At 40.4% G+C, this 72089-nt stretch overlaps 3 protein-coding genes and 1 long non-coding RNA gene across 7 annotated transcripts in view; all 4 read right to left on the minus strand.

Annotated features, from left to right (window-relative positions):
- Positions 1-10198: 10198 nt before the first annotated feature.
- Positions 10199-12296, minus strand: LOC128500852 (histone H1.0-B). Its single transcript, XM_053470183.1, has 2 exons — positions 12108-12296; positions 10199-11888 (listed from the first exon to the last, which is right to left on the minus strand). The coding sequence occupies exon 2, from the start codon at positions 11780-11782 to the stop codon at positions 11192-11194; it is 591 nt and encodes a 196-aa protein (XP_053326158.1). The 5' UTR covers positions 11783-11888; positions 12108-12296; the 3' UTR covers positions 10199-11191.
- Positions 12297-27403: 15107 nt separating this feature from the next.
- On the minus strand, positions 27404-47369 carry TRIOBP (TRIO and F-actin binding protein). Of its 2 annotated transcripts, none has more exons than XM_053470176.1 (14): positions 47077-47369; positions 44170-44226; positions 43810-43878; positions 40378-40467; positions 39682-39791; positions 39048-39471; positions 38467-38565; positions 31968-32115; positions 31427-31541; positions 31100-31259; positions 29427-29537; positions 29036-29122; positions 27938-28101; positions 27404-27819 (listed from the first exon to the last, which is right to left on the minus strand). In XM_053470176.1, exons 1-13 carry the CDS (start codon positions 47095-47097, stop codon positions 27940-27942), a joined length of 1653 nt encoding a protein of 550 aa, XP_053326151.1. In that variant the 5' UTR covers positions 47098-47369; the 3' UTR covers positions 27404-27819; positions 27938-27939. The 2 variants fall into 2 exon arrangements, with proteins under 2 accessions (XP_053326151.1, XP_053326150.1); XM_053470175.1 differs by having other exon boundaries at positions 27930-28101; positions 47077-47368.
- A 7877-nt stretch (positions 47370-55246) lies between these two features.
- LOC128500853 (uncharacterized) lies at positions 55247-55736 on the minus strand. The gene is made up of 3 exons (XR_008354956.1): positions 55707-55736; positions 55473-55538; positions 55247-55314 (listed from the first exon to the last, which is right to left on the minus strand). It is a non-coding gene; the product is annotated as an uncharacterized LOC128500853 (long non-coding RNA).
- Positions 55737-70709: 14973 nt separating this feature from the next.
- NOL12 (nucleolar protein 12) overlaps positions 70710-72089 on the minus strand; it is a 6035-nt gene continuing 4655 nt past the window's right edge. For all 3 annotated transcript variants that reach the window (XM_053470181.1, XM_053470179.1, XM_053470182.1), the window contains exon 7: positions 70710-71931. In XM_053470181.1, the coding sequence (XP_053326156.1) occupies positions 71742-71931 (190 nt within the window). In that variant the 3' untranslated portion in view covers positions 70710-71741. The remainder of the gene's footprint in view (positions 71932-72089) is intronic.

The raw sequence follows: 72089 nt of genomic DNA on the forward strand, positions 1-72089 counted from the left end.
GTGGGGCTTCCAGCCACACCATCTCTACCCCAAACTAGAGAAGTGCGTATCTGAGACCAACACAGTGATGTTTTTGGGATATGTCATCACTCATGGTCGCATTCAAATGGACCCAAAGAAGGTCTCAGCAGTACCCCAGTGGTCAACCCCTACTGTAGTGACTTTTACAGTCAGTTCATCTATGGCTCCTCCCGAATCATACAACTCATTACACAGCCTACTAAAAAGAATGCATGCTTCACATTAGAGCCCTGCGCGGGACTGCTTTTTTAATCCCGCTCCCGCCCGCTCCCGTTGATTTTTTGTCCAATCCCGCCCGCTCCCGCTGATTTTTTGTCCAATCCCGCCCGCTCCCGCTGATTTTTTGTCCAATCCCGCCCGCTCCCGCTGATTGTTTGTCCACTCCCGCCCGTTCCCGCAACATATGTTTCCTATCCTGCCCACTCAAACTAGGTTTTAATACCTAAAAAAAGTTTTACTAGTAAATATTAATTGATAAGGAAACTATGTTTTCATATTTAATAAAAAGTATAATTGAGAAAAACGTATTTCTTGTTTTTATTTTTCTTATTTGCCAACCTGCCCCCCAGTTATGCATATCTGACCCCAGGCTTGCCACTCTGCCCCCCAGATATGCCTTATATTTCCCTATATGCCACTTTCTACACCAGATATGCCTTATATCCCCCTATATGCCACTCTGCCCCCTAGATTTGCCTTATACCCCCCAGATATGCCACTGTGCCCATGATATGCCACATACCCCCTGATATGCCACTCCAACCCCTGATATGCCACTGTGCCCCCAGTTATGCCTTATAGACACTTATATGCCACTGTGCCCATGATATGCCACTCCAACCATTGATATGACACTGTGCCCCCAGTTATGCATATATCTCCAGATAACCCACTGTGCCCCCCAATATGCCACTATGCCCCCTGGTGTGCCACTCTCCCCCATCATAGAAGCCCCAGCAGAAGTCATTCACAAACATCCATTGATCTATTCCCTAAATCATACATACTGGTTAATACAAACTCTTTCACTGCCTTATCAGAATTGCAGATTTCCCGCGCACTCAAGGCTGCCTTCAGGTTACTCTCACAGAAGGTCTCTTTTCTTTTCCCGCAGGAACGGAGCAGAGTCATTTGATGAGATGTTAAATCACGTGACTCCGCTGTGTTCCTGGGCAGAACAAGAGAAGTGCCGCTGTGAGGGAGCAGCGAGAAGGCAGCCTTGCGGGACTGCGCGGGATTACCGGGACCCGCAGGTACGCTGGCTGACCGCCCGCTCCCGCCCGCAATAGCTGAAAAAACGCCCGCGCCCGCAAGTTCTTTGGCGGGTCCCGCGGGACTCGCGGGACCCGCCTCCCAATGCAGTCCTCTACTTCACATGGACAACTCAGGCTCAACAAGCATTTGAGGACCTAAAAACATAAATTTATTCGATTCACTAGATTCAAAGAAAGCATTTTTCTTGGAGGTGGATGCCTCAGAATATGCAGTGGGAGCTATACTCCCTCAACAACAAGGGGATAAAGAACTCCTCCACCCTGTGTCCTCTTTCTCAGAACACCTCACCCCTGCTAAATGCAATTACAGTGTGGGCGTCCGTGAATTAGTGGCCATCAGGATGGCTCTACAAGAGTGGCGCCCCTTGCTAGAAGGGGCTCAGTACCCAGTTACCGTGTTTACCGACCACTGCAACCTCGAATACCTGAGAAAGGTGCGTCAACTTTGTGCCAGACAAGCCAGATGGGCCCTATTCTTCACCAGAATCCAGCTACACGTTACATTCTGTCCTGTTTCACAAAAACGGGAAAGCAGATGCACTACATGAACTACTATGTCACACCTACATGAACCACATGTGAGAACTACTCTTCCTGAGGACCATTTTACAGCCGGGACATTTCCTTGCCACTTTTCCCTCTCCCCTCGCTGCAATCCATAAACGCAGCCAAGACCACACCCAAACTACTGGAATTTCATCCTTACAACCAGAGAGAGGTCTGCTTTATAAAGACAATCTGTTCTTCGTACCAAACAAAGCCAGGTACACTGTTCTCCAGTCTTTACATTATGACCTTTTATCAGGTCACAAAAAGACCCTTGAACGGGCACAACAGATGCCTAGGATGAGAGAGAAAATCTTTTGCTACCTACACTTCTGCCCGCACCAAGGTTAATGCACCAGGTAAACAGGACTCTTATAGCCAGTTCCACAACAACCATAACAAACAGCAGAACTGTTCATGAAATATGTATTCCGACTCCATGACCTGCCTCGCTCGATTCTGTCAGACAGAGCAGTCCTATTAACATCTAGGTTTTGGTCAGCTTTCTGTGACATATTCAAGATAAAACGCCGTATGTCCTTAGCATATGATCACCAGATTCTGGAAGAGTACCTAGGCTGTTATGTCACTCACCTCCAGAATGATTGGCTTCAACTTCTACCTTTTGTGGAATTCACCTATGACAATCAAATCCATCGGTATGTCCCTGTTCAAGGTTAACTACGGCTTCAACCCTTCATTTCTTCCAGAACTCCCCAGAACTCAGTTCTAGTCAGTACCTCCAGTGGCTGATTGCCTTCACCTCATAGTTCAAAGATTCACCACCTCTGAAGTACTCTCAACAAAGCTCAGCATCATTACAAACAAGAAGCTGATCCCCAGTGTGCAGCAATACCAATGTAGCAGGCTGGTGATGAAGTATGGCTTATCACCAGCTCATATAAAGCTTGCCAGTCCAACCATGAAACTTTAGTCCATTTGAGGTAATTGCCTTTGTTTGGCTTTTGGAGGTCAGATTACGCTTACCGGATTCTTGGCGCATCCATCCTACATTCCATACATTCCTGCTCAAGAAATGAGTGACCCCAATCCTGACAGGCGCCAACCTCTTCCGCCTCCTATCTCTGTGCATGGTTCTGATGACTTTAAAGTGGAGAAGATCTCCTGCATCCATCTTGGACGCTTTAAATATTTGGACCAATGGAAAGGTTGCAGAAGAACGCTCTTGGGAGCCTGTCTCCAACAACCTTGCCTGGTCCATTTTGGCTAGTGTGAGGTCTGTACGTGTTTAACCCGTTGCTGAACCCAGCTTGTCTTGACTAAGATTTATCTGTTTAACTCGTTGCTGAACCCTGCTTATCCTGACTTTGATTCTGACTGAGCATCCAGATACCTACTGTTGCTAAGTGGCAATCTTTTTTCCTAGAAACTCTGAAAACCCTATTTAAGTATATATGGAAAGTGCTGCTCTGGTTACTGGATTACACATAGAGCTGGTGTGTAAAGAGCCACAGTTAACATATATGTTAATATTTATATAGTTTGTTTCTAAAAGTGAGAATGATTTGGCCTCTGTTGGTTGTCAGTTCCAATATGGATACATTATGCATATGTGTTACTTTTTGGATGCTATTGAAGGTGCCTCAGATACATTTATTAAAGCGAGAGCATTGTCTGTCCCCAGTAGTTTCACAAAAGGCGAGGTAACGCCGCAAAAAAACGTCTTCTAGGGTTAACTATGACACTAGTCCTTACGATATCCACTAATGGATATTCCTCAGAACCCACTCATGGGTATTTCAGAAAAAAAAAAGCATTTGTTTCTCTTAAACGGGAGAAACTGGTTGATAGCAGGTAAAAAAAAACTACTGCCATATTGAGCACTACAAAATCTATGAATGGTAGTTAGCGGAACAAATATGTTACCCACAAAGAGCCTGTCAAATATATAAAGCTGTTTATTTAAAAATATTTTTTCAGCTGGGGAGGGGGATCAAGCAGCATCCCTGATATAACTGACCTTCGTAAAAGGAAAATGAGTTTAACACACGCGTATGTTGGAATTTGTATTGACACTAATCCAGTGTAGTATGGTTTATTATAGTAAGACCCCACATACTCTTGCGTGTAAAACAGGATTGACATGATTTGGTCCTGGCAAGAAAAGTAGCATTGGTTGTTAGTGGGTTTAGTAATAAAAAGGTCAACCGAGGTGACAGGCAGGTAATGGAACATGTCCAAACTGCTTAAAGAGTCAACTTAAGAAATTCTGCAGATCCGACATGTAGGTGAGCCTTAAGAACTTGTCAGGACTAGGGTGACCACCATTTTCTGGGACACATATACAATTCTAGGTGACATTTCTCCCTTAAAAATGCTTAAAACCAATGAAACGCATTTCCCCTTTTTGGTAGGAGAACCTCAGGGCTTTGTCCTGGGTCCCTGTCTATTTCTTTCTGTATAATCTTTCTCTGGGGCAATTTATAAAATGAATTGGCTTCAACTATCACTTCAATGCAGATGACAGTCAAATCTGTCCACACCCTTTTTTTCATCTTCCTGATATTCAACATAAAGTTAGAGCTTGACTTACACCAGTCTCTTCCAAGATGGATCACCAACGATTAAAACTGAATATGACAAAGATGGAGCTACATGTTTGTCCACCTAAATACATTCCTCACTTCAACCCTATTGTGGATGGGTCCATTATTTACCCTGTGGCAAGTGGACATTGCCTAGGGCAGTGGTGTCCAACCTGTGGCCCTCCAGCTGATGCAGGACTACATCTCCCATAATGCTTTCAGCTAAGGACCTGGCAGAGGACTATGGGAGATGTAGTCCTGCAGCAGCTGGAGGGCCGCAGGTTGCACACCCCTGGCCTAAGGATTAATTCCATGTATCACCTTCCTTTACTGCTTACAATAAGAAGATGGGCAAAAGGTGACAGTTATTTCTTTGAAATATTGCCAAATGCCACCAATTTCTCTCTCACATTTCAAACTAAACACTTTATTATTATTTTTCATCTTTTATTTGTGTAATGCCAACAATTTACACAGCTCTGCTTACAGTACATCGATTCAAAGGGTATGTCTTACTAGGTGTGAGCGTCCATATGATTGCGAGATCTTGAGTCCGCAAGAGGACGGTGTCACGAACGCACCCTACTCCAAGCGTGCGCGTGACTTGGTTCTGGTGGTAAATAGGTTAAAATTCACTATCTGTCTGCCCTAGACCGGAAATAGTGATTAAAAGAAATCCACCCTTAATACCACCCGCAATTAACTATAATGATATAACTAATATCATAACGCTGCTGCCACCACCAAGACAATTTATAGGTGGGGTGCCTTGGTCCCCCAAGTGAATTAGACCAAGAACCCACACAATATATTTTAACACAATAATTAGGTGATTTCAAATGACCAATAAAATGGTCTCATCAGGTAACGTGAGTCTTTACCAGACAAAGGAATATTTATTATGCACAAAAAATAGCCACAGTGCATACAAAAAAGATGATAAACAGATTATTTACACCAAACAGATAAAAATAAAAAGGAGAAATTACAGAAAACCTAACTGCTCACTTGAATGGTAAAGTAACAGTTTTTCTGTCCGTGGGGCTCCGGCAAGGAAAGATGGCGACTTACTCAAAATTAGATCATGTGTGGTGGAACCATATCAGTCAAAATAACTCATTTTCATTTTATCGTGCCTCCTGTGCTCGCCACAGCAATATTTCTTGAATGTCTTGTAAACTATGAAGTCCATAGAAATCTCACACCTGCTTTCCCCGTTCTAGATATGCACAAAAGGAGGTATGATTATGAATATATGGCAGCGGTTCTCAACCTGTGGGTCGCCACCCGTTTCAGGGTCGAATGACCCTTTCACATTTTTCACAATATATAATTACATAATTTTATGGTTGGGGGTCACCACAGTACAGAGGAACTGTATTAAAGGGTCGCAGCATTAGGAAGGTAGAGAACCACTGATCTATGGGTTATTATGGATACGTGTTGGATATGACCCTGGATATGAAATGGTTTTCCTGACTGCTAGTGGTCACTTAGCATATCAAAAGAATTCACTATCTATGAGGGGATCCAGGCATATGGTGGATTACTCAGCAAGTAGACATAAAGGCACCTCCTCTAACTCTTCACACCTTGCAGAGGGCCCTGGTTGGAGTCCCAGCTTCAAAAGACAAATTCATGTTAAAAGACCCTTTGGCACCACATGCCTATACAATCGAATTAACCCCTCTCATACTGAAATTGGCCATACCATCTCTACCGGGTTGCAAGCATGTGTATGCACTACACAAGTTGGCATGACAGACGGCATGCGCACGAATGACATCATAGAGCCCATTATACTAACCTGCTTTCTTGGAACCTGATCCAGTTTGGTGTCCGTCTGTTTGGTATCCTGACCCACCCTGCTCTACAATTACACTTGTGCCAGGATTTGGTTTTGTTGCACCCAGTTTGGTTCTGACCCAGCTCAGCCTCTGACTCTTCCTATGGCTTTTGATTTGATTCTGCACCCTGGTTTCCTCGGTTCCTGTTTTGTGGACCTGCTTCTGGTCCTACCTCCACTTCAGGGTTCTGGATTTCTGCGTATGCGTTACAAAGGTATGCAGCAGCTTTGTAATGCTGTCCATGAAAGCGCGATGGCGATGCATGCCCGGTTTTACAGCAAAAAGGAATTTCTGCCCCCTAGAAACTGCAGCCCTAGGCATGGACCTACTACTAGTCCAGGAGGTGTCATCACTGACCCCCACACTAAATCCAAAGAGTTGGCTTTCTATAAAGCAGTGCATCACCTTCAAAATCCACCCACTTACCTTCAAGGCCCTTAACCTTTCATTATCATTCCACATTTTATCTCTGATATCCTATCATATCCCTACATGCCCTCAGCAACCTATCCATAACGGGCATCTTGGCTCCTTTAACAGCTAATGGTCCATCACAACTAAAGGCCTTCTCCCTCACAGGTCCATATCTCTGAACTCCCTGCCACTGCCCACCCGCTAAGCTGTAACTGTCCACAACATCAAATAACATACAAACCTTGACTTGGCATGCTCATCAGAATGCCTGTAAACAACACTTAACTGGCTGTACCTGCATTTCAATTGATTCATGTTTTCATATCTATTGCCAGGGTACCATAATAAGCAGATTTAATAATGTTCCAAAATATAAAATTCTTAATAGTTTTAAAACACCAGTTATGGTGTGAAATGAACATAGGCTTTGAGAGTTTATCCCTTTACAAACATGCTATGCCTTTAAGCCGAGTAGCATGTGACACGCAGTAACATCAAGGTTCCGCCTCTCCACAACTCTTCTACCAATGGAAACCGTGTTTATTAACCCCTTAAGGACAATAGGGGTTATTACTCGTAGTATATTGTGGGACAATGGCTATTTTAACATTTTTCGGTGTTACTGTTTAGCTGTGATTTTCTTCTTTCTCATTTCATGCTCCCACACATATTATATATTGTTTTTTTCAGGACAAACAGGGCTTTCTTTAGATACCATTAATTTTATCATATCATCTAATTTACTATAAAAAAAAATGATAAAATATGGGGATTTTTTGTTAAAAAATTACTTTTTCTCACTTTTTAAACAAAAAACTTTTACTCATCTGCAAAAACGAATGAAAAAACTTGCTAAATAGATTCTACTATTTGTCCTGAGTTTAGAAATACCCAATGTTTTTATGTTTTTTTGCTTTTTTCTGCACGTTATGGGGCAATAAGTACAGGTAGCGTTTTGCTATTTCAAAACCTTTTTTTCCAAATCTGGTAATTCTTCCCCCCATGTGCCATTTCGGGTATCTTTGAAGCCGGCCAATGCAATTTACCCCATCAAGTCATATATTTTTAAAAACTAGACACCCCAAGGTATTTCACATGCTGGTAATTTAACCCTTTCCATGCACTAATTTTACCACCAGCCTTTGTGAAACTTTATGGTAGTAAATTTTTTTGTATTTTTTTGACACACGTTGTACTTCAGGTATAAATTTATCGCTCCTGGTATATGTCCCTGTCAAACAACACCCCAATATGTGTTCAGTAACATCTCCTGAGCACAGCGATACCCCACATGCATGGGTTTGTTGGGTTATTTGGGAGGTAAAAGGCCGCCTTTGTGAGGTGTGTATTTTTTGGCCATTCAGACATCTGATCCTACTGCCCCCATGTCCCATATTTGGGACACCTTTGAACCCGGCCAATTCAATTTACCCCATCCACTCATGCATTTTTTAATACGAGACACCCTATGGGCATTTGTAATGCCAATATTTTAACTCTTTCCATGCTGGAATTTTTGTAAAGATAAAGAATTTTAGGACTTGCTTATTAATTTTTTTTTTTTTTGGTGACAGTGGGGATTTTTATATGTTACCATATTATTTTTATTTTTTTAAACATTTTTTAAATTTTTTTTTAAAAATTTTTTTAAAAATTTTTTTTTTTTTTTTTTTTACTAATCACTCATTAGTGAGCTGGGCTCCATTGACCTTGCATGGTTGGATGCAGTACCTGCATTCAACCTGCAGGAGGAGCTCGAGAGTTCACAAGAGGGTCTGGATAGACCCTCTGAACTCAGATCTATTGTTAATGCCATCCTGTGAATGACGGCAACGTCATTTACAGGATGGCACTTGTGGTTGCTCTTCGGAGCAATCACAAGGCGATCGGGGGTCGGGGGCTAGTGTTGCTGATATGCCTCGATATCGAGGCATGTCAGTAACACCATTTATGCTTAGGAAGCGATTCCGATCGCTTCCTAAGCTGTTTTAGCCGGGCGCCGCCGCGATCTTTCATGATCGGTGCGGCGGCGGCCATTTTTCTTCCGGGGAGGGCTGCCGAGGGCTGCCCTCCCCGGATCCACGGTCAGCCTCACTTGGGAGGCTTCCGTGGATGCTGCAAAGCCGCCGATCGCGGCGAAAACGCCGCGATCGCGGCGATGCAGCTATTTAACGGCAGCCCGTACATGTACGGGCATTGTCGTTAACCCCTTGCACGGCAACCCCGTACATGTACGTGGATTGTCGTTAAGGGGTTAAAGAGTTCTGCACTACAATACTTCAATTTACTAGTGTTCAGTGATCTAATGGCAGTGGTTAAGTGTTATAATTAACCCTTTCTACACAGAGGCCAATCCAAAGATAAGGCCTTTATAGCAATAAAAATAATTGGTTAGATGTGTCCAACTTTTGGCAGCCTGTCAGAAATGATGTTAATCAAAAAAAAGAACAGCTTTTTAAAAAACTTTTGGAATCATTTTTTTTTCTGCCCCTCAAGTTTGTGATCGGGCTAATTCCACATCGGTAGTCTTGAGTTTATTATTTTCTTAAGTTATATATATATGGCAATTTTAGATGGATTTATGGAAACAAATTCTAAGCAGAGCCACATGTAACAGGACACAATTTGTTAATACAAATAACTGGCACACACAACAAAACAATGTAAAATGAAGCCTGGCTGACCTGTGTGTAACCGGACACAATTTCTTAATAAAAATTACTTACACTCACCATAAAACAATGTAAGATAAAACCTGGCTGGGATGAGTAAAAAAAAAAAGCAAAATTTTTTTTTTTGTTCAATGTCAGTGGATCCCCCACGAGGTCATCAAAAACTTTTCAGGCTACATAACTTTGTCAAATGTTTTGCAATTGTTATTAGCAATTAAGAATACAAATATTAAGATATGTTTAGTATAATGTATGTTAATAGCCTACTGCTGTTTGTATGACTTACCAAGGAAAGTTGTGTCAAAAATCTACGTATTAATAAATCATATTTACTTAAGACGCAAACATCACGTGCGTACCCAATTGTAATGCGTCAGATACTTTTTAGATCTGCCAAACCCAAACAAATAAGGACAGCTCATGCCTAATTAATTTAACCCCATCACCGCCATGTTTACCACATAGCAGATGATTGACTGGTGGAAGATGATTGGGTATTTACATTGTCCACGTGTTCCTAACTGATAATCCATATAATAAAGGCATCCTTGCTTGGGCACAAATAATGTAAACATAGCTGTGCACTTTTTTTTTTTTTTTACACAGTGATGAACAGCTCAGTAATTATGTCACATTTGCACCTAAAGTGCATGGCTTAACATAAAAGGAGTACTTTAACAAATGTGATGACACCATAATGGCATTCTAGAATAGATTATGCATTAAACCCGTTCCGTTTTTTTTTTTTTTGCATTAAAGTTTATGAAAATAACCTTGTATCTAGCTCATAAGTGTTTGGTAAATAAAAAAAAATATATACATAATATTGTCCATATAAACACAAATGCAAAATTATCATTTTTTTTTAAATTTATTTATGTTTAAATTAAAAATTACAGACTTTTTGTTGCTAAACTACAAGAAAAAACACATTATAAATCAGATTTGTCTTCTCAATGCTAAATTCACTCACCCACAAATTAATTAAAATTCACATAGGTAAATGCTATAATGTACTTAATGAATATGATGCTGTAAAAAATGTTTGCTCATTCTGCAAGAGACATGCTTGTATTTTATTTTTAGCTGAGGAATAAAAAAAGTTCCTTAAAAGTAGTCTCTTCTCAAACAATCCTTTCAGATCATGAAAACACATTTATTTATTTTTTACGCAAACAGCATTGATATATTTAATATAGTTTGAACATTACAATTTTGAGCTATGGGTCTTTATACCTGTTTTGAGTAGTGATGAACTGCATGTTTGCAGGATCTGTTAGCAAATGTGTTGGTCACAATTTTAAGAGTGAGAAAACTAAAATTTAACTGAAGTAGCTTTTACATTGTCATTCAATATCATCATATACCCACCATTTGTGAAGCAAGATGTCTACCATATGGCTATTGTTCCAATGGTTCCTTCCTCTAACACTTACTTTCTCCAGCCCTCAAAATGCCACCCTACAAGATGTACTTTGAAGATTTCCCTGTGCAGTTGCTTCAAACAGTACACAAACTATGTCCTCAATGCTGCATCTTTAAGGAGACCTAAATCGGGTGTTTTAACAAAGACATGTGATCTTATGCTACAGCAATATAATTAAAATCCTACCTAATGAAAGTACCAAAAAAAAACAAATCACTAAGTAGATGACTTAGTGCCAATAAAAAAATTGATTCCACCACCCTCCCACTTGCAACCCCCCTCCCTCCCCCAAACACCAAAATAAATTTTTTTTACATAAAACAGGTTGTGTCCTTAGGAGAAGCTGGTCATCTGTATAAAGTAGCACAGGAAGAGAAAAATCTAAAGGTTACAAAACTATGTACACAAGTCTTTAGGAGCTGTCCAGAGACTGGAGGAGCTTTCTTCACTTCTTCCTTCCAGATTTCTTTGGACTGGCTTTTGGCTTTGGTTTGGAGGGCTTGGCCTTCTTTACCTTGGTTGCCTTTACAGGCTTGGCCTTGACAGTCTTTGTCTTCTTGGCTTTTTTGGGAGAGGCTGCAGGCTTTTTCTTGGCTAGCTTCTTCACTTTCTTCTCCACTACTTTTGGCTTTTTGGCTTTAGCTGGAGATTTTGCTGCTTTCTTGGGCTTAACAGCTTTTTTGGGAGTAACAACTTTCTTCACTTCCTTCTTGGGCTTCTTAGCTGGCTTTTTGCCTTCATCAGCCTTGGCCAAACGAAAAGAACCAGAGGCACCTACACCCTTGGTCTGCTTAAGAGTCCCAGCAGTCACGAGTCTTTTAATGGACAGCTTGATTTGTGAATCGGCATTTTCCCCTACTTTGTAGTGGTTCTTGATATACTTTTGGATGGACTGACGAGAAGAACCAGATCTGCTCTTCTCTGCCTGTACTGCTTCCACAATCATGTCAGAGTATTTTGGATGGTCCGTTGACTTCTTGGATGACCTAGACCTCTTGGGCTTGGCAGCTGGGGTGGAAGTGGAGTTCTCTGCCATTGTGTCTTAGTGGCACAGGTGGTTGCAAAAGTTTCTTTTGAGTCGTCTGTTGCAGTCTTTTCTGGTTTAAAAAAGTCTCTTGAGCCACTGAAGACAATAACACGCTCTGAAAAAAAAACGGAGCAGATTACCAACACTGATATCGAACAGCAGCTGTGTTTACAAATGCTAGGTGAAGTGAAATGACTACTTCGTATCAAGTCACACTCGTAATGACTTTTCCTCAGTTTCACTTAGTTTTTTCACCAAGAGTCACCTCTTATTTATGGGGGTCTTCCCTTGGCTTTTCTGCCCCCTGTTCTTAGCAAATTTTCGGAATTCGCACCTGTTTCTGTGAGTTTTCGTCCTCCTCTTAGTGGTTATACGTCAGCCTCGCTCCAATTTTTTTTTCCGGGGTACGCACGTTGTATTTCTTCTCTGCCGTCTCCGATTTTGCGGTCTGTTTGTTTGCTGTCCCTCTGCTGCTCAGTGACAGTCACAAACACTCTCTCTTCAGCACCTTCCCTCCCTCTGTTTGCCCCTCCCGCAGGTTCCCGCCTTTTATTTGCTGGGGTCGGACCGAGTTGAGAACTGACGGCTGCGGGCGGGTAGAAGCAGACATGGCGCCGCTCCGCAACTATCTGTGTTTCTTCCTGGACACAAACCGCTCATTCCCTGAGCTCCCGGAGACTCTGTCACCCTCACACTGGGAGTCTCTGGAAGCTCAGTCCCTGGTCCTACGACCCTCCGCTTCTCTCAGACTCAGGACCCCCTACTGCCTGAGTGAGAACCCCGAAAACTGTCATGGTGTTGCAGAAATCACACTCATTTCGTCGATTCTGGCCCCTGAGTGCCGGGCCCTGGGGGGCCCTTCGGGCTGAGGGTCTGACAGCAGGAAGGTGTATCCCTAAGCCAGTAGTGGGGTTCATAAAATATTTCCTGGGTGCTCCCCTGCTTGCATAGGGAGCCCCAAAAGCTACCCCAACTAACACAGAGTCCTAGGAGTACAGCATGTCCGTCAGGGAGAGGTGGGAGGGTCTGGGTCCCTCCTTGGGGGACCCAGCAACAGCATGGGGTGCACCCCAAACTGTGAAGCACTGGCACCCCAAAATCCCCCTGTACTGCCCCCTTCTACGAAGAATAACACTTTTTTTGGCAAAACTTTTGCCTTACTTTTCTCCAGTGTTTCAATAGCTCCAATGGGTTGCTGGGGAGTTTGTCGGGGTGTTAAGGCACCAGAAACAAAACGGAGCACATCTGGTGTACCCCTCAACTAGTCAGAGGTGTGTGTGGCTGCAACTTACTCAGTTACTTTATCATTTTGTGGAAAAATGCTATAATTTTATGAAAGTGCAGCTGCTCATGCACTCTTTGTATCAGACTTGTTTATTCGACTTGCACAACCATTAGCACTCCAGATTTAGGGGTGATTCATCTGGTGCAATAGATCACTTATATGAAGAGACCCCCCCAACATATGTGGCTGCTTTTGGCTTTGGGGATACACTTTATTGATCAAATACATTGATAAATCACCCTGTTTACACACATTTACACTTCTTTCCTACATACACAAAGAGAAGTGTACGAACAAGACATGCGTTTGATGCAAGCAGTATCCCCAAAATTCTATTCACTTTAAAGGGCTAAACGTAACCCAAAACGCATACAGGGGCGGGGGAGGCTTCGTTATTGACAAGTGTCATGTTTCCTTTGTCTTAAATAGCACGATCTGTTATATATATATAAACCAATTGCAGTTATAGCCCAAAAGAGATTTTGGGGGTCACTCAGTGTTAAAACTGTGTAATCAATTTATATATGTATATATAATATACAAATAATACATATTTAAAAAATATATAATAAATATCATTTAAAAAAATCATTATTATTTATGCTTTATTTTCATATTTTAACAATTATGCACAAAGACTCATTTGATGTCCCGGCACATTATGGGGTATGTACGTGGAGATTTAGGCTCATTTCACATACCATCTTTATGGCTGGAATTTCGTGTGTCTGTGTGAATGTATTTTTTAAGGGTATCAAACGTTTAGGGTAAGGGGGATTATGCTTGTGTGCCCACCCATCCTTCCAAACAAAGAGAGGAGACGTGGCTCTAATCCCAGACTCCCTGGATCCAGGACGAACGCAAAGAGATTAAGGAGATTTGAAAGATCTCAAACCCTTAAATTGCTTTTCCAAGAGCATTGCAGCTCGGATCGCCATCTTGCTGAAGGGAGTTGCTATTTCCATCTCCTTCTCTTAACAGAAATAAACAGCCAAGTTTTATATTGAGAAATCCCCAGGATTTTGCCAGGAAATCAGCCAAAGACACAGCAATACGAAGCTGTTCTTAAGAAAAGCTTTGGTTACATTTTGTAAACAAATGTCTGACAATAACTTATACAAATAACATGACCCCTCCTTCTAGAGCAGGGATCCGATCACCTCAATTTGGTATCTTTTTCTAGACACTTCCAGTTTAACCATCACTTGTTTATACATAAAGAACTATATTTTATGGTCACCAAGGTGCTGTTTCATTCTATTGATACATTGTTCCATCGTATTTCATTGATGTCATCCAACATGCGTGTCAGGGGGAAATATATGAGTCAGTGTATATAGTATGGGATTACTTTGTATATGCTCTTGTAGAGAAATACAATTTTCTTAATTAATTCATCAGCTTACTATGCTGTATGGTGTATGATCCTGCATATCCTTCTAGAAGAAAAGTAACTAAGAGCTTTCCAACTCCCATCATCATCAGCCAGTGCCTGCTTGTAGACGAGTTGTTTTACAACAAAATTAGTAAAAGAAACCCTCCCAGTAATATCTAATTCTAATATAAGTCAGTATACAAATCCATATTTAAACCGACTGTAAAGCTGTATTTAAAGTACTCAGATCTGGGTAAAAACCACACACTCTTTTACACACACTTTGAGAAAGCAGAACTTTAAGAATATAGAATTAAAAACACCACCATTACAATTACGTTTCTCATTGATGTCAGAAACATGTATTGCTTATATACGTATATTTCATTTCTCTATAGAGATAATTTAGAGAGTATTGTCCTTGCATAAACATGTAAACCTAATGCTATATATATATATATATATATATATATATATATATATATATATATATATGACTAGGAGACTAAAAAGCCTTATAGAGAGGGTCTTCAATTAGACAACTGCTAATCAGAATCCCTTTGTGTAAATCTGAGAGAGCTTATAATGCTCCTTAAAAAATAAAATATTAGAACAAAAATGATGATCTATGTTTATAAACAATATTCTTTCTGGTTTTTTTTTTAAAAGATGCAACATATTGTCAGCTTTTGTACTGAGAGGGTGATAGATAAATGAAGCTGCTTCCCAACAGAAGTGGTAGATTGATACAGCAAGTACATTGAAACACACATGATGTAGGGATATGGCTATCCTGAATCTAAGACTCTAAGACTGAATAAGGTTTGATTATTTAAAAACCAGTAGGAAATTAAACTAGATTAGCTGATTGGTTCCTATCTGCCCTCAAATTCTATGTGACTGTGTTTCTAATCCTAAAAAGCTTCAAGAGGCAGTAGATGAAGATCTGGGAAATTGGACAAGGATTTAGGATCTTCCTGCTCGCCCACCAGGATACTGAGTGACAAGAGGTATAAAACCACATGGGTCTTAAAGGGCAACTGAAGGGAGGAAAATGTGCCTTTAAATTCCATAAAAACTAATGACAACATAATTTCAGTAAAACTTTAATGATTAAAAGATATAGGGGAAAAAATGTCAGCTGGCACACTCTCCACATTGCATGCTGGGGCGAATCCATATTGCATATGGATGCTCATCGCCGTTTGTGATGGTTTGCGCATACCCCAAACGCTCACTACGCATGCACAAACCGTACAGACGGTCTTATCAGTATTTTATGCAATATGGATGCGCCCAGTATACTATATGGGGAGTGTGGGAGGTAAAAAAGTTGCGTCTTCTATCCTTTCATTAAAGTTTTACTGCAATTATGTTGTTATTAGTGTTTAAGGAAATTAAGAAACATTTTTTCCATCACTACAGTTGCCACTGTACAGCACGTCACAAAATATAAATGCAATAGGATGAGTAGAGCAGCATGTGGGATGTATAACCGCACAGATAGGGTTCACTTACCCAACTGTCATTATCTAATTTCAAGGACATATTTTCCTGTCCTATATATATATATATATAGTTATATATATAGTTATATATATAGTTATATATATAGTTATATATATAGTTATATATATATATAGTTATATATATATATAGTTATATATATATATAGTTATATATATATATATATATATATATAGGACATATATAGTTCTGTAACAGGCTTGTTTGGATAAAATACGTTTTTACAGAATGGTTTAGGGCCAAGTTACTTCCTTAAGAGAATTCTATAATTCCATATTAAATTTTAATTTATTCCTTAAAATGTTTAGCAAGAAGATGTGGATGCAAGTGAATATGTCGAATAAAAATCTAAAGACTTGCTGCACTTTTGACACATTATTATTATTTATTGTTTTATATAGCGCCATCAAATTCCGTAGCGCTGTACAATGGGATAAAGACCTTTATGTGTGAAAAGCGCAGCAAGTCTCTACATTGCTGCTTGTAGCCCCGAAAATCTTGCAGATCTGGTCTTTTATCTATCCTAAATATATATTTCCTAAATACATGTATTGTAAGAAGTGCTGTGTAAATTGGCACTATATAAATAACAAAGATAATAATAATAATAATAATAATAATAATAATAATAATAATAATAATAATAATAATTGCATGGTGCTGATTATCTCAAAGCTATTGGTATGTTGTTACCTTGTTTGACATGTCTTAAGCTGAAGAACCCTGTACTCTATTTTCGAGAATTAAATAAAGATAATTTAACATTTTATCTAAAGAATCCACTGCTTTCTTAAAATGCCAATACCCCAGTTAAATTTCATAATATTGTGGAATACTCATCCACTTTTTATCTTTCAACTTTTCATGACCCCTGTGCACAAACGATTATGCTGTTAAGAAGGTTACCTACTCGTAATAATACTTCGGAAGCACGTGACATGGCGTTACCTGCTTACACCGCGGGATTCTGGGAACTGTAGTCCATTTCAGGAAAGTACAACTAGAGGGAGACATTTGCAACAGCACGCGAAACAAAGACACTGCGGTGAGCATTATTTGAACTGCACTACAAGGCAACGATCCTGCACTTAATATTTCTGCCCGATTTACTTAGGACAATCACTAGATTGCATTTTTCCCCATTTGTCCCTTTTGCCATTAAATTCTCTAACCGTTCTCTAAAATAAATAGTACTTTGGACTCCTAGTGATGAGCTGTGGTATAATTACATAGTAGCAACGTGTCCCTGTAGTGTTTTTGTTTAAATACAGGTAAGCACATACCATTTAGTGTTCATAACACAACCAATGTAATTTTCTATCAATTCAGACAATAGATAATTATACATCATGGGAATGCATATTACAAACAAGTAGTCACTAAAGAAATACACTAGGAATTTTACACCAAATGGATACAAAGAAGTACCCAAATATAATTTAGCATACAGAGTGTAGCAGTAAGTTGAATATATTGGGCATTAGTGGCAAAATACAGTAACATTTACAAAACATGGCAGTAGTTGCAAATATGAAGTAATCCCAGACTGCCAATGCAGATATAAAATAACAGATTCCATAATCCTGGAAATCAGTGACATTACCAGATAGGCCAGAAATGTTTGTTTCTAGAAATGTAGATACATAGCTGTCAGCAGGTCACCAGTTAAAAACATCAGGACTTTCCAACCAGCGTGCCTGTTCTTCAAACAACTAACAACTGCACAAAACAATTGCCAAAGAAGAAATGGATTATGCACAAAATTATAAAGCCAGGACGTCCCACAGTTGATGTCACAATGTGGGTAGAGTGTGATGTGTCATGAAGTCATAATACAAAAGGAGATACATGTGATGTCACATGCTGTTTGGTGTCCCAACAAAGCAAGGACTCAGAAACTATCAAGTATGAATGCCTGTTTCTCAGAAATTCTGGTAAACATGTATAAATTAAAGCAACTGACCCATTCCCTCCTGGTTGTTATCTATCAGAGATGCATGAGAGCTAAATGTCTAACTCAAAACACGTGGAAAACAAGTTATCCAACTATGGAAAATAATCTTCCCTGCTGCACTCCTCACAATTATTTGAATAGAAGATTCAGGTTCATTTCATTGTGCATTAGAGGTGTATTTTGGTCACAATTTAACCTTCTACAGTATTTGGGAACTGCATACATAGAAACTCTCAACATCTGACCATAAGTCTTGTTTTATTTAACTCCAGCTTTGGTGTAGAACTATAGGATTGGAACTTCAATATATCATCTTATACAGAAATGGTGTGGTTCCCAATTAGTTTGTTTCATATTAGCAGATTATCATTCTTAATTAAAAATATTATATTAAGAAAAGGGTCTTGCCAAATATTTAATTTTACTGTTTATAAACCAATTCATGGTATTTCTTGATTAAAATAAGAAATATGTCAGTGTACGGAAAAGAGGAGCGAGCAGTTTTAATGTTTGCAGTGCCATTTGCCACAGAATTCATATTCAATGAGGGTTTCTGAGGGTGTCTATTGGCTGATGGGGAGTAGTGGTGGCCCAAAGGTGCAAACCTCCACTCCCAACCAAAAGTTTTCATCTTATTGGTGCTTGGCCGAGGGACTCACTGTGGCATTTCTAGTATCCAAAAAGCAGTGGAAAATATGTGACGAATATAACATTGATGATTGTCCAACACCACAATACACAAAGTGCACATGAAATAAATAAGTGACCGCATAAGCCCCATCCCTCAATAGGTGATGTGCTAACCTCTGAGGGAGAAAAGCATACCAAGCTTCAGAACACCTTTGGCCTCATGGCTAGCGCATCAGATGATCCTCCTCTCTGAAAAAGCCACTGCACTTGTTATTAGCCAAAAGGCAGAGATATAAACTGCTCCGGCAGTACAGCCTCCAACGTCGGTGACACTGAATTCAAGGTATCTGAAAAATATCCATTTATATATGACAGGTTCCCATTAAAAACTTGAAAGCACGTTTATAATATATCAAAGTCCAAATCACAAGTTGGCACACATCATTTTTCTTTGCAAAGTCATCTGCCATCTTTCTTCTGGCAAACATAAAGTTCCTAAAATTCTCTTAAAGGGGAAGTGTTATGGGTATTTATTGCTTGTACATTAACCCTTTAGTGCCAACTGTGAATGCAAGTGTGGATCACATATCCTCCATGTGTCTCCAGGTGAAACCCCAGGTATTCTCACCATGCTTGGACCTTAGTAATGTATAATGAGGTTCAAAAGATGAAATCTCATGACAATTCTTCTGACAACACTCCCTTTAGTGAATGAACCCAACAGAAGAACTGTTTCATTTTTAAATATTAGTTTTCATTTAAGTCAAGATTGTGTGCAGTATTAACCTTTGCTTTAGTCATCAGGATTGGTAGAACCCCTGATAACAGGGGATTTTGTTCACCTATCCTGCATCCATTTTGTCACAAATATCTGCCAAGTTGGAAGCATTTTCTATAACTTTTCCAAAACACATTTGTGTTACTAAAATTTTTTTTCCAGAGGTTACATGCAGTGAAATCTCACCTGTTAGACACAATATACCTCCAGATTATGAAATTAACTCACTCGTATAGGCTTTTAATGGAAGTTTTTAGTAGATACAGGCACAAATCAGAAGATTTTGAAATTCAAAATTTTCACACTGGAAAAAGGTTGTTGACATCATTAATGTTATCAGAGTTATTGATGCATCACCCACCTGTTTGGGGACAACATTTGGGGACAATAGACACCCACAGTAGTGTAAAAAGGAAAGTACACTGTGATGGAAACACCACCAGAAGTTGGTCCTTAAGCCCAGGACCGGAACCAGAGATCCAGCACATGAAGGGTTAAATGACCAGAGCTCTTTGCATATCACCCCAAGCACTAGATAGAACTAGTACTGTAGTATTGTGTAGTAGTAGTGTTTAATGGGAAACACACCAGTATTTAAACAGTACAAGGGGGTAATTTACATACAATAGTCACAGCAAAACACACACAGTTCTCAATCAGGCCCTCCTTTGCACACAGCTCAGTATTTGCACTCGGCTCACCTCAGCCCAGTGGGGGTTCGCTATTGTAATTTCTAGGGAAGATGGTAAACACGGGCGGTTCCCTGACTTCTGGCTGAAACCAGCTGGATATCAGATCTTGGTGCAAACACTGGCCATAGTGGTCTCTGTCCTGTACATACTGACCCGATGGAGAGTAACACACCACACCTAAAACCCTCTTCCCAAAATGCAGGCGCCCCAAACTTGTCAGAGGTCCACATTCTTTAGATTCTCTGGTAATTGGGGAAACGTGACACTCTGTACCAGGGGGAAGAAGTAGTCCCAGCAGACCCATTCTACGAACAACCCCAAAAAGCAAAACCCCTTCCAAAGCCAGAGCCCGTAGTCTGTAGGGAGGAGGCTAGCCCCCAAGCCCCTCCAGGGGCCCAGGGCAAAGCAGCTTACATGACATTCACCCACTTTAATTCTATGAATTCTAGGATTGTATTAATCATCTGTTTCTTAGCAGGTCTAAAAATGAAATACAACCTCAGATGAACAACACATTACTTTGTGTCATGATTTATTCAACAAAATAAAGCCAAAATGGAGAAGCCAATAGTTTGTTGAACCACCTTTAGCAGCAATACCTTGAAGTAATCATTTTCTATATGACTCTGAGGCCCTCACATCGTTGTGGAAGAATTTTGGCCTACTCTTCTTTACAACGTTGCTTCAGTTTATTGAAGGTTGCAGGCTTTATGCACACCGCTCTTAAGGTCCCACCACAGCATTTCAATCGGGTTGAGGTCTGGACTGGGCCATTATAACACCTTTTCTTTTTCAGCAAGGCTGTTGTAGATTGGCTGGTGTGCTTGGGATCATTGCCCAGTTGCATGACACAATTTCATCCAAGCTTTAGCTGTCTGACAGATGGCCTCACATTTGACTCTAGAATAGTTTAGTATACAGAGGAAGTCAATGACTCAATGACTGCAAAGGTCACGTGGCTGGAAAGAAGCCCAAATCATCACCCCTCCTCCACCATGCTTGACAGGTGGTATGATGTGTTTGTGCCGATATGCTGTGTTTGGTTTTCACCAAACATAGAACTGTGCATTATGTCCAAAGGACATTGTTCCATAAGTCTTGTGGTTATTTCAGATGCAACTTTACAAACATAAGCCGTGCTGCCATGTTCTTTTTAGAGAAGAAGCCTTCTCCTGGCAACCCTTCCAAACAAACCATACTTGTTCAGTCTTTTTCTAATTATACTGTCATGACCTTTAACATTTAACTGAAGCCTATAGAGTCTAAGATGTTGTTTTTTCCCCCCAAAGAATTTCTCTCTCGCTATCTTTGGTCTATTGCAGTAAACTACATCAATTCTCTCCAATAAACGCTAAATAAGGCCAAACAACACATCTCAATAAAATGGTTTAGACACACAATAGAATACGATTTTGAATGCAAAATGCAATCTTTTTCACATTTTTCTTTTGCAAGGATGTTTAAAACTTGATGACTTTCTCCCTACTCGCTAGAGTACAATAAATCTTGATTTCTGGTTACGAAGTTAAATGCTTTAAAACTTAAAACTAGTTTCTTGCCCTACCTGGATAGACAGAGCTGAAAAAAAATGTTGAAATAGGTCTATATATGAAAATCCAGGAACGTATATTCCTTCATTGTGACTTTTTATTTTTTGTTTTAAAGGAAAAAAAATTATTAAATATTGTGAACATGCAAAAAGCTTTTCGGTCCGTGAATCCGAGGGCCAATAATTATACTAACACACTTCCGCCTGCTCTGTACCCCAGGTGTAAAATATTTTTCTCACTGCATATGAAACTGACATAAAAGCTTTCTGATGTTGTTTTCACAGCCAGAAACAGACGAGTTAGACGTGTCATCCCCCAAACTACTAGTATAGATTTATTACTATTACAGAAAATTGCCCGGGGTGGGGTGTACTGTAGAAGTTGTGCAACTACTAGGGCTGCAACTAATGATTATTTTCATAATCGATTAGTTGTCCAATTATTTTTTCGATTAATCGAATTAAAAAAAATGCAAATTTTTATTTTATTTAAAATAATGTAATGAACAAACTGGGTGTTAAAAAAAAAAAAAAAAAAGCAGAATAAAAAAACTTTTAATTTACACTTTCATCTCTTTATCACAATGGCATTTCTCTATTCACCTTCTTATTTTACTGACATAATAATAAAAGCTACAAGAACCCAAACACAGTGTTTCTCAAATTAGGTTTTAATACAAAGTTATTAGTAAATATTAATTCATATGTTAACTATTTTTCATATTTAATAAAAACTGAGAAAAAAGCCTTGCTTATATTTTTTTTATTTGCCAAACTGCCCCCAGTTATGCACATCTGACCCCCAGCTTGCCACTCTGCCCCAGAAATGCCTTATACCTCCTATATGCCAGAGATTCCACTGTGGCCCCTGATATGCCACTGTGCCCCCGATATGCCTTATACTCCTTATATGCCAGTGATATGCAACTGAGCCCCCTGATATACCTTTTACCCCCAGATATGTCTTATGCCCCCTGATATGCCTCATCTCTTATGTCTTATACCCCCTATATGCCACTGTGCCCCCTGATATGCCTTATAACTTACAATATGCCACTCGCCCCCATTTATGCCTTATACCTCCCTATATGCCACTGTGCACCCTGATCTGCCACTCCACCCCCATAAATGCCCTACACCACCCTGAAATTCGTTATACCCGATTCACCACTCTGCCTCCCCCAGATATGCCACTCTGAAATTCATTATACCCTCCATACACCACTCTAATTCCCCCAGATACGCCACTTTGCTTCCCTGAAATTCATTATACCCCCCATACACCACTATAACTCGGCCATAAACCACTCTGCCTCTCTCCCAGACTCCCATAAACCACTCTGCCTCTCTCCCAGACTCCCGTACACCACTCTGCCTCTCTCCCCGACTCCCCTACACCACTCTGCCTCCTGTCAGCAACGGAGGTTCACAAGACACCAGGGAGAGAGGCAGAGTGGTGCATGGGAGCCCCAGCGGAAGTGAAGGGGAGTAACGGAGGCTCTCTATGCGTATCGCACAGACACCCACCAGCTGACAGAGAGGATGATCCTCTGCAGGAGACCTGGATTCTCTGTCAGCCGGTGGGGGTCTACACGATGCGCACAGACAGCCTCCGTTACAGACCTTCACTTCCGCTGGGGCTTCCACGATGGACCTACGATGAAGGTCATGTGATGCTGGCGCTGCATCCTAGAAGCCCCAGCGGAAGTGGAGGGGAGAGGCGGAAGTTGTCTGTGCTCATTGCACGGACACCCACCGGTTGACAGTGAGGGTAATCCAGGTCCCCTGCAGCGTTGCGGGGGATCTGGATTCTAGTGTTATAATCCGATCTCTGTTTGAGGTCGGATTATAAAAGGAGAGGAGTTTTTCAGAGGATTTGCTCTGAAAAAAACCTCTTTTTATAATCGATAAAAATCGATTCAACTAATTTTATCGATTGATTGTTGCAGCCCTAGCAACTTCTTATAGTTAATTTTATTGTCTTACTGGGCAGACAAGCCAGGGAGACTGTGTGTGTGCCATTTCTTCAATTGTGTTTATATACACTTATACACACTTACAAAAAATATGAGGCTTTGGTAGTAGTGTAAGACACAAAATACATAGGGAAATACTGTACACAGATTTGGCTAACATGCTAGGGCGCTTGATGGTGCATATGAAGTTTGTGATTTCTTGAAATACTGTCCCTGGGTTGTGTTTCACTTATACACATCAACTAGAAGTAAAATGCATTTGCATATATAATTTAACCTAGTTCATTGTGATTTTAAGAGGGTAAGAATGTGATTTTGCGTAAACAAATTAAATACTATACCAGAGGACCCTACACACTGGTACTCCATTACATTGGTTAACTGATGTCATACGATTTAAGAGAAAAAAGTTTAAATAGAAAAGTAAAACACGATTCCAATTACATGAAGAGCTTTATTAAAAAAATGAGTGAAAAGTAAACCATTTGGTTTATAAAAAGCATATGTAAAAGGAACACCATTATAGCTATCCATCCGAAGACATCACAAGCTACAAGCTTAAAAAGGTATTTCAGTTGTTTTGAGTTAAGGCACAATAAAAATTTGTCATCCCTTCGTGTATTCTTTCAAATGAAACTTAAAAATTACGTCTTGGCCGGTTCACATGCAAAACTTTTTTTTTTTTTTTTATAAATGTTGTTTTGGCCAAGATAAACAAGTACATCCCCATAGCAAAATCAATTTCCAATCTTATATTCCATCCCAAATGACCATTTATAGTTTTTCACCCTGTAGATTCAATAAAATATAAATATAAAAGTTTGGTGCGCACAGACTTTAGTGGTTTGTGTCGCTAGAAAGGTCGTGTCCAGTTCGATTGTCTAAACAGCTCAGGTTTAAAAAGAGTTGACTCATAAGAACTGACGGTTCTAGAGAATAACAGCTGGGCATCACTGCACACCATCTGAACGTCTGTATGCACAAGTATCTAAGAACAGTCATATAAAAATCCTTGAAACATAACATTTTGCATAGATGTACAAAGTATTAGATTGCTGTAACAGAACTGAAGTTCTATATAGGTATACAAATAGATCTGATTTTACAAGGAACCACAATAGGAACCTCTAGTGCTGTCATATCCATTAAGATACTGATTTATCCCACAAAGTAACAATTCAATACCCTCTTTACTGACAAACAGTGAAATTACTAGCAAAGATATGCTTAAGAAGTCACCTTTTAAAATTAATTTTGCATGGACTTGAGTGTATTGTATTGCAGGCAAAGTGGTACATGCATTCTTTGGTTATAAAAGAGTCAGAAAATGAGATTTCTCTCACTTAACCCCCAGCTGCCTCTAGAGCAAGTAGGGAGCGCTTGTCACGATACCTTGCACATGCTCAATAGTAGTAGTCAAGTTGTAGTAGTCAGTAGGAGCGGAGCTCCGATCGCATGTGCTGTCCAAACACTGACACTGTGCCAATACACATGCAGTTGGCTGCTGCTTTAATGACTCCAGTGTGAGTGCCACTGAACATTTGCAAGATGCTTTATTAAAATGCTTTATGTTGCAATGCTTTCTGCTTTTAGTAGAGGCAGCTGGATGAGGGGGAAAGGAGACAGAATTTTAAATGACTAAACTATACTGTACATGCCGTAAAATACATTCATTCGTGCAAAATGGACTTCAACACACAACAAAAATTGGAAATACAATTGTGTATGCTAGAAGATTGCATCCTACAACTGAATCAATAAGGCAAACTGTAACACCGATATAAGACTTCATTTTCTTTAAAATAGAATGTAACATTGGGCATTAAAGGTTGAATGTATCCTGCTTGTTAGCCCTTTGAGTACCTGACAGATGAGCAATGCGCTATGAAGCAAGGACAAAAGTCATAGGAAAGTATATACTGTTCGTAAAAAAAAAAATAAAAAAAATAATAAAACTCTCTCCTTGGGCTCCATTGAGTTTCTTTAGTCAGTGTCTGACTTGGTGATAAAGACAGAGCCACTGTATTATTTACTACAAGCACTATGATAAACTTAATTTTATCGGAGACGAGTAATAAGAAAAAAAATGGTGGGAGCAATAAGGCACTTTTTGTAAGAACATGGCTTGCAGTACTGCATGGTAAGTCAATAAAGAACTTATATACAAGCATTTTAACTTTACAAAAATGTATAATTTACAAAGTAAAGGAGAGTAAAAGTAAAATAAAAAAAAAACAGCAGGGGAGTGTTATTTTGAAGATTTTTCAAATTACTTCAATAGCTTTACATGAAAAAATGCCTTTATATTAATATATTTCACTTGCCAATGTATATTATAGCATGTAATTTTAATTTTGAACATACACCCTTTGCTACACTTTCCATCTGGTGAGGGATTTGCGGCTTGCATAAAAACACCACCTCTCGTTAAAACATGCCAGCTCAGCACACGTTCCACGCAATACGATATGCAGCTCAAGTTAGAAATTCCACAAGTTAAGTAAATAAATGGAAATGACAGGCAATCTATATTTTTGGGAAAAATATATAAGTGGCAAAAACACAGTAACAGATATGAGAAATTGGATTTCGCAAATGTTACATTAGCCAATAAAAGGAATTAGGGAGTAGGTCACTCAAATGCTTGGCGATAAAACACGTTCATTGTTTCGGGTTTATTAAATCTGATTTAGAGATTATATAAATTAGAGGAAACGCATAATAGAAATGATTTCTCATTTACCCACACGTGTAACAGGTTCCAATTTAAGCTATTTTACATAAAACAGGTTTTTTTAAGAAAAAAAAATCATTCGTGGTAATGGGATAAAGATATACCTCTTGCATTAAATTACTTCACTTTTGCCTGAATGGCAGTGAAAACATCAAAAAGGTATTTTGGGGAGACCCCACCATGAAATCAACAGCGCTCAATTTCAACTTTTTTGCATAAAAGGGGTTGTGCCACTTAATCTATTAACTGAACTAACTAGTGTGTTATGTAAATACCTTGTAATATATGCAATGTATTTTCTATTAAGGTTTAACTAAATGACAAGAATGTTTTTTTCCAGTTTCTATGGCAACAACATATCAGTGCCTGCTTCTGTCGGGACATGACAAGCATTCCCAGCAAAAAACAATGAAAGTTATTTTACATGATGAAAAAAAATGCCCCCCCCATATATATATTTTTTGCATCCGTTTTAATATATTTATAAATGCTAAGATAATCTTAAATTTAGAAATGTGTGACTATGGTGTTAATTCATCGAAGAATGTGTTTAGTTCTACATATATATTTCATATGTCACCACATTAACATACAAAGGTGGAGTTGGTCCTCCATAATGCATAGTTAAATGCTGAGAGGCAATTTTTAATTTTACTCTCTAGCTGGGCAGTTGCAAGAAAAAAAAGAAAAATGTCTTATTGGAATAATCGAACACAAAGTGAACAAAAAAAGTTTCTTGCAGCTGCTGGAAAGATACAAACATTTCTTCCATTACGGGTTCTGTATTTGTAATGGTTTTGTTTTCTTTTTTTTTCTTGAACAAGGTACACATAAGTTACACAAAATCCCCTCATTTATAATTTACCTATATAACTGTGCCAAATACTAAGTGCGTATACTCAATAACGATACATTCGCATAATCTCGGTATAGCAGATCTCAGCTGACCTTACATAACTGCCACACTCCATATTCATGCCCTGCTGCCCAAATCCACTTAACTGATCCGAGACCAGTTCTTGGATTCCTTTGGTCGAATGTGTCAATCGAATCCAGTGTTCTTTACAAAGCCGACTCACCACAAATTGCATATTCTTACAATGCCAGGTTAGATCTAAACCTAGCACTACTTTTATTTCTTCTTAAGACCCAGCGCTCTTGCGTTGATTTGCCCAGTATTAACCAGTGAGCTTACACTTCGCCACCATTACATCCAGTGCTCTAAAAAACTGGTCCTCCAACCACACTCAATGCATTGACACTACTTGCTCCCATATCTACACACAATAGTGCTGCATTACAGTTTCCACGTCTGTAACAGATAGAAGAAAGATTGTCCAGAACACCATGCAACAGTTCTGGGCCATGAATAACCTTGTGACACTGTCTCTGTGCAACTATATCGTTGAGAGGATCTCCGTTTAATAATAAAATGAATAATGAACAGTATAAAATTATTTGATTCACATATATAGGAAGCAGGCGTGTGGCGAAAGAGGTGGAGTGACTATGTCAGTGTGTCCCAACACACACATGATCCATCCATCTGTATGAGAAAGACAAACATGGAGAAAAAATAAATAGTCAGTAATGGCACCTGGTGAACAGACTGCATTCATCCGTTTCAGCGTATGATTACAACACTTGTGCTATTACCTGCTCACCATTATTCTCCTATACTGTTGCGCAGCGATGCCTCTTCACGCAGCGCTGCCATTGCAAGTCGCAGATGTTCCTTCAGCTGGTCAATCTCTCGCTCTGAGCGCATTTTAATATTATTGAGCTCCATGTAAATATCCTTGTATTTCTCCGAGGCACATCGCTTATCCTGCAGTCGCCAAATAAGAAAAAATCATTTATGCCAATTATAGAAAGGCTGATATAAGAGTTACACTCAGTCGCTCTTTCTTCATCTTCCCCAATGACCCCGTTGCTCCAGTAGTAAAAAGCTCCCTGGGCTAAACCCCCAAATTCTCTGTACTCTTGAGAAAAGGAACAGTGGTATATTTTATGATTTAAATATTGACCAGGAGATTAACCAATTTCCATCAATACTTGGTCAAAGGTATGACCTGGGAAATCACAATAATTTTAATTAATTTTTAAATTTTTTATTAATTTATTAATAATTCACCCAACACAAGTGCCATGATATATCCCAAAGCGTTAAAAAGAATTAGAAATACCAGAGTTTATGATGAATGGACAACATATATGTTGTTTCTTTCCCACAAAATTGGGTATCCCGCTTATAATAGCATTTTTTTAAATTATACACAGTGTTAGGAATGTTATGAGCATTTTTGCTTACCCCCTAAAACATAAGCTACTTTACACGCAATGAGTTTTAGCAATTTTGCTATGTCTTTGCTCAACTGTATTTTCTTGCTCTCAAAACATTCCATACAAAGGAGGTTTGAGATTAACTTAATGAGGACGGACAGCCACTTAATAGCCTGCCCTACAGGCTCCCTTCTACCATGACAGAGGGAAAATCTCCATCGACATATGACTGATCCTGCCACAAGTGCAGTCAAGATCTGAAATGCAGGCCTAATTTCCTCTGTATGAGAGAACAATCCCAGATGCACGTTTCAGCCTTCATGGACCTCATCAGTGTGGTCTGGTCTGACAAGGCTCATAAGGGCCTAAGCGTACGTCCGGGGATAAGCAACTCTGATCCGAGCAAGAGAGAGCATCCTCTGGGACTGGGATTATAGAGATACACATAGGAGTTGTGATTACTTGTGACAAGTCCCCACCTTCTGCATGTTCTGTAAATCCTCCCGTAGACAAGAGATCTCCTTTTGCAGATACTGTAGTTCATTCTCCTTCACTCTCAGCAAAACCTAAATGCAAGAACGGCCGGTATCAACAACACAAAATAATGGCGCTGTGCAGTAACACTAACAAACGAGATGGAAATAAGTAGTTTAAATAGATACCAAAAATATGAAAAGGACACAAAAAAAGTCACAGGACGTAGATTCTTAGGTGGTTGTGGAGGAGGTAACCTGTCTCCCTTCGGAAGCTGTCGCACTGAAGCTCTAACAATCAACCACCAGCTATAAGCTGAAAGATGTTCCAAGTCGTACAAATCAACAACCTAAGGGTTCATTACCTATACCTCCAATCTCTTTTTTGCAACCTTACCTCCAGTTCAGCGCTGTTCTTCCTTCCCTGTAGGGCCTCATCATGGGGTCCATTACCAGCTATAAATGCTCGCAGCTTCCCAATCTCCTCAGACAGTCGGCTGTTTAACTCCTGTACAACAAAGATGCAAAATCTGAATGATTTTCTAATAAAGTCTATGAAATTCTGTGTGGACTAAAAGATGATTAAAGAGAAAAGTAAGACATCTTCCCTCATGGTATACGTATAAAGTTTAGAATAGATACGGAATATAATTTTGAATAAGAATAATTACATAGATTTAGTGTGTCTCGTAAGAATGTAGAGTTTGGTTAAAGCGGTTACTTTACTGAGGGTATGTTGTACCCCAAACCTACAGCTTTTTTTTTGCATTTTTACAATATGGTTGTTCAATCATGAAATCCAGATTGGCTTTTTTGGTACCATATTTAGATGTACATTTTAACATTTAGAATGAACAATATACTACAAAAAAGCCACATGTTATATGATTTTGACCAAAATACCCCACAATATATTAAGTGTCTTAAGTTTGGTAACAGTAATATATCAATAATCATATTTCTGGCCAATGACTGAGCAAATAGGAAGCGTACATCAATGCATAACTAGACAACCCAGAGAAACACATTTTAGACGGGTAAGTGTTTAGGATTTTATCATTCTTTTTATTGGGGCTGATTTGCCCGGTCTGGGGTGAAATCGGAATCTAACTATAGATCAGCTGGCAACCTGCTGACATCTTTTTTTGTTTCAATAAAGATTTGTATTTTGAAATACACAGTAGTCAACCAACACAGTTGAAAAAGGGGAAAGAAAGAGGGATTAAAAGGAGGTACAGTATATGACATGGTCAGCAATGCAGTTACATTTTCACATGGAATGTTTTCTATACAGGGTCTAGCGACACACCTTTACAAAAAAAAAAAAAAAAACCTTATGATGGCGTGGTCAATGCAATGATTGCTGACTTTAGCATTTTCTTTTACTACTTCTTTATTATTATTTCTGAGGCTGTTGAATTGTCAATCATTGATCAGCAGCACTCAGTTACAATGACTGGAGTCTTGCGTTTAGTGTAAGCAATAAGCTTCCATACATATAGAAAGTATTATACATAATCACACAAGACTTCATTAGCATTGCCTTAAAAACATCGGTCAGTGTGGTGTTTGAGCAGGGGAGGTTACCCAAAATGTCACCTGGCAGACAGCAATGGTTTCTTCAGGTCTGCAGATCAATGAAGTTTATTGGAACATAATTACATAATAACAAAACCAGGATTTTAGACCTGGCAGACCGTAACAAAGTCTATGTGGTATGTCAATTTAAAAAGGAGTTTTTATTTATTTTTAGTAGTCAAAAATAAGGCAGCATTGTAGAGCCACTATTACAATGCAGGTGAGCAGTATGCATGGGCAAGAGTGGCCAATTAAAGTCTGGAAAGTTTCTAATTTAGTACAATTATGAGCTCCAAAATCCACACTGTTAATCTATCCATTGGATAGTATTTTCTTAAATAATTTTTTACGGTTAAAATTTACCACATGTGCTAATAGACCCTCAAAAACACAATTTATGAAAAAAGAAACACTAAAATCAAATTACTTTTTATATGTAATCTTCTTTTCTCTACACCAATATATGCATGAGCCTCTTTTTGTGGCACTTACTTGATTCTGTCTAAGAAGTTCCTGAACTTCCAGCTGACACTTTTGAAGCTCTCTCTCTTTTTCTGCTGCAGCCTGGTTTAGTGATCCAATCTCCAGACACTTTTGGGAATATTGCTCAGACAGCACCTGCAGTTCCCGCCGAAGAGATTCAACGTCAGACCTATAGAAATGAGAGGAAGTCTTACAAATAATTCATTTGCAGATCAAAGAACCAACAAAAATGGACTACTCTCATCAGATTCAGATTTTGCAGTTGTTGTATATCGACCAAGCATTATGGTTTGACAGCTCACAAAAAGGTTTAAAAGATAAGAAAATGGTTCATACTGATGCTGCCGGCGGAGCATGTCATTTCCTGATGAGCCCCAGTGCTGGTATGCCCGTGCCTTCTCCAACTCCCGCTGCAGCTCCTCTTTATGCGCTATACGAATTGCTTCAACCACTGAAGAAGATGACAATTAACTGGTTATAAATCAAACAGTGACGGGCGATAAATCTAGCTGGACCGGATGGATAAACTGTACACCGCTGTGAAAAATGTGAAGCTTTTCATCAAACAAGTACGGCAAATTTCTATTTACTTTAAAAGCAATTCTGGTTCTTTGGGTGCCCATGGATTGTCTACATCGCATGGAAGGAGTTAAACAGGTATGTGGTTTACACCACAAGAATACATTTAGAACACTGTAAGAAAAATGAAAAAAAAATATCCCTAACTCTTACAATGTTGCAATCGAGCCAGAAGGCTGTGATAAGAAAAATAAATAAATCCTGGCTTCTCTTTCCCTGGTAAGAGAACAGACCCATAAACTAGGGAATCTACAGAATTCTTTCATTGACACTCCCTCCGAGCGAGTGGAATAGTTACCCGAGGCCGTAGCAGCGGCTTCCTCAGCCAGTTGCTGTTCTTTTTCCTGACGTAGCCTCTGAATCTCCCACTCGTGGTGTCTTTGCAGCTCGGACATTAACTGTTGGTGGGTAGCTTCCATCTCAGAAAGGCTACGCTCACATGCTGCCTGTAAATACAAGGTGTATCACTTTTTGTGTAAAAGGAAAGAAGAACTCTTTGGATTGTGCAAATCCACAATACCACTGCTATGTACAAAGGAGCAGACATATGCATGATTTTTTAATTTGAAATAAGGACATGGTGCATACTCTGTAATCAATAATCTTACGGACAGTCGCTACATTGCAGACATACAGACTCTATCCATAGGTGGGGATCCTACATAAAAGAGAAAATAAACTACAACCTGCTGAAAGAAGAAAGTACGGTGCTGGAGGAATGGCACAAGCTGATCCCAACCCTCTCATACGAATGACAAGAAAACAAAATTACCAATCCTTCTGCATAGCAATTTTTCAGGACCCTACATGCTTGTTCTGCCTCTGTGTTTGTATTGAAGAATGAACGCTGCCTATTAATCTGGCTGTATTTTAGAAAGACTAAAGTTCGCTTGATTATATTGAATTGCTGGGATTCTTGCATTTAATGTTGTCTGCATTACTGTAAAATACCATTCTGGCTGCTTTATTGCCAGCGTGTAAGTGCACTGCCTCCCGGCTTTATTGCAGTTTGCTTGCCAAACAGATTGCCTGTAGATGCAGTCTGTCACATGTCATTTAGCACATCATCAGTGTAGCATGACATAATGAACTCCTAACATCCAGAAAACGATCTTGGCTCTGAGATCAGTCAGTTCAATGCTGACAGAATTCTGGTGGTAGTCATGCATAGAGTGTCACAAGTTAGAAATCCTGAATATCCGCAGGCACGGTATTGGGGAACCCTTTCATTTCAGCGTTAAAGCTATAGCAGAACACTCCATCCCTGGTCTGCTGTTTCGCAAGTAAAATCAGTAACAGAGAATGGCGGGTCCGATTAAATCCATCCCATAGGCTTCACGGAGCAAGTGCTGAAACTGACTGGCGGTAAGTAGGAGAAGTACTTGGCTAAACACATCTGCTGCATGGTATATAGCGGGTGAGTGGGGAAATGTGCAAAGGGACACACACACACACACTGCAGAAATGTAACGCCTTTACTGAGGGTTACAAAAAAAAAAAATAGCACAAAAGATCTTGATTTCGAAAATACCCCACAAGCGTAGGGTTTTTTTTTTAATGGAGTTTTGGAAGTTACTAAACGTGAAATTTTGAAATTACACATATGCACACACACTATACAGATTATATATACGCATGTGGTATCCAAAGAAAGATCTAACTGTCCTTTTAAAACATAACTTGTTTGGGTGCATTAAATAACAGAGTAAGATTACATTTAAACAACATATCAAAAATGAGAAAAAAACCAAAAAAAAAACCCACCCTAATCATTGAGCTAGGAAAATCTCGGAACCTTAAGGGGTTAGGAGGGGGTAGGATGAGTTCCAAACAATTTTACCACTTGTCCCCACAAGTCAGGCCAGCCTGGGGGGTTGAAGTGTGTGTCCTTAAGGTAACCGTGTCTTACTTTCACAAAGCTTGTACAGTTTGACCCCATATTTTGTTTGAATATTATGCTTTCTTTGTTCTGCATCAAGGATTTCGTTGATGCAGATATTCTGCTGTGGGATGTACGCTTCTCTAAATATGTTAGACAGGTGGCATACAGCATGTCTTATTTTATAAAGTCTGTCATACGATGGGTCAATTCTAAGAGGGCATGTGGTGTTATTGCAGAAATGTTGAAAACAGTTTAAAATTAGAAATCTATCCCTGGGCATCATGCTGGAAAAATATGAGTAGCTGGGGCATTTTGCTCCAATAAGAGGGAATTTACTTCTTTTTTTTTTTTTTTTATTATTAATTTCCACCAGGTCAGGAACGGTGCTTAGAATAAAATGAGTCAGAGTGGTATATAGATTGCTTTGGTGAGCAATAAGATCAAAGAAGCCATCAGCTTACAAAATTAATTTGTGACAATGTGGCTTCGTATGCCAGGTGTTGCAGTCTTCACTGGAAGTGACACATTCTGTTCTCCTCTTCATACACCAGGCATGTCCAAACTTTTTTCGAAGAGTGCCAGATTTGATGAAGTGAACATGTGCGAGGGCCGACCATTTTGCCTGACATTTTCTGAACCATTAAAATTAAATGCAAATTAACTATTTTATGCAAAGTTTATTGAAAACGGCATACCACTTCTATCCCTTTCTCACTATCTCCCCTCCCTACCCCCTTCTCACAATCTCCCCTCTCCCTCCCTACCCCCTTCTCACAATCTCCCCTCTCCCTCCCTACCCCCTTCTCACAATCTCCCCTCTTCCTCCCTACCCCTCCTTCTCACAATCTCCCCTCTTCCTCCCTACCCCTCCTTCTCACAATCTCCCCTCTTCCTCCCTACCCCTCCTTCTCACAATCTCCCCTCTTCCTCCCTACCCCTCCTTCTCACAATCTCCCCTCTTCCTCCCTACCCCTCCTTCTCACAATCTCCCCTCTTCCTCCCTACCCCTCCTTCTCACAATCTCCCCTCTTCCTCCCTACCCCTCCTTCTCACAATCTCCCCTCTTCCTCCCTACCCCTCCTTCTCACAATTTCCCCTCTCCCTCCCTACCCTTCTCACGATCTACCCTCTCCCTCCCTACCCCCCTTCTCACGATCTACCCGCTCCCTCCCTACCCCCCCTTCTCACGATCTACCCACTCCCTCCCTACTCCCCTTTGTAGGTCACTTACTGTCAACTCCTGTGTTGGGAGCGTGAGGCGTTTGTCTCGGGTGCCGGCGCTTCACTGCTGAGTGCCGGCATATGACGTCATATGCCGGTGCTCAGCGTGAAGCGCCGGCACTCGAGACAAACACCTCACGCTTCCAACACTGCACTCTGGGCAGCGCAGAGGCAGGCGGCGGTGGCAGCGACGGCGAGCAGAGGAGTCCTGGATTTCTGTCAGTCAGGGGGGCCCAAGAGGTGCCGAGCGGTCGTTTTCAGCAACCGCTTGGGCCCCACTGACTGGCAGAACTCCAGGGCCCGGTCGCAGTCGTGACCCCGGTAGTTCCGCCACTGTCTACAATTTCTTCATCAGATGCCCTTGTGGCTGTGTGTGCCGGCGCAGGGAGAAGGAAAGCCCAAATCTAGCGACGTCCGAGATCGCAAGATTTGGGCTTTCCTTCTCCCTGTGCCGGCACACACAGCCACAAGGGCATCTGATGAAGAAATTGTGTAGGGGAGGGCAGGGGCGTACCTAGAGTATTTGGCACCCGGGGCGGATCCTGTATGTGGCACCCCCCCCACACACACACTTTAAAACTACCTGGCCGAAACTGAATATGGCCCCCCCCACACACCATAAAAAAATCTAACACTTTTATTTAAAGTAACACACCAAAATAGGACAAAACAATTAAATAACAATAACAATATATATATATATATATATATATATATATATATATATAATTGTTAACAGCAATCACATTCCTATCATGCCCAGGCATACCCAGATTCCAGGAGGCACTCGCAGACTTGGCATGATAGGAGTATGATTGCCTTATCTACCCCTTCTCGCTCCCTTCTGCCCTATCTACCCCTTCTCACTCCCTTCTCCCTATCTACCCCTCCTAACTATCTACCCTCTCCCTCTTTGAAGTTCACTTACCTTTCAGGAGTCCTGCGGTGGGGGTGCAAGGCCTCGGTCTCCCAGCTCTGCCACTGTATGGAACAGTATAGAGTGATGGGAGTTATGATGTACTTTAGAGCATAATTATATAATGAAAAATACATTGGAAATGGTACAGCATAACACCCATCACTCTCACACATTTACCAATCCACACACACATACCAATCCACACGCACATACCAATCCACACGCACACACCAATCCACACGCACACACCAATCCACACACACATACACCAATCCACACACACATACACCAATCCACACACACATACACCAATCCACACACACATACACCAATCCACACACACATACACCAATCCACACACACATACCAATCCACTCTCACTGTATGCTTTCCTACCTTTCCTCTTTTCTCCTTACAGCTCCTTTTCCTGCTCTTCGCTCCTCTTCTTCTTCAGTTCTGCCTTCTTCTTCCGAGGGCACGGGGTTCAGAGGGCACGGACAGCGGTGGGCGCGGCTTCAGTGTTGTGCGCCGGGATCTGACAAACCCCGGCGCACAACAGCTGTTGCCGCGCGGATCGCAAGGGAGCGGTATCGGAGGTCTTTAACAGACCTCCGGCTCCCTTGAGTGATTTTAAGCCAGGTTCAAGGGAAATCCTTGAACCGGCTTAAAATCACTCAAGGGAGCCGGTGGTCTGTTAAAGACCTCCGATACCGCTCCCTTGCGAGCCTGCTCCTCCAGCCGCAGACATTACTGTCCGTCTCTGGAGGGGAGCCGGGTGCCGGCAAGTTGGCACCCCTCTGATGAGCGGCACCCGGTGCGGACCGCCCCCCGCTCCCCGCTAGGTACGCTACTGGGGGAGGGTTAGATTTCAACCCTGTTTAAAGTTACTGTAGACGAGGGTTGAAATCTAACCCTCCCCTACACAATTTCTTCATCCGATGCCCCTGTGGCTGTGTGTGCCGGCGCAGGGAGAAGGAAAGCCCAAATCTCGCGCTTTCCTTCTCCCTGCGCCGGCTGATGACGCCAAGTCCCGTGGCTCACCTGGGGGCCGTATCAGTCCGGAACGCGGGCCGCAATTGGCCCGCGGGCCGGACTTTGGACATGCCTGTCATACACAATCACTCACAGAACACTGAAGATGGAGGCACAGTGACAGCTAGTGTGCCATGTAATCTCTGGGATTAGCCAACCACAGCAATTGTGTGATGTAGGTGGTTTCTAATTGGTCCCCTTCACTGGCACCCAGCAGTTGCAGAGCGCACATCACTACTAAATACGCAACGTTCTATGCCACGAACGCCCTGCAGGACATTGAGGTATGGCCTGCATGAAATCTGCAGCTGTAACTGCACCTAAAACCAGTGCTGTGCCATGGCCATGCCACAAGGTGCCACCCGAGCCTTCCTACCTTCTCCACTGACTGCTTCCGCGTTCCTGTCTCCTTTACGCAGCACCGCTTCTTCTCTTGCCTCTTCTTGCTATCCTGTCTTCTTTCTTCATCTGCTTTTCCATCTATCTTCTTTATCTGTCCGCTTTTGCGTGAACCTTCTCCTGGAGCACTTCCGCAAAAAACCCCTAATCTTCCGGGGACACACTCTCTCCCATGATAGGAGGAACTGGGGTCAGGCTGTCCCTATGGTTCCACCATTTTGCATGTATTATATGTAACTTACTGTGCAACACTCTCCTACTACACACATTGTCAAATACCACCTGTGTCAACTTTCTGCTATCTTGTGCTCCTCATCCTTGTGTTGTAGCTCAATGAACGCACATACACAAGCCATTCTATGTACATACTGTGCATAGAACAGTTCAGTATTTTCTTGCTAAATTTAGTGAGCGCCACTGAATCAAGCCCATTGTCACGAATGCATTAGTGTCTATTCACTTACCTTTCATGGAGTTAACTGACTAGACTTTGGCAGAGCTGCAAAATGGCTAATTACGGAGTAGCACAATGAATCTCCCAAGCAGAGTTCCTCATTGACATTAATAGAAATAAACTCAGGGCTTCTTAAATTCAACCCATATTGTTATAGACAGTACATGCATCTCACCAGGGACGCAAGTGAGCAACTCTCAGATACATATGTGAATGTTTCAAAGTAAGAAAATGTTGTCCAATGCCTGATAACATCATGTATGACATAACGTATGATGGTAGCTCAAACACCCACTGAATTGCAGATAAGCAGATTGCTTTTCCAGCCACCTGTCGCACTGCATCGGGCAGAACGTGCTCTCAGGTTTCCCTCAGGAAGTCTAAACATCATAAACGTAGAGGATAATATACTGTGGTAAAGTGTATGGGAGAGTGGTTGATGGGATATATATCTCACCTGGTTTCCTCAGCCAGGCACGGTAGTAAACCCAGGAGTCCTCAGGTGAGGCTTCCTAAACTCATTACTGGGGAGGAAGCCTTAAAAGAGAGGGCTGCAGCGCTGGCTGTAGCTGCTCCTTCACTCAGTTTCTCCTCCCCCCTGCAAACCTAACAGCCCTCTCTTTTAAGGCGTCCTCCCCAGTAATGAGTTTAGGAAGCCTCACCTGAGGGCTCCTGGGTTTGCTACCGTGCCTGGCTGAGGAAACCAGGTGAGATATATATCCCATCAACCACTCTCCCATACACTTTACCACAATACATAAAAGCAACATATAGTACACAGCAGAAGTCATGGTTTGTAGTCCAATCGCTAAACAGGATGGAGAAATAATTGGAAGTAGGAATCAGGTACAAGATTGTTTACTCGAGAAGACCCATAACTAAGTACTCACTTGGGAAATGAAGCCAGTGGGGACCATGCCTTCACTGCCTCCCCTCTGAGACTCTAAATCTTTCTTTGCCTTCTCCAGTTGCATTTTCAGGCTCTGAATCTGAAAGAGCAATAGGGTGTCTGAGAAAGATTGATCCTAATCAGTAATATTTATAAAGCACAACCATCAACATTAATTACTGAACAAAAAAAGAATCAACAAAAATTAGTGACTGTGGGTTTTAAAACGAGTGCCAATAAATTACGAAAAAAACCCCCTAAACCCTACATAACATTTTTTAGCTAAACAGCGACCATATAAATTAGTCACAGACCTAGACTACATGAAAAATAGCCTTTACAAGAAAACAGTAGGCGCGGGGATACAGATGATATGCAGAGATGTTCCTGTATTTTCTTTGCATAGTATATATTGAGAGATGTTTTATTTATTCGCTTGTTTATTAGGTTACGATTCTGCACACAATAATTTAATGCAGACAAATCTCTCCCTAAATTCCCTGGCTAGCTTCAAGTGGCCCATTTTAAACCACTTTTAAGGGTTTTACAGGTTACATACACTTTGCAAAAAAGAGACATCACCTGCTTCTCCAGTGCTAAAGTATCATCTCCCCCAGCTTTACTTCGGTTTCCTGCAAGCAAACAGGTGAGAGGGTTCTGTTTGGCATCCCTCAAAGGCAGTCGCTCCAGTTCCCTCCATTTCGCTTCAATTTCCTCATTAAGACGCTTCTTTTCATCCTCTGAAAGTGCTGATAGGGAAACCTGACGAGTGGGGGTTGCTTCACCTCCCGATGGGGCCTCAAACCAGCGTCTACGCTCCTCTGACCTCTGATCGCGCTCTTCTGCTGGGGACAGAGGGGACAGCTCCACGTAATCAAAAGACCCAAGGCGAGGGCCTGCAAGTTCCAACTTTCTCTGCTTGACCTCTGAACCCACTCGCAGGTCATCTGGCCGTTGAGTACTGCGTGACGCAGTAAACGTGTTTTCTTTATTACTTTCTGAAAGCCTGAACAAGCGGAAGAAAACAGAAAAATAGAATAAAGCCTACATCAATACATTGTTCCTCGTCTCACCCCTGAGGCAGTCAGTTTGGTGGTGAGGGAAGAAAGGGGAAAAGAAAATCCAAAAGGAGTCAGGGAAGACAAGAAGTTATTGCAGAGGGAATAAAAACTCAAATGTTTCAGGTCCTTTATAAAATGTCCAAAAACCATCTTACTTTGTTACATCAGGGATGCAGACGGGGTGAACATTTTTTCTGAGGGCCTCAATCCAATTCCTACGTATGCCAGAAGTCATAGCAGAGAGAGTAAACACTCCCTCATGAGTCTGCGATGATAAGCAATCAAAATAAAATGAATGTATGTAGACCTGAAAATGCCTTATTAATATAAATTATTGATTTCATATGTCATACGGTGCAGTGTTGATATTTATTTTCACATAGGCCATCACACAACAGAACAAATATCAGCGTAAGGAACACAATTGATTATGGTAATTTTTCTAAATATATATTCATGGTCCCAGAACCATACACACAAAGATGTTCAAATTGTCCCACCTATAAGTTGGAACAATCAACTATGTAGTTGGAAAGAGTAGCATGAAGCATCGTTGAAGAATACATTATTTTTGAAAGGTATTTAGGTACTTAACCCAGTGGATACCTGGGTTAAGTGCCTAAATACCTTTCAAAAAAATAATGACATCAAAATAAAAAAATTACAAAACTACACCAATTTCTAAAAGATCCTATTGTGAAAACCGGCGAGTTTGCCTATTATACTACTTAATGGTATTTTTTTCTAGAAGTTAGTTTGATGCCTTCAATTATATGAAAAAATGTGCAATGTTTACTTGTAGAGCGCCACAAGAGGGTTTGTGAAGACGCAGCCAGGCGATTCATACTCACGTGAATCTGGAAGCCATAATTTCTCTGTACAGCAAACTCAGGCACGTCAGTACAAGTTCGGAGATCAATCTCACCATCCAGCTCATCTGCCTTAGGAAAATTACAAAGGTGTGTTAAAAGAGTATTCTCAGATAAAGCTCTCCTAGATGACATTTGTTCACATTCCATATTAAGTCAATCCACACACATTTACCCCTCCATATATGCACTAAATATGTAACAAATAGCATGCATTCACCATGCATTATTATTAAAACAAAATACCAATCCCTTCATACGCATGACCCAGCCAAGTGGTAGCCAGCATCAAAAGCAGTTTTGTGGATGCTTATAGCACCAAGGGGCAAAGGGCTGCTGGAAGCAGGGACATCTAATTTACTATAATAAAAAAATATATGTATAAAATATGGTGAAGGAACCCCCCCCCACCTTTTCTGATTTTTACTTGACTACAAGAGCTTATGAAGAAACTCACTAAATATATTTTAATATTTGTCCTGAATTTAGAAATACCGTGTTTTTATGCAAGCTATAGGGCAATAAGTACAAGTAGTTTTTTGCTATTGGTATTTTAACTCTTTTTATGCATTAATTCTACCTTTGCCAAAGTTTGTGGTAATTGGTTTTTGGTGTTTTTTCTACATACATTTTGACATCCGGTCAGGCTGTGCTCATGTCCTGTTTGAGCCATCAAATCAAATATTTTTTTAAAAATAGACACATGGGTATTTCAAATGTTAGCTTTTTATCTGTTTCCATGGCAGGATTTTTGGGAAGATAAAAAAAATATATATATTTTTGGAACTGGATGGTTCCCCTGATGGAGACATTAGATAATTGAGAGGCACTCTCACTATGGTGCTTGTGGTTGCTCTCCGGGGGATTTCGAGTCATTACAGCAACACCGTTTGAGCATGAATGTTTCACATGTGTATACCCAACAGTCTTAAAAGTGTGTACATGCCCAAAGATTAGCATGTCCTGAACAGTTTGCAACAAGGAATTCCCAATAATTCCTGCTTGTGATACCATACCCTGTGCCTTCAAAGGCCAGCAGGCACATATATTTGTTACCAGCATTTTAAGATTTTTATCTATCTATACACACACACACACACACACACTATATATGTATATATACACACACACTTATATTATATTTACACCCACAATTCTAAGTGGACACTTAGGCCGTCCTAAAACTTAAATACATCCTCCAGACAAAAATGCTTACGTCTACCTGTATGTACGTGGTAGGTAGGAAGCAAAGCAAGCACAAACCATAATAAAATACATATTGTCGAATCCAATTTTATACAAAACAACCTTAAACCATAGAATGCCGATAGAACCTGCCCTGCCCATAAAAGCAAAACCTTACTCTACATGCAAATAACCTGTTTAAAATGCAAATCTTCATATGTGAAATAAAAAATTATCTTCATATATATGGAGTCCAGCTGATTGCCCCCTCACAATACCCCCATAGCATATTATCTGTACAGACTATGGCAAATAAATATACTTAATTCTGAAATATGGCTTGGCTAAGACGCGATTTTTTTGAATATCTACTGCCGATTCAAATTAGAAACGTCATTAAACACTTAAATATTTACTTATTTTAATGTCTAATATTTTAAGAGAGGTTCGATTTAACAAAAACAAATTGGGATACACAGTGCCCTATTCTGAAGTTGTTGAATTTTAACTGTGGCATTTCAACACATTTCACAATGATTTCTGCTTGAAGCCAACACAGTAAACTCACACCTTAAATCATTAAAAATACTAAATGAACACTTGCATCTTCACTTTGCTCCAAATCTGTAAGTTCAGATTTTGTAAGATTGAGGCAGTGAATCATGCATTTGTACAAGCGAAATATATATTATATTATATTATATATATATATATATATATATATATATATATATATAAAAATAGTTACTCATGACCTATACAAGCACCAACACCACTCCCTGAGAATTTAAGCAACTCCCACGTATGTTGAGTGTAAACACTGAGCACAAACTCCTGTTCTTACATAGCTATGTGGATTATAGGGTATGCATGGATAAGCTGGCATTTGAAATTGCTCAGCATGTTTCAAATCACAATCAGGACATAAAATTACATCCAAATTCACGCCTGGCAGGTTCACAAGAACATTCTAAGACAATTTGGTTCATATTTAGCCGTCAGGCATTGCAAATCATCAAATCACTGCATTTTAGCCTGCATTTAGTATTTAGCCTGTATTTAGTGAATACATGTAACAAACAGTGTTATTCTGGGCACTAGTACTCAGAAAACAGCTGTGGAACTGGACAGTTTTACAAATACCTGCTACAAATTGAAAGCATACAGAAAGGTTGAAAGGGGCGAGTTTGTTCATGCTAGAAAAAAAAAACATCTAATAAAGGATATACACCATATGAATACAGTAGGTGTATAGTATGTGGACACCCCTCGTAATTATCACCCATTCCGAACAGGTCTACAAAAACAAGCACATAGGCAGCCATCTCCATAGACAAACATTGTTGGTAGAATGAATCGTACCGAAGAGCACAGTGACTTTAAAAGTGGCACTGTTATAGGATGCCACAAGCCAGTTCATAACATTTCTGCCCCACTAGATTGTGACATTGTTGTCTGCTGCAAGTGCTATTATTGTGAAGTGGAAGCATCTAGGAATAACAACAGCTCAGCCATGAAGCAGTAGACGACACTCAAGAGTGGGGCAGTCAAGTGCTGTCCTCTGTAGCATCACTCACCACAGGGTTCCAAACTGCCTCTGGAAGCAACATCCGCACAAGCACTATGCGCCGGGAGCTTCATGAAATGGGTTTCTATGGCCGAGCAGCTGCACACAAGCCGAACATCACTATGCCAAACATCGGTCGGAGTGATGTAAAGCCCACGCCACTAGACTCTGGAGCAGTGGAAATGTGTTCTCTGAAGTGATCCCTTTACTTATCTGGAAGTTTGATGGAAGAATCTGGCGAATACCAGGAGAACGCAATCTACCGCTACACCAGGAAGTTTTTAAAGATTTTTTTTAATTCACATTATTTGTTTTATGGGTTATTATTTGTTCAAATCTACTGTAATTTTTTGACGTTATGTTATGTTTTGACGTCCCCATTATTGCGGAATATATAGGTCTGATAGAGTAGAGGGTTTTATCGTTTTCCTTTTTAATATTCATTAAAGTGCACGTGATGGCTGGAGTATGCCTTTAAGAGCCGCTCATCAATTTTTCCATACATATACAAACACACAAATTCTGCAGGAATTTGCAATATTCAAGGGAACATAGAGGGCATTAGTTTCACAATGTAGCTCTATATTATACACATACATAAAATAAACTCACTATAAAGCTTAAGCACAATACCATATAAAGAAATCATGTTAATCTCTTACTTCTTCTGCATTGGAATCCCTGTAATATCGAAGACTGGAGTCTGTCAGAACGAACCAATGTTTCTTCCACTGAGTAAGAGGAAGCATAAGAACAAAAAATGAGAACAATCATTTTATTCTTATATATTCATAACATTATATATCCTTAGCATTTGTGAATCTGCCAGAACGCTAGGCCTAGTCAGACAAAACCTTCCTTTATGCCAAAGGTCTAATAAAAAAAAAAAACTGGCAGAAGGCAAATGGAGAACTCAAACACAGTGCATATCAACAAGGCACATGGTAGTGCCTTCTGTACAGAATATACCGTATACACACAAACTCATATACACTGGAGTCAAATACAGGTAGTGCGCTCACCTCTCCATTGCCATCAAGCAGGGACATCCATCCTTTCTTAAAGTTCAGCAGGTCGGGCTATAAACAGGAGAAGAAACATAGCTGCCACTTAACACTGTAACAGACCGGGTTATACTTATACAGTGGGACAGACCCAAACACAGAGTGAAAGCAATAGAAAAGAAAGATACAACACATCACACAGAAAATGTTACACTGAATTCATCCAGTACCAGTCAATATCTAGAGGTGAATTAAAGTTTATCAACTCCTGATAAAGTGCTACCAAAAGACACCTCCTTACGGCTCTGTACACTCACTGATATCCATACCTCCAGGCCTGTATCGTCATCATTTTCTGCCAAGGAAGCCCTCCTCAAAGGCAACATGGTGGCCTACAACTGCACCTATGTCTATTGTATCTATTGTACCCTTCTGTGTCGTATTGGTGAATGTCTATCTTGTAAGCTTGACAGTATGAAAATCTCAACAAGCATGTGCTAAGATCTCGTGTCTCACTTACCCCTCCTTGCGATATTTTTAGGTTCCTCACACTGTATAAATATAATATTGGTCGTTTGATGTAGTAACTGCATCAGTCCACATACTGTGTTATACTCAGTCCACATACATTTATATGTGTTTTCTCTGGCTCATGTAAACTCACACTGTCCTATGTGTGTGACTGTCCCTCTCTCTAACCTGTACCTTCTCTAGTTACAGTGGTGCCGTGCTCTGTGTGAGAGGGGGCGTAAATGATAGTCAGTCTTGGCTAAAATGCTGTTGGCTGGGGAACTTGAGGGTGGCAGAGGGACATCCGGGATATGGGACAGATTCTGTTTCACTCTATGAATACCACACGAAAGACACACGGAAAGTGAGACTGCTCCCCACACAGAGCATGACCTAGGACACCAGATATCCAACACCATGGAGAGATACTCATTCAAGAGAGAAATGCAGGCATGTCATACCAAGAGACAACTGGCAAGCAATAGAAATCAAGAGAATGGCAATTACCATTTAGAGGAGAGACGTACATCGAGACAGATCGCGACAAGTGACACACAGACAGCCGGAAATAAGATAATATAAGAGAAAGCGGTAGATATTTGCCAAAAGAGGCAGCAATAAGCATCTAGAGGAGGGAGACAAAACTCACTTTGAGACTGCTGAAGACAGAGATAAGAGAAATCTAATTACATAAAGGTAACTTGAGAGGATCATTCAATGGAGACATTGGCAAAAATGGTAAATATATGCATACAACAAAAAAGGAGAACTTGGAAAACTTTTAAAACAGATGTTTTCAAGTTTTAATGCAAAAATGCAGACGTAAAGGGGTTCCCTTGGTCTTGCTAAAAGTCCCCAAGAGGGGCTGAAACATATATAACATAATACTGAAAAATATACATATCAGCATTCTGAAGTATACTGCTAAGCAGAAGTACCTAGACTGAATATCTAAATAGCAGGAATGATGTACATTTACTGGTCACTTAGATGTAATGTTATACCTTTTATGATACCAAGCAAAACAGAAATACATTTCTCGTTTCTTACACATGGTTACCTTGTTCCCTCAGCTGCATTTGTCTGCCGATCTAGATGCCACTTTTTAGCACAACACAGGGAATACATGAGCCGCCTACAGAGTTTGAATATCTGTCATCTCCTCAGTGTAGCAGTGAACTACTATGGTTCATGCTAATTAATTTTACAAGGGCATCTAGCAAACAAGTCTGTTTGCTTATGGCAAGCAAAATAAAAATAGACTAATGCCAATAATGATAATATGACACATTTTCATTCCTTACACATGGTTACAGTCCTGGGCAGGCAGTGAAGGTCTAGGCACATAGGTGCAAGCAGTAACAGAGCAGCCCAGGGTGAATGGGCAAGCAGTGGCATAGGGTTAACCAAGGCATGATGAAGGGTGTGTGTATTGGCAGAGAAGGGACTACAGCAGGGGATGGGGGTAGTGACAGAGAGCAGACCTGGGAGATGGAGAAAGCAGTGGCTTAAGGTTGACCTAGGCATGAGCAGGGGAAGCAAGCAGTAGCAGACAGATGACCAGGATGGGGAAGTGGCAGATACAGAGAGCAGACCATACAAAGGGGGATAAGCTGCAACAGAGGTTAGGCCAGGCAAGTGGGAGACAGAGAGCAAACTCTGGCAAGAGTGGTGAACTGCAGAAGAGAGCAGACCAAGGAAAGGAGGAGAGAGGAGCTGCAGAGAGCAGACCAGGGCACATTGTGTCAGCAGTGATAGCTGTATTACCAGGTCAAGCTGTCAATCAGTACATAGCCACATACCTAGGCTCAGAGCAAAGACAGCAGCACCAGGATGGAGGGGACATACAGCAACACAGTGCAGCCCATGTCATTGGGGGAACAGCAACAGAAAACAGTTCAAGGCACAGGACAAGCAGTGACAGAACAGTCCAAGCAGTGACTGAACAGTCCAAGGCACAGGTCCAAGGCTAATACTATTTATACAGATACAAACTGCATGGAGACATGATTTGTCCAGCACAAGTACACACAACTGGAAAATCAATGTTATTACTGAATCATTACAGTAAAGATAACTGGAGATCTCCCATGAACCATTAACCTCAATGATATTTTACGGAAGTGAGTGCTATACACACATCAGATAACTCTCTACGTACAAGTTGGTGAATGTTCTGCTAATACTACAGCCAAGACCGCACAGAGTACATGCTACACCGAAAGAATACAAACTACCCTTTCAAATATCAATATACAACATATCAAAACATACTTCATATAATACACATCCGCAGCGCTAAATCTAAAGTGGCACTAAAACAATGTTTGCAATACACGTATGTACGTATGTATGTTGTATTCTACCCACAAGGCACTCCAGGTGACGAGAAGCAGCCCACTCTATGTCACTCACCGTCATGTCTGTGCTTCTCATTAGGCAAACAATCCGTCCTAATACTTTAGATGGAGGGGGCTACCGCAACCTGTCCCAAACCGACCACCCCTCCCACCTAATTCTCTCGGTTCCCGTAAAAGTTCACAACTCTTTCCCCTTTTTTTAACCTTTTTTTTCTCTGCCTTTCCTATATTTTTTTATACACTTCCTGGGAGGGGACAGGAAAAACTAACACACTTAGGAAGGAGGTACAGGCAAGGAGGGGATGCTTGGAGGAGGGGAAATGTCTATAACCAATGGTAATAGTTAAAGAGGCCAGATAGGAAGTTCACGCTGACATAGTACTACAAACAGGAACCATCTCTGTGGTAGGATGGATTAGCCTTATAGACCGTACGGAAAAGGAAATGCTGGGTTAAAAAAAAACTCGTTTCTATTAAGAGGAAAATGTGTTATATAAAGATGGCTGTATATCTATGCACATTGGCGCAAAAAACGGTTTTATTTCTCTAAAAGCTTAACAAACTTTATAGTTTTGCTAAAGGGTAGCGAAACGCCAGCAATGGGCGGGAGGTGATTTCATTAAACAAGAAGTCTCACGATTTGGGCATAGACTTAAGCATCATTTTTAATCACTGATGTGCCAACCAGTAACCTCTAATACTTATGAAATTAGTATTATAAAAAAAAGAGTTATATAAGTGAGGATTTTAAGGCGCTAAAATGACAAAGGGTTCACCCCTACGTTATCTAGACTGACCCAAAGTGGTTTGACCCATAAATGAGGTACCCAGGGGCCCCTGCCCAGGTTTTAACCATTTCAGAAGTAGCTGAGGAATTCAAGGGGTTAAAAATCATTGAGTAACTCACATTACAGTAATGATCTCAATGGTAAACATCCTATCTAAATGTTTTACCCACAAACTGGGTGCCAAATGTGCTAAGCACTCATGGTTTAACCATTTTGGACACGTAATTGAGGATTTGGAGGCATTAAAATCAATTGGGCAGCTCACGTTACAGTACAAATAGAATCAGGGGCAGGATGTTCAAAATTCATAAAAAAAGGACCAACCTCGCTTGAACCAGCCCGCACACGGAGACAGGAACGCAGCTGGGGTCACGTATGCAATGTTACATGATCAAGGGGCCACATGGCTCGGTAGGCCTGAAATTGCCAGCCCTCCCCTGAGTGAAGTTTGCACCGCTACATAATAACCATTTGTGTCCAGCCTGGCCCACAAAGGGTTTTTCCCCATAAAAAAGGTATCGACTGTACTGTGGCAGCCACCAAAGCGATAACCACTTTGAATATGTGAGGATTTCAAGGATTTAACATTTATTAGGTAATTCATTTACACGGATACAAAGGTCCACTCCCCTACATAAAACCCACATTCTTTTAGCCAGGCCCAAAAAGGGGGTTAGCCCATAAATAGGGTGCCCAGTGCCACCTTCTCAGGTTTTAACCATTTTGAATATGTAATTTAGTATTCCAAGGTTAAAATCCAGTGGGACACTCATATTACTATACAGGCACATATGGTCTGCTCCTTAACAGTGCTAATTATTCAATATTACTCTGCGATTCTCACAGCTAAAATAATTGACGCTGATATATAAGAAGCTTTCTGTCAATAAGATCAAATTTACTACAATATATCAGGCTATATTGCAAATCATAAAGGAAAAAACATAACTTGGAAATACCAGGAGGATCAACATTATTTCCTGGATTGGCTGCTCAGGCAGACAATACATGAATGGTCAGCAGAATATACCCCCAAAAATCCCACTCTTAATGCTAAAATAGGTTTAGATTTTTGTTTTTTTTTTATTATTTACATGTTTTAGATTATTGTTTGTGAATACTGCTGGATGTGACCCGTTGCACAAGTGAATAGGTAAATGGTATTATACTAAGTTTGCTGTCTGAGCAGGTAATGGGACATGCTGAGCTTCTACGTACAAAACCACTTTAAACAGCTGAATCCTGACAGACCTGCTAGCCTTGACTGATACAAGAATCACCATATCTTTACTACAAAAAATACATGAAAATTATATAATGGAATGTGGCAGGCTTGAACTTCCACATTGAAATACAAGATCATTTTTGGAAACAGAATCCAGATATTGTGTTATTACAGGAGATGCTTAAGTTGTTGGAAAAATTAACTGTCTATTTTGCACCCAGTATTATTATAGATGGGGACTTTAACAAAGTTCTCTTCCTTGACCCTCTTCAGTCTGATTTCCGTCCCCATTCACACTACTGAAACAGCTTTAACAAAAGTATCAAACGACTAGCTCTCTGCCAAAGTTACTTCTCTCTGCTAATAGTCCTGCTTTCAGCTGCTTGTGGTATTGTTAATCACCACCTTCTTCTTTATTCACTTTCTTCAATAGGTATGCTAGATAATAAAGCATGCAATACTGCGGACACCATGGATGGGATAATAAATCTTACATAACAAAAATCTCTTTGTAATCATTTGAGGTATAAACTATTTTACTAGAGGGTACCAATCAACCCTGAGTGTCTAAAGAATTTTCACCTTGACTGCCTTTTCAGCTGTACCCCATGTTGGGTTTGGACAAATATACTATATAGACAAAAGTATTGGAACCCCAGACAATTACACCAACAGGGTCTATTATGCCATTGCATTCTAAATACATAGACATTAATATTTAATTGTTCCCCTCTTTGTAGCTATAGCAGCTTCCACTCCCGATGTTGGAGTATTTCTGTGGGAATATAAGCACATTCATCCAGTAGGCCTGGCTAACAATCTCCATTTCAGTTCATCCCAAAGGTGCTCAATGGGGTTGAGGTCAGATCTCTGTGTGGGCCAGTCAAGTTCGCCCACATCAAACTGATCCAACCATGTCTTTATGGACCATGCTTTGTGCACTGGGGCACAGTCATGCTGGAATAAAAAAGGGCCTGTTATCTATTCATATAGTTGTAAACATAAAATTATCTAAAATGTCTTTGTATGCTGTAGCATTAATATCACCATTTAATGGAACTAAAGGGTCTAGCCCAAACCCTGAAAAACAGCCCCAGACCACTCTCTTTCCTCCACCAAAGTTTGCAGTAGGCACTATGCATTCCATTAGGTTACATTTTCCTGGCATCTGTCAAAACCAGATTCGTCCATCAGACTTTCAAATGGTAAAGCTTGAATGATCACTCCAGAGAACACTTGGTATTGCACATAGTGATCTTTGGTTTGTGTGCAGCTGCTCAGCCATGGAAACTCATTTCATAAAGCTTCTGACACACAGTGCTTGTGCAGATGTTGCTTCCAAGAGCAATTGAATGATGCTACAGAGAACAAATTTTTTTTGCGTACTACGCTCTTCAGTACTCGGCAGCCCCTGCTCTGCCAATGTATGTGGTCTACTGATTTGTGCCTGAGCTGTTGCTACCACTAGACATTTTCACTTCACAATAATAGCACTTACAGTGGACTGGGGTAGATATAGCAGGGCTGAAATTTTACCAACTGACTTGTGGCAAAGGTGGCATCCTATGACACTGCCATGTTTAAAGTCACTGAGCTCTTCATTACAACCCACTCTACTGCCAATGTTTGCCTATGGAGATGGCATGCCTATGTGCTTGTTTTTATATACCTGTTAGCAATGGGTGTGGCTGAAACACCCAAATTCAATAATTAGGAAGGGTGTCCCTATAATTCTGTCCATATAGTGTATGTTCCAATCTTACATAAAGTCTGAACTTGACCTTTGTTTATGCTCATTGCAAGATATCCATGCTACTGAAAACAACAGTGTCATTGGCCACAGGTTATTTTTTTTTTCTTGGAAAATCACATTCAGCTGATCTTTGGGTAGGGAAAAGTACAGAGCTCAATAACCTCGGCAATCCTTCATCTCCTGGCCCAATTGCTTAATGATGGGGGGGGGGGTGCGAGGTATCCACTGAGAGCTGACCAGAACCTTAGCCCCATTCAACAGGTTCTTAACAATTGATCTTTTATAGTGTGAAATTTGTCTGTTAGTGTGGTGCAGGAGTTTGCAGGTTTGAATGGTGGAGGGGTTTCGGTAAGCTTAGCTGTGCCGTGTCTGATCTGTTCCAAAAGGGGTGGATAAGCTCACAACTCCACCAAGTATGCAACATTGTCCCCTGCTTCACCCCGCAGCAACAACAACGGTCCGGTAAGTCCGGATTGATTCAATGATTCAAAGCTGGGGTTTTGTACCAGAAAGTGAGTAATCATCTCATTGTTCAGAAGAGTTGACTCCCTACGAGCCTGCGTAAGGTCAATTAATGTATCTGTGAGACAGTTACGTTTCTGTTGCTGTTCTGAAGACACAATTCGCCACAGTAGAGTAGTTATTTGTTGTGATTGCTATTTGTTTCGTTCTTTGTGCAGGAGGGCAATAAGTTGTCCCTGAAGTGGGTATTTATGCCCCTCACAGATAGAGGAGAGCCCTACACCTGTGGTGTCATTGTCTCTAAAATAATTTTGGAGGGAAGACCTGATTAGAGAGTTGACCCTGTGAGTCAATAAGGAGCGATTAATTTAGACGCCACATTCGTTATGCTGGGCGTAAATTAGGAGCGGTGATCAGCATGGTCACTCCATGTCATAGGATCTTACCGGGTCTCCCTTTTTAAGGGCAGACAACCATAGGACATAAATCAAATTGTCTATGCAGGAGTATGAGGCATGGACCCTTGATAAGGTCCATGCCTCATCTAGTCTAGTGTTTGTGGGCAGGCACGATTAGGAGCAGTGTATGTGTGTGTGGGTATAGTGTAGTGTGGGAAGGCCTGTCATACTTTAAGGAAAGAGAATGATTCCCTGTAACACACGTTTAACTCAGGGGCAGTGTTAATCTGTCCTCCATGAAATATCTCCAGGCCTATTCCTGGTTAAAATGAGTGTTTTGGGCCCTGGGCATCACTAACACAAAGCGCCATGCTTTAAATCTAGGGGTAGGCAGAGTAAGTCAATGATGTGTGTTTGGCGTGTCTTAGTATGATAGTGTATGTTTGTAGGTATGTTAGTGTATGTTTGTGGGTATGTTAGTGTGCTTCCAGGTGTGTAATTGTGGGCATCTTTCTAGGTATATTAGTGTGGGAATGTTTTTGGGAAACTTTATAGCAATATGTGCTTAAGGGGTGTCAGACAGCATTTGTACCATCCATATTATGGACATGATTATGCTACACACTGTGTTGCATGTGATGAATCAATGGAGTGCTCCAAACTCAAGGAGGCTTCTAGGTAATGAGGAGCAGCTTCATGGAATTATGAGTAGGTGAGTGCTCTCATGTGAAAGATAAAGATAAGTTAAACATGCTAATTTAGGGTGGTTTTAGCTAAAACATTAAATATGTTTTTTTCCATACTTTATATATATAAAAAGTTTGGACTGAATGGTTTGAGTTCCCCTTTGAGTAACAATGAGAGTCACTCTGGTCAAAAAACTTGAAAATGTCGGGAGTTTTAACAAGCATTCTCAGATGGCAAACCAAGCCAACACATTATAGAGATATATAGATCTGTAAACATAAACTACAGAGCAATGTAGTACAAACATACATTGCCAAGGGGGTAAAACTAACACACCTTATTCTGCTTTGCACTTGTGTTGAAGTACTGATCTCCATAAGTTTCTATTTGGACATGTGACTGTACATGCGCTGGAAACTCATCGTTATCGCTGTTATATCCATAATATACTTTGTCCTCTGACTTTTCCTTGCCAACGTGTTGATTCCCAGTGGTGTAGGGCAAGCCTTTTTCAATGCCTGAAGAGACAGTCTTTCGGGGTATCCTAGGTTGGGGACCCTGGGAGTCCTTTTTATTAGATGCATTAGAATGCTGTACGGAGTTGGAAGAGTCAGGGCTTCTCATGCTTAGCTCAGCTGAGCTCTTGTTGACAGACTCATGGGGAGGAGTTTGTGGCCTAACAGACACCCCATTTTTTAGATGAAGTGCTTGTGAGCTCCTTCCAGCCTCTTCTGTTTTTGTGTTCAAGCCCTGGGAGTCCCTCCAGATAGACTGTTGAGGAGATGATGGTCGAGACACAACAACATTATATGATATGTCTCCTTGGGTAGGTGATGTAACTGGGCGCCATGAAATTTTATTCTCAGTACTCTCGGTGCAATAATACAGACCCACATATTGTTTGTTATGTATGTCTGGTGTAAGACAGGTAAGGGGTCCTGCTGGCTTATACTGAGGCACCTCAGAATTGGGTTTCAGCATCTGATTAGAGCTGCTTTGGGCAGACAGAGACTCTTCTGGCTTCTTGCTCTGTTTCTGATGCTGGTCATAAGAAAATGCTCCAGTATTGTCCTTACATTGTTGATGCTGGCTGTGGTCAGCAACTTTTCCTGCTAAATGATGCCATGGCTCCTCCTTCTGGCTCTGTTGATACTGTGGACTGCGAAAGGGTTCTGCAGATCTTGTGGTAATTGTGTGATGAAACTAAGAACAAACAGAGGAGAATAATAATAATAATGATAATAATAACAACAACAACAATAATAACAGCAATAATAAAAGTGGTTGAAATGTAACCATAGACTTTTACTAGATGTCTTTCACTGAGCAAGTGAGTACACCCCTCAAATGTTTGTAAATATTTTATTATATCTTTTCATGTGACAACACTTAAGAAATTACACTCTGCTACAATGTAAAGTGTAAAGAGCGTACAGCCTGTATAACAGTGTGAGTTTGCTGTCCCCTCAAAATAACTCAACACAGCCATTAATATCTGTACTGTACATCAATGTCCTTAAATAGCGTTATTAATACAACTGTATAATCTCAAAGCATTCTATCTGGGTTTTTTTATTAAATAGTACTTGTGTTTTTTGTTTTTATTTAATTAAAAAAACATTTTCTATTAAGCTTTCCAATTATTTTTGGGTAACTTAATTAATGAAACAATTAGGTGGTTTTGCACTCTGAACTTTAGGTTGATAACCTGCCTGAAGTCTGTTCCAAGGTGACGTTTCAGACTTTGGCTGAAGCTTTTTAAAACCATAAGTAGCATCCTTTCACGATTGCTACTTATGGTTAAAAAAGGGTTGTCATGAAAATGTATTCATTTTTATTAATGATATTTCAAAGACTACATTATTAGCATTTGTTTTATATGTATTATTTTATGTTAATCGGAAGACACATAGAAGTGCTCTTTTAAACTTTATTGAAGTAATGGTTATGATTAAGTATGTTGTTGTGTAAAACACCTGAAACATATTTATCTGTGGTGTTTATTAACTAAACCAGGTGTTTCCATGAGAGTGTATTATTTAAACAGATTTTACTATGTATTATGAACGGCCAACCCTGGTAAACTTTTTACATCCAGAGTTGAGCAGGCCCTGCTTAATGCATTGTTTACAAGGGGATATCTCTTTAAAAATCATCTCTCTGGTTTAACTATACCACCAGGGTTAACCATTTTTAGTGTATATTTATTTCACATAGTACAAATGTTCAGCTCTTCTGCAAAATCTGTGTTTAGTGAAAACACCTGCAAAGGTTAGGTACCTGGACATTAATCTGTCCATGTGGATGAAGTAGGTGAGAAGTAATGTCCACAAGCTTCAGTTGCTCACAGATGTAGCATTAAAATTGTCAGGAAAACCATGGTCATGGTCATCAGCAAAGAAAAATAAATTGGGTGCAGCCCAAAGGTTGGGGTGCAAGAATCACAAATGCACAAGTGTCAGAATGAGGAGATGAACAAGTAGGAACCAGGCTGACTTCTTACAAGGACCAAGAAATGAGGACAGTGAGATATCAGTTATATATCCTGGTAATAAACTGCATTGTACGTCCCAGGTAAAGTAGGTAGAACATCTAGAGACAGTAATCTTAGTGGACAAAACTGAAATCCAGGTTTGGAATCCATACCTCTCTGTCCTGGCCCTCGGAGAAAGTGGGGCTGCATATGCGCCAGCTACATACAGTCTCTTTCTGACTGGGACTCAGAAGCTCCACCTAGAATTGCAGTTGTTTCAGTACCATGCTATAGGCATTTCAACACAAAGGCCTCAGATACTGTTTTTTAAATCAATGTTCGGACTTTACCAAATGTTTTGACCTCAAACTCACTACATTTGGAGTATTGACACATGAGCTGATGCTCAAACATACATGTGAAACTTTCCAATCTCCTTACCGATTTTAGGAAAAACTCCCAGTTTTTCCAAGCAACGTCCAAATTTTTACCTGAAGTGTCTTCTTTCTGAAAACACAAATACAGATCGCACAGAGCAGGGAGAGATGAACAAATAAAAAAGGATCATAAAGTCTTATTGTACTATGTATGCAGTGAGTAAGATACCAAACAGCAGAAAGTGGCACAATAAGAACACAGGACATAGAGCAGCACACACAGGGAACCTTGTCTTGTACTTCTACTGGGCGAAGGATATTCTCTCGGTTTATCCATTCAGGTTCTGCAGATCCCTATGAAAGAGGCATTTACGACATAATAAAATGGGTATATTTTGTCTTAAAGAAAGACATTTTACACATATTAATCATTGCTACAGATTTGTAATCTGAAACAGGTTTCTATAAATACTTAATTGTTCCCACTAAATCTTTATTACCACCCCTTTATGGCCTACTCACCTGAATTCTTCCATGGTTTGGAAAATGGTCCTGGCTCCATTTTCCAGTAGCTATTGGGCAGTTGTCAAACTGAATGAAGTAAAAATTTAGAATAAGAGTGGATCGTTCCCTAAATGTTCATCCTAAATTAGATAATCTCTTCCAAAATACAGGCTGCACATTTGACGTGGCTTGCGTGATTGCAGTTAGTAGTCAACATCAATTATTCTATTTTTAATAATTTATTCATTTGTTTGCAGATCATAATGATTTAATGATTTTTTTCCCTTATCCAACATTAAAAGACTTACAAAGGTGCAAGAAGGCATTTTCTGTATTTGTATACCTCTTCTCAGTTACTGGTGGCAGAAAGCATTGGTGAAATTTGTGGCACGTCTCTTTTCCTCTGCTTTCTGGTGACACAGACATTGATACTTCTGCCTCACATAGGATGGCTTGGGGGTCAGGGTTTAAAAATACACTATATGGACAAAAGTATTTGGACCCCTGACCATTACACCATCAGGGACTTCTATGACATTGCTTTCTAAATACATAGACATTAATAAATAGTTGCTTCTCCCTTGTGCAGCTATAACAGCTTCCACTCTTCTGGGAAAGCTTTCCACAAGATTTTGGAGTGTTTCTGAAGACCTGGCTCGTAATCTCCATTCCAGTTCATCCCAAAGGTATTTGATAGGGTTGAGATCAGGGCTTTGTTCAGGCCGGTCAAGTTCTTCCACAACAAACTCATCAAACCATGTCTTAATGGACCTTGCTTTATGCACTGGGACACAGTCATGCTGGAATAGAAAAGGGCCTTCCCTAAACTGATCCCACAAATTTGGAAGCATAGCATTGTTCAAAATGTCTTGATATGCTGAAGCATTAGGTTTTCCCTTCACTGGAAGTAAAGGGTCTAGCCCAACCCCTGATAAACAGCCCCATGCCATTAAATTATTTTAGCTGCGTGACCTAACTTCACCCCAGTTCTGAACTACTTTGTGACCTCCATTCAAAAATGTACGTTTGTGCTATGTTGTCTAATTTTGCCCATAAATATGCCACTGAGCATTAGAGTGTAATTTTGCTTTCTTACCATATCGGTCCTTGGAGGCGGATGAAGGCTTGCTCTTCGCATTCTTAGCTCGTGACGCAAAGGCACAGATTCCTGAAACCATGGATTATTAGAAATCAATCTACCATGCTAAACTCGTGTTATGACTGTCAAGCCTATAGGCAACTTTGAGTCTGTTAAGTATTTTGTGGTTATATGCACTATGCTAAAAAAAAAAAACTTTTTTCTAAAATAATTCTGCTTGAATTAGGTAAAAAAACAAAGAAATTGAAAAAAAACATGCAAAAAAACACAGAACAGATCAGAGCGTAGTGTAGATGTTCTTAATGTTGTAAATTACTATTGTAGCAGGAAATGGCTAATTTTTAATGGAATATCTTCATTGGCTTACCGAGGCCCTTTATCAGCAACCATCACTCCTGTGCTCCAATGTCCTTGCTTTCCTTGAAAACAGCAACCTCAATTACTTTAAAAAGGTTGTGTATGTGTCTAGAGTGATCAGTCCAAAGCCAAATATCTGGTATCTGAACAATTGTTTTTTTCCCTTGGAAAATATATGGTACATGTGATACCTACTATATTCATGAGAAAACCTGTGTACATTCCTTGTAGACCAAACATTTACATTGAGACTGTATACTTTTAGGGAAATGTTTTGTAGGAGATAGCTTCCTCATTAGTGATGTTTTTGTTTGTCTGGTAACTATGGTCAATAACCACTTACCTCAGGGTACAAACAAGGGCTGGATTGGCGTCTTGTTAGTTTTCTCTCTCTAAAAGGATGCTTTCCCGACAGGCTTTGGAGTAACCCAGCTTCAAGGGCCTGGAAAGCTTCTAGAGCTTCTGCTGTCCTTTTATAATGTCATCAATATTATCAAGACGAATCCACCATAAAGACCAAAAGCCAATCATGGTAGAAGAAATTGGAAAAGAGAGAAGATAATTACAAAATGTGAACTTGAGACACTGAAGACTTCATGAAATGAGTCAACAAGGATTATTTATACTAAATGCTATGGAAAACCCAATCACAGGCAAGTGTACCTCACCTTAGCCTGAGTTCTGTCTATCTGACATCCACATCTACATCTGACCTCTGGAGCCTTCTAATTCTTAAGCGTTTGTTACTTACTTCCGTTCCTGGCCGAATAACCTTTCCACTTCTGCTCTACCGGGGCTACGCATTCGGACCTTCAAGTCTAGTTTTGCGTTATGTTCTGGTATCAAACGTTTAGCTCGTGGTATATCTGCCAAAGTTGAGTACTGGGTTCGATTTGACGGTCCCTGAGGACTACATTCAGAGTCTATGGAGCTATTAGATGAAGTGAGTCTTCGGCTGACTCCAAGGTTTAGAGGTTTCCCAAACCCAGAATCCAATTTATTTCTATCAGTTCTACAAGAGGTATCCAGTTTTCTTTTCCCAGAACTGTTATGAAAGAGTGTAGCATTCACTGAGGGAACAGGATATTGATTTAGTGCACAGATCACTATGCTGTAATTCAACCACAAATTTACAAAACAAATAACATATAAAACATAATACAAAAAGCAACAGAAAACAAAGAACATATAAAAGATACAATACCTTATTAACACTTTTGACAGACATAAAACAAATGATAAACTCTCTAGCCTGAGCACTGCAACCTAGTATGATACAGTAAGATAAAAGCAGACAAACCTGGTTTTGCCAGTGGAAGCTTTCGAGTGGAGCTTATTGTGTCATCCACAAAATTTTGACGTAATACAGTGGGAGAGGTCCTTTTCTGCTGAGCTCTTGCAGGGATGGTGGACGTGAACTGAGATCTCACTGGAGAGGTGCTTCTCTGTTGGGATCTTATGTGAGAGTTGCTCCACTGCTGAGACTGTGTGGTGGAAATGTCTTTCTGCTGATATCTTATAGGGGAGATGCTTCTCTTTAAGGGTCTCACAGGAGAGACACACCTTTGTTGGTATCTTGCAGGAGAGGGGCTTCTTTGGCGATATCTTCCAGGGGAGGTACTCCCCTGTTTGGATGTTGTAGGTGACGTGCTTCTCTGTAGTTGCCTTGCCGGAGATGTGCTCCTTTGGTGGGGCCTTACTGGAAAGATGCTCTTCTGTTGAGGTCTAGCAGTGGAAGTACTAATCTGCTGAGGTCTTGCAGGATATGTGCTCCTTTGCTGTGTACTAGCAGGGGAGATACTCCTCTGCCGGGGTGTCTCAGGAGAGGTGCTCCTTAGTTGAGGTCTCGCAGGTGAGGTGCTCCTTTGATGAGATCTTGCTGGAAAGGTGCTCCTCTGTTGAGATCTTACAGGCGAAGTGCTTCTTTGATGAGGTCTCACTGGCAAGGCACTCCTTTGGTGAGATGTCAATGGTGAAATGTTTCTCTCTTGATATATTGAGGGAGAAATGCTCCTTTGCTCAGTTCCCACTAGCTTTGTGTTCCTTTCATGGGATCCCATGGTAAAAGTAGGGTTTTGCTGCTCTCTTGTGGGGGCTGAACCTCTCCGATGAGATTTTCCTGGAGATGTGCTTCTTTGTTGTGGTCTTACAGGAGGTGTACTTCTCTGTTGAGTGTTAACAGGAATGTGCTGAATAGCTGATGTGCTTTTTTGGTTGGATTGTCTGGGAAATTCCACACAGGATCCAGAGTATTGCATCTCACCTTCAGCTCCAAAAATCTCAGAGACCTCTTCGTAGATACTATTCAGTCGCCAGTCCTGACAGACACAATGAAAGATTACAAAAAAGCAATATCTGTGCATTGGATTGGGGTACAACTGTGGTGGTAACTGATGGAGAGTTACAGTACTATCTTGAAAAGGGTCAAACCAATTCACAGTTAAGTGACTACACTTCTATGTGGGTACCATTGTAATTTAGCAGGGTGTATATAGTGTCCACTTAGTATTATGTCCACCAGCTGTGAGGATTGGAGAAAAAGGAGAGGGCTATCTTTAACATAGGGACAGCTGCTCTGGGCCCACACTTAACTTGAGGGCCTGCAGCAGCTGTCAATTAGGCCCCTTAGCAGCCACCAAGGTATGGAGGAAGAGGCCTGGAAAGAAGGAACAGGGTTCTGGGGCAGGTATAAATGTGATGGGGGAGGGGCTAGGGAGGCTTGGCTTTGGGCTCCATTATGATTAAAGATGGCTCTGTAATGTGAATATGAGAATAGGTATTGGAGTATTTTACCGTCTGACTGATTCCATCCGTGGAGTCCGTGCAAGTTACATGGGTAACGGTAAATGCTTCCTGCCAGCTGAAAATAGTACAAAAAACATGTTACTCCTCAGTCGTAAGACACCAACACCTCTTTAACATCTTTATTGAACACTTTGAGATGGATGGCTCAGCAAATTCTATTCTCTAGGTGACCACCATTGACTTAATTGCTGATTCAACTCGGCAAGCTGAGATAGGTGAAACTCATAGAATCTCCACGTTGTGGAGATTATCAACTGTGGAAACAATTCAAATTGGATTTATCTGGCTTCTACACTCACACTTGTATATCGATGAGTCAAGTGCAAATTGCACAAAATTCACTCCTAAATTAGAATAAAACCATAATTATAATTCCAATGTACAACATTCTAAAGATTACATTTTTAAGATTATGTTCAGGCTAAATCAGTCCTTTTTATTTTATAGTAAGTTGGGTACTCTCTGCTTATTGGAATACAACATTTGGTATTCTGTAGATTACAAAGGACAGCTGCTATCAGAGTCCTATGAAAATAAATAGGGGGCTTACCACTTGATAATGCACAAAAATAAACACTTTGTATATATAATATTTTACAGTGAGGTAACATAATTACTGGTTTGTGACATACTTGTGGCATAGGTTTCTCCCTGATGGGAGCTATGATTATGAAAATAATTTCACTATATTAATGGAAAGCAGTGAGCAGGTAATTAATTTAAAGGTAATGAATTATACAATTAGGTACATCACTAATGGACATATGAACACAGTGTAATTGGGTAAAACATCATACCGTATATTCCATCATGCTATGAAAACTACATTTCATAAAGGTCACAAAATGCTATACTACCGTGTTTCCCCGATAGTAAGACACCCCCGATTGTAAGACGTATCGGGAGTTTCAGAGGGGTCAGCTAATATAAGCCGTACCCCGAAAGTAAGACATATGTCTTACTTTCGGGGAAACACGGGGGATTTGCCGGGTCCGCCACTCTAAGGGGCCGGGAAGTCCCCACCAAGGCCGGCCTTACGTGTCTGCGGCCGCACAGGATTTAAATTAAAACATCGGGGTTTTTTTTTAACTTTATTTAACATCCTCCATGTTAAATAAAGTTAAAAAAAACTTTATTTAACATGGAGGATGTTAAATAAAGTTTTTTTAACTTTATTTAACATGGAGGATGTTAAATAAAGTTGAAAAAAAACCCCGATGTTTTTATTTAAACCCTGTGCGGCCGCAGACCCCTAAGGCCGGCCCCTTAGAGCAGGGCCGACCTTTGGGGTGTGCGACCGCACAGGGCGCCACACTCCAGGGGGTGCCAACCTGCGGCACCCGGCACCCCTCCAGAGACGGACAGTAATGTCCGCCGCTGGAGGAGCAGGCTTGCAAGGGAGCGGTATCGGAGGTCTTTAACAGACCTCCGGCTCCCTTGAGTGATTTTAAGCCGGGTTCAACCCGGCTTAAAATCACTCAAGGGAGCCGGAGGTCTGTTAATGACCTCCGATACCGCTCCCTTGTGATCTGCGCGGCAACAGCTGTTGTGCGCCGGGGTTTCTTGTCAGATCCCGGCGCACAACACTGAAGCCGCGCCCACCGCTGTCCGTGCCCTCTGACCCGGAAGGAGACAAGAACTGAAGAAGAGGAGCGAAGAGGAGGAAAAGAAGCTGAAAGAAGAAAGGAAAGGTAGGAAAGCATTAAGTGAGAGTGGATTGGTGTATATGTGTGTGGATTGGTGTATATGTGTGTGTGGATTGGTGTATATGTGTGTGTGGATTGGTGTATATGTGTGTGGATTGGTGTATATGTGTGTGTGGATTGGTGTATATGTGTGTGTGGATTGGTGTATATGTGTGTGGATTGGTGTATATGTGTGTGGATTGGTGTATATGTGTGTGGATTGGTATATGTGTGTGGATTAGTGTATATGTGTGTGGATTTGTGTATACGTGTGGATTGGTGTATATGTGTGTTGATTGGTAAGTGTGTGAGAGTGATGGGTGTTATGCTGTACCATTTCCAATGTCTTTTTCATGATCTAATTATGCTCTAAAAGTACATCATAACTCCCATCACTCTCAATTTTTTCCCAATATAAGACATACCCCGAAAGTAAGACATAGTGGGGCTTTTAGGGAAAAAAAGAAAGTAAGACACTGTCTTACTTTCGGGGAAACACGGTAGCATTTTAGCTAATTTCCATTTTATTTAATCATACATATTCACAATGCCACTCCACACTTTCTAGAGTCTTACTCACCTGTGCCTGGCATGTTCATTAATGCACCTCGTATATAGTTCGCACTGAGGTGCCACGATACAAAGAGGGTTGTGTGGATCACAGGAGCCCAAAGGCGCAAGAACATCAAAATATAGGGTTGGAATCAAGGAAAGCTCATCTGATTCCTGCAACAGACCCAAAATCCACTTAATTAATTAATTAATTTACTGGATTTTGCTCTCTACCTTCTGTACACAGCTTACATTATTGATCCATAGGCAAGGACTTGTAGATTTCCCTATATGTGCAAAGATGAGTCATAACTTTGATTTATCTATGTGTTCTCTACCATGATGCAGTCCATGGCCAATCCAACCCCTAACATTTAAAATGTTCTTACTCCACTGTAAACATAACATTATTAGTATATGTTATTAGTTGTCTGGAGGAAGACGTATCTCTGATACATGTAGTTTGAAAGGAGGTCTTATTTTAAGACCAATTTTCTCATTATCTTACAAACTTTCAGATAATCCCCATAGTTCTGCTACCTTATAAAACTCAGACAATTGATGATGTCCCATATATTACTTCTATTTTGAATATACACTATATGATCAAAAGTATGTGGACATCCCTACTAATGTCTGATGTTGTAAACAGGTGTATAGAATCAAGCACATACAGTGGCAAGAAATTGTAATTTGAAATATGATTTCAAAATAACAGCTGAACTGGCAGTTAGTCTTCATTCTTTAATATTAGCCCCTTTTGCCAATATATATAAATATTAGCCCCTGCTGATTAAATATATTAATATTAGCTCCTGCTGCCAATATATATATATATATATATATATAAATATTAGCCCCTGCTGCCAGTATGTATAAATATTAGCCCATGCTGCCGAAAAATATATCATTATTATACCATGCTGCCAATATATATTAATATTAGACTCTGCTGCCTATATTATATTGAAAAATTGGACCCCATAAGAGCATTTCCAACACCAAAAAACAAAATATTTGCCACACTGACCGTAGATTAGGGGAAGACTGTGAGAGTAAGTGCAGTCTTCCCTCCTTCGGACCCTACTGTGACATTGAAAGGTCCTCTCCCCTGTAATCTTATCATCACCAGAGTCCCTTTGTCCCTTCATTCACTAAAGCCATACCTCTCTTTTACTTACTTTCTGTAGTTCAGGTATAGATCAAATAAACAACACATTTAAACAGCACTGCAGGTATAGATGAACTGAATAAGACATAAAAACTCTGTATTTGCAGGTATACATAAATAATCTATGGAAACATAGCATAGCAGGTATAGATTAACAGAACACACAAACTCAGCATTGCAGGTATAGATCAATTGGAATTCACATGAAAACTCAGCATTAAAAAGGTATAGATAAAACCCCCTAAATTACAGGCATAGATCACAGGTTGCACACCCCAAAGGCCAGCCCTGGCATTCACACTTCCCACATAGAACCTGACCAGCACCCAAATTACACACATAGGACGTGCCATCTTTGTCGCCAAACAGACCACCATGATTCAACTTTGTCCCCAAACAGCCCAGCGTACGACATCTCTGTCCCCAAATTATTACATTGTTCTTTTCCATATTGAATACATCATTCAAACATTCACAGCGTAGGCTAATGAGTCAGGAGTTAGCAAAGTGGAGTCTCCTCAATGAAACAGGATTGGAGGTCTGTTTTTGAGCTACTTTGACAAAAAAAAAACTCAAGCATTTGGAGCTTGCAATTCACAAAAAGCATCCGCTGATGTCAAACAAAAAATAAATCCCAGACCTACAATGAAGAATTATTGATTTGCATAAAACTGGAAAGGGTTACAAAGTAATTTCAAACAGTTTACATATTCACCAGAACACAGTTACCCAAATTGATTAAAAATGTAAATAATTTAGTATTGTGGCTACTCTAGCAGACAGCACAAATAAATAACATTTAAAAGTTAATAACAAATTCCATTTAAAAAGATGATCAATATATATACACAAGATAACAATTGATGACGGCAAAGGAAAGGTTAAAATCCACTAGGAATTTGGATTTCTACCTTCACTATAGAAAAATGAATGGTGGTAGCCCATTCCCAAAATTACACAATTAAGCCACCGGTGGTGGCAGACACTCACTACCCAAAGGGAGAAAACTGAACAAGAGCCAAGAAGTGGACCCCCCGACCAAGATGACTCCAAGGGCACAGCGTAGAATGTTCAAAGTGGTAAGAAAGAACCCTAGAGTAACAGCTAAATACTTGAAGGAATCTTTGGAATTGGTTAACATCTCGGTTCATGAGTCTACCTGTTAAGGTCACAGCTAGGAGCGTAAGGCCTTGGGCAATGACAGACAGCCAGGGGGATGGAGCACAACCGTGGCCGAACAGTTCAGAGGTCTAAGCAGGCAGCCCAGGTTCATGTAAGGTAAGCAAGCCAAAGTCGAGGGACAAAATAGCTGGGGTAGTTCAGATACGAGCCAAGGTCAGAACAAGGGAGCAAACAAACTAGCATAGGAATGAATGGCACCTGTACCAAGACCAGCTTGGAACATACAAGCAATGCCTGAAGTCAGGGAAGGAAACGCCACGCCCCATGGCCTTTCCATCTTCCTGTAGAGGGATCAGCACTTAGAAACAAAGTAGTAGTTTGCATAGGTGGGATATATGGATTGTGATGGAACCCTCCATCACTGGGGCCACTGGAGAGGCCTGACAGCCAGCCTCCTCCCTATTGACTATGGGCCCTGACTTTGTAAAGACTTCTGTGGCTACCCCCAGCAGGAAATCATCTCATCACTTTCTGAGGGGATTATCTGCGGCAGACAGCCAGGATCTGCAACCAGGGAGTGACCGACATTGTTTCAGTTTAATGTTGTATAAAGCAGTCCCCCCCCCCCTTCCACCACTATAGACATTTACCCTGGCCAAACCTTGGAACTGATTTGGGCCAGTAATAGATAGTTGGGACCCTATTGTACTGTTAATCCCTTTACTGCCCCTGTTGTCTCTAGGAGGCAGATTAAGGGGGGCGGTTTGTATCCCAATATCTTGATTATGTTAATGTGCGTTTTGCTGGATATATCCAGCCCTGTGTGTGAGAAATAAGTCAGTCTTCATTTTGGTTTATACCCTACACTGAGTCTCGGCTAGTGACTGGGGAACTGGGGAAAGTGTGTGTCCCAGGCTAAGGGAGCACAAGACAGCTGAGGTAGTCGGTCGGACTATCCAGCTCCGTGACATGGACTCCCTGGACAAGTAGAAGACATTGATCATCTGCTAGTTGAAGAAATAGCTAATGTGCTAATGAAAAATCAGGTTATGAGGGACTTTAATCTATGTTGTAGACTAAAAAGCCAGACAGCTGGGTCAGCCATGACTACAGAACACCTTAGAATCTTTACAGGGATTGAGCCAACAAGGAAGGGGACTGTTCTAGATTTAGTATTCACAAATCTAGGCTGTATTTTGGATGTCAATGTAGAAGAGTATTTGGGCTTCAGTGATTAACAGTATGGTTTAACCCCTTCACGGCATTTTTTTTGGATGCTGTACCTGGTACGTCATGTTAACATGGTACAAGTGGCACCATGACATACCAGGTACGGCATCCAAAAAAAAAATGCCCCCACAATCGTTTTGATCGCTGGGGCACTGCAGCACGGCCCCTCCAAGCCCCCGATCACTCCCAAGAGCGATTCTGTAGGCTCAAAATGCAATCGCTGGTTTCAGGGAAGGGGGTTGTTTGTTGTTGGGTCCCCACAACATTCTCCAGCTGCCTGATCGCGCCAAAGCCACGATCGCCGCATTTTAGGGGTTAACACCAGTTTTGTACAGAAGCCCAGGCAGACCAGCAACGCCAAAAAAGAGCCCCCACAAGCCTTTTGATCACTCCTACAGGAGTGATCAGAGACTCCTCCCTGCCGGTGTAGAGGCAGCTGCAGGGACAGATTGGAGACCAGCCCCCACCCTCCCCTGCAGCCCGATTGCTCTGTAAGACATCATTGCGGCATTGTAGAGGTTAATATTTGCCCCCACAAACTTTTTACAAAAAAAAAAGCTTAAAAATTCAAATATGCATGTTCCAGTTTTGACTCCACAATATCTGAGAAACATGAGTTATCTATGCATGTGGGGTATTGCTGTACTTGGGGGGTGCTACTAAAGATAAATCAAGACCTATTTTGTTTTCACATATCTACTCTACAAAAATAAACATGGTGAAACAGCATAGTGGATGTGAAAAATGTTTCTTTTTTTTTTTAAAAAAGGTGCGGAATCAGCACTAAATGACCAGAGCGTATTTTTTGCTTTTGCTATGCCTTTATTCAACTCTGATTGCCCACCAACTCATTTGGTGCACCCCCACACATTATATATATTTTTTTTTTTCAAATAATGTGGGGAAAATTAGGTTTATAAGTTTCACCTATAAAAACTATATACAACCAGTGCAAATGGAAAAAAACCTTCAAAAGTGTATTTAGGTAGTTGTTCTGTTTTTGGAACCACCACATATGCCTGGTATTTTTATTTATTTTGGTACTTAAAATATATATTTTTTAATGTGGTATGCTGGGAGTTGCCACAGAAAAAGTGCTAAACAAAAGTATGTATTTTTTTGAAAGTTGACATCCCAGAGTATTTTACTAGGTGCATTTTAACACTTGATTTAACGATTTTGGCGCCAGTCCTAAACATTGCAGTAAAAAAATTTTTCTCTCATTTTAACAAAGCCATTCTATCCAAACACAGCATTTCAGTATTTTGTTCCCTAGGTACATGAAATTCTGAATACAAATCACATGTTGCTTCAGTAAACACCCCCAAGTACAGGAATGCCTCATATACATGGGTAGGGTATGTCTCTTTGGCACCGGGGGTTCAAAATTGGAGCACAACACGGAATTTTGACAGATCAGTTTGGTGGGTCTCATTTGAGACACAGTAGAGGTCCCATATTTAATTTGAACTCCCTAAAACTATATATTTCCAAAAACTAGAAAGCTCAGCGAATCCAGTTAGTCTGACAAATAAAAAAGAAAACTATTCACATCCACTTTAGGTTTTACCATGTTTATTTTTCTGAGCGGATATGTGAAAGAACAAAATAGTACAGCAATACCCCACATGCATAGATAAGTCATGTTATGGAACATGTGCATTTTAATCAGATCACTTTAAGTGACAAGTTTAGGCCACTGATATTGATCAGGGAGACCGATCAATAATCAGTGACTTAAAATGTCACTGACAAGTGATCAGGTAATTTTTTTTTTTTTTTTTATTAATAATTTGTTGGTTTTCTTTCATTCTTACCTTAGATGACTCCTTTCTCTTTCTAGGAGAGTCATCCAGGTGCTGCCATACTGATCACATCACATGGCCAGGAGTGATCTGATCAGCAGCCCACTTTTGATTGGTTCTGCAGCAGTTTTTAACTCTTCCAATGCTGTCGCTCCATAGGAGCATTTTTAGTCCCCACAAGCAATGCCTTGATCACTCTTAATCAGCAGGGGAGGGTTGGGGTTGGTCTCCACAGGATAGCCTCGTCTCTGCAGGAGCGATCAAAGGCTTGTGGGGGCTTGTTTTTGTTGTTGCACAGGCAGACCAGCAGCAGTAGAACCCAGAACAAAACGGGTATTACCCATACAAAATGGACATTGAAAGGGGGGGGGTTAACGCTGCACTGTCGCTTTCATGGAGCGATCGGGCAGCAATCCCCTTCCCTGAAGCTGCCTGTGGCAGTTGAAAACTGGCAAACACATTTTGAGCCTACAGAATCACTCCGTGGGAGCGATCAAAGGCTCGGGGTGGCTTTGCTGGTCTGCCCAGACACCTGGGCAGGCAGCAGCACCCCCGCAATCACCACGATTGTGGAGAGTTTTGGGCATTTTTTGGGGGATAATGTACCAGGTACATCACAGAACCGCTGAGCCCACTTGAGCATGGCAAAGGCACCGGACGTGAAGGGGTTAAAGAGCGTTGAAGTGTCCAAGGAAAATTGTCAGATTTCTTTAATCAGTTATCAGCAGGTATAGTTTTAGAATACTGGAAGTTGGGAACTGTGGTACCACCTCGTAAAACGGTAGTAGGGAAGACTTGGGCAGCTTTAGATCAGCAAGTCTTATGTTGTTACGTCATACAATTGCAGTTTTTGGGGTACTTCAAGGATTCCTATTGGAACCCATATTTTTAAATATTTTTATTAGTGATATTGGAAAAGGTCTTTATGGTAAAGTGTGTCTTTTTGCAGAAGATACAAAAGGTCTGCAGCAGGATCACTGATGGAACAAGCCAAGAGATTTAAGCAAATTAGAATAATGGTCAAGCGTGTGGCAGCTACAATTAAACGTTAATACATTTAAAATAATGCACTTGTGACATATTATAACTGACAAGGCAGAATATAACTGGGTTCCATCAATGGCAAATTAGAGAGACTTAGGAGAAACTATTTCTGAGGACTTAAAAAGGTAAGCAAGCAATGCAATAGTGTTGGAAAAAGCAAGCAGAGTGCTGGGTTGTATAGCTAAAGGCGTTACTTTAGCTATACAGCATCGAGAAGGCTATTGATATTAAAGTGCAGTGTCCAGAGGAGCACTACTAAAATGGTAAATGGTTTGCAGGATAAAAATGATCAGGAAAGACTAAAGGATCTTGAAGGAAAGACAAAAGAGGGGGTATGCCATAGAAACATTGAAATGCATAAAGGGAATGAAGTTTATTCAGAGGAAAAATGTTAGAAGACAGTCTAAAGCTGAAGAGAGGGTGGTAAATACATGGAACAGCCTCTTTTCAGAAGTGGTAGTTCATACAGTGAGGGATTTAAACATGCATGGGATAGGCATAAAGCTATTCAGAATCTAAGACAATACCAATGAATAATTAAATTCAGATTCTTTACATCAGGGAAAATTGCAGACTATAATATTGGCCCAAACAAGGTAAACAAAGCTTTCCTCGGACTGCTCAGATCACGGAAGACAAGCAATACACTCCTCACATCTAGAGCACTCGGGAATGATAAAGGTGAATTTCACTTGAAACGGAAACTATCATAAATCAGGAAATATTACAGTAACATAAAACAGGTCTTGCTGAAACAACATCATGCCACTCACTGCCATGAATGCAATGCTTTTTAAACCAGAACTTCAAAGCTCTGACAGGGACTACCTACAGTTTTAACTATGTTTATCTGTGTTTTTTATATTACACCGTACAAAATAAATATTATCCAAACAGGTTCACCCCCACCTTCATCCACAGACCATACCGCTTAACGAAGCTTCTCACGAAAGGTGGACCCCCCTCAGCGTAGCAGCAAGCACACAGCAGATGACAGTAATGTGACCGTAATGGTGACAGAGGAGAATAATGCGGCTCAAAGCAGACTGATGAATAAGTAATGACACTGATAAATAGACGTGTAAACCTGAGAAGAGAGAATCGCCATCTAAGGAAGAGGTTCTACTTTATTAACCCGTTTTACCCCCTGAGGCGGCATGCAAAATACTGCCTTAAAAACACTCAACCCTACTGCTTCAAAGTAGGTTGCTGATAAAGTATGCCTATGACGATATTTCGTTAAAAATCAGCCGTTTCCAGCTACAATAGTAATTTACAACATTAATAACATCTACACTGTATTTGATTTTTGATGTTATTTTAATGGAAAAGTGAGCCCAAACCTTTGTATGGTAGTGTATAGTCACAAAAATGTTAATTATTGGGGTAAAATCTTTGCCCTCTTTCTGTGAATGGGTTAACAAAGTAAGAAACAGGGGGTCATGACATTAGGCCATACCAAGCATTTATACAGGATGAGAATAGTGGAATGGCTTTAATGAACAATAATGCAATTACAAAAAAATAAAACTTTCACAAAAATCATCAAATTGGGTCTTAATACGCATCACAGACCAAAGAACAAATTCTATAACAAGCGATCCTTCTATAAAGAAGTTACAAGCACCTCATTCATCTCTCAGCCTAGAGTGGTGTATTTGTATAGCCCTCTAGCCAGTGTTATTTTAAGCTATAAGCAACCTGCTGTCATCACAAATGCTGCATAGCAATTGTAGCGATAAACAAAACATCAAGGGTCACAATTGGTTTTGAACAACGTTCTTAGGGTTCTGGTGTGAACACAGTATTCCAGCCGCTGATATTCTTCATAGAATTCACCAGGAAGCTCACTTGCTCCAGGCAAATCCATATGTAAGCACAGAAAAAATAAAACACCTAGCACAATCCCAAAACTACCGTATATAAAGCATTTTCAGTGGCCACACTGAGCTGGAGTACATTTGAAGCTAAATACTACAGTTAAGTATAATAAAGTATACATACTTCCAAGGCTCCTTGTCTGTAGCACCTAAAATTCAATCATACCATGTAGCCACCTTTACCATGAGTCCAGCCAATGATTTCTATACAAATGTCACGTCATTAAAAGCACAATTTGTTGTACACCACCAATTGCAGTTAAGAAATAAATGCTTCCATTGTATTTATTTCCGTCCCTGCTCCTGGAAACACACACGGTTAAAGCACACAGCAACCTTTCACGTAACCCTCGCAATTTCCACTCTATAATTGTACATGTATTCTGGGAACATCAATAACAAAGATAACGTTCTGATACTTACAGCAGGTCAACTGAAGCCACTCAAAATCCACTTACTAAATCCAGCAGGTAGAGGACAGGAGGTGGTTAGAAAGCATGGTAGAAAGGGATCTGGGTACAGATGATTGCTTACATGCATAAATATGACATATATATATTATCACATTAACCCAGCATACAGTCAGTTATTAAACCATTTATAGGTATCTCAGATAACGTGTGCATGCTATATACAGTATGTTAGAGGCTTACCATAAAGTTACATTAAAAAAGTTACCTTAAATTTGCATATTTCAAAACTTACAATATATCCTGCCAAAATGAAACAGTTATTTGTCTTTACAACCCATTTTCCATTGGTTACCTGCATCATTACCCTGGGAAAGTGTCCTTTTCATACACATGAATCACAAAGCACGCGGGGACCTTTTAAATAAGACGATGCCAGCCCCTCCTCTCTTATTGGTAGCAGCACTGGCCTCTGATTAGAATACCGTATTGCTATTCGCTGCTGTATCCCCAACTTTAAACAGGTGGTATTTTGTGTAATGTACAGAGAGATCCTGCAGAGCCCAGGTTGCAGCATTACTGACTATCGTCAGCGTGATGTTATTTTTATTTAAAAACGTTCTTATGGGAAAAAAAAAAAACACGTGCATCAAACAAATACATGTAAGTAAGAATATTTTACAAATGTTTAGTAGAAAGAATCTCTTAATTCTTACATGGCCCTGAGGGACAAAAATGTTATCCAAGGAAGAAGAAGAAGAAAACATATAAAAAGCATTTCAACATGAACAACTTAGCAGCTGTCTCACGATGCATCATAGATCTTTGGAATAATCTTCAAATGCAGCTTCAACCCATAAGCACATCTGTGCCACCATTCTTAGTGACACGCTTTAGTCTCTATTCCTCCGGGATTTGCCAGTTTGCCTCCTCCGTTGGGCCTTAGTTGTGCGTCCAGTCACTCTACTAGTGCGGCCAGTCACCTTGGCACCTACTTGCTTTTTGCTGTCCTGGGTTCTTGAAGGGCGTTTTGTGGATTTACGCTGACTACGTGAATGAAGAGATGCCGTAAGAGAGCAGATCCTACAGAGAGAGAGGATATATCTTATTAACATAGTCAGTGTATGGTATTGTCTAAATGTTCCGCACTCCCAGGATTCTCCTACTCCATCAGTGCTGAATCCAGTTATATTAACCCCTTCAGGACTTTTTTTTTAACCATGTTTGCACTAAATGATCAG

Source organism: Spea bombifrons, chromosome 6 (assembly GCF_027358695.1).
Source record: "Spea bombifrons isolate aSpeBom1 chromosome 6, aSpeBom1.2.pri, whole genome shotgun sequence".
NCBI lineage: Eukaryota > Metazoa > Chordata > Amphibia > Anura > Pelobatidae > Spea > Spea bombifrons.

What these genes read in the sequence shown, in the direction of transcription:
- LOC128500852 (XM_053470183.1), bottom strand. Translation starts at nt 11,782, where the DNA reads ATGGCAGAGAACTCCACTTCCACCCCAGCTGCCAAGCCCAAGAGGTCT.
- TRIOBP (XM_053470176.1), bottom strand. Translation starts at nt 47,097, where the DNA reads ATGAGAAGCACAGACATGACG. An exon ending in TGCTTGATGGCAATGGAGAG is followed by an intron (nt 43,879 to 44,169) that starts GTGAGCGCACTA and finishes CCTCTTACTCAG; the next exon opens with TGGAAGAAACATTGGTTCGT. An exon ending in TGCATCCCTGATGTAACAAA is followed by an intron (nt 39,472 to 39,681) that starts GTAAGATGGTTT and finishes CCGCTTGTTCAG; the next exon opens with GCTTTCAGAAAGTAATAAAG.